Raw genomic sequence first — 60,948 nt, 5'->3', positions numbered from 1 at the left:
TTACTGGCATAAGTCCCAGTGGAACAACGGAATGGACCGACGACATGAGACCAAGAGTGACATGACCGAAAGCGCTGTTACTGTGTAATTTCAGATGAAACCTTCGTAGGGCTAGCAACAGGGCAGCCCGTCGAGGATCCGAAATTCGAGCCCTCATCATTACAGTGTCTAGCTGTATCCCCATTCACAGCGAACCCCCAGACGCGTGAGATAAATCACTGTCTGTGTCGTGTGTGTGATCGCCAGCTCTGCTGACGGGGCGAGAACCAGTAAGTCATCTTGGTAGGCTAAAACCCTTATCCCCTGACGTCGTAACGGTGCTATTGCCGCCTCCACATATTTGGAAAACGTGCAAGGTGCCAGGGCTTACCCGAATGGCATCCTTGTGTATTCGTACGCCGCCCCCTGAAAAGCGAAACGCAGAATCTTCCTGTGACGCGGATGTACCGGCACATGAAATTACGCGTCCTTCAGGTCTATGCTTGTACAAAAGTCTCTCCTCTGGACACATTCCAGCAGAAATTTTGTCGTCAGCATTCGAAAGGGCCGCATGGCTACGCTCTTGTTGAGAACGCGTAGATCCAATATTGGCCTCATTCCCCCCGTCTTTTTGGGCACCAGGAAGTAGGGCGAATATAGCCCCCTGTTCCTTTGCTCCCAGGGAGCTACTGTGACCGCCTCCTTCACCAAAAGTTCCGTAATCCCTGTAACGAGATCGGCAACTTTTTCCTGCGTTTTCATCACCGTCTCCACCACCCCCCTGAATGGGGGAGGGGTCCGATGAAATTGGATGGCATAACCCTTCTCCAGTGTCTGGTCTAGCCAGGGGGAGAAAGTAGGCAGAGTGGCCTTTTTAGACGAGGGCCAAGGACTCAAACCCGGAACGAGGTACGCAGCCATGGCGCTCTCGAGTCTGGGGATTCCCTTTCAAAAGCCCTGCTGTCTTCCGTCCATTCTGGTAAACGGAAGGTACGTCTTGGCCGGCGAACGCGCCGCCAAGGGTGCCTCCCATGAGCCCTCCACATACTAAGCGAGGGCATGGCAGGAGCTAAGGGCTCTGCCACCCTCCTAGGCCGAGAGTAAGGGCCGCCCTCCATCATGTCCACTTCTGGGTTGGAGGGAATGGGGGGCACCTTAATCTCCAGCCGCTTAGCAGCCCTCTCAATGAGCCCTGGGAAATCAGAGCGCAGAGAGGCTGTGGCGTAGGACGGGGCTGCTGAAAATTCAGAGCCCGTGTCGTCATCGCCCAAGGATGTAAATGACCTCACACTTTCCTGAGGGAAAGGGGTCTTAAATGGCTGGGTCAGTGTAATGGATTGGTCCAATGGAATATCCATTTCCTCCCCAATATCCCTGTCATCTCCTGAGTCGGTGCCCTCAGATGATGCCTCAGAAGCTGAGTCTAACACCGATAGCACGTCCTCTAGATGGATATCCTCCCGAAAAAATGCCTATCTCTGCTTCCTCTCCTTTAAAGAAAGGAGGGCACAGCTGGCACATAGTGGGGGATCTGTGAGGCCGCTCCTAGCGTGCTGTGATCCTAAGCACACGACACATACAGTGGGGAAAAAAAGTATTTAGTCAGCCACCAATTGTGCAAGTTCTCCCACTTAAAAAGATGAGAGAGGCCTGTAATTGTCATCATAGGTACACGTCAACTATGACAGACAAAATGAGAAAAAAAATCCAGAAAATCACATTGTAGGATTTTTAATGAATTTATTTGCAAATTATGGTGGAAAATAAGTATTTGGTCAATAACAAAAGTTTCTCAATACTTTGTTATATACCCTTTGTTGGCAATGACACAGGTCAAACGTTTTCTGTAAGTCTTCACAAGGTTTTCACACACTGTTGCTGGTATTTTGGCCCATTCCTCCATGCAGATCTCCTCTAGAGCAGTGATGTTTTGGGGCTGTTGCTGGGCAACACGGACTTTCAACTCCCTCCAAAGATATTCTATGGGGTTGAGATCTGGAGACTGGCTAGGCCACTCCAGGACCTTGAAATGCTTCTTACGAAGCCACTCCTTCGTTGCCCGGGCGGTGTGTTTGGGATCATTGTCATGCTGAAAGTCCCAGCCACGTTTCATCTTCAATGCCCTTGCTGATGGAAGGAGGTTTTCACTCAAAATCTCACGATACATGGCCCCATTAATTATTTTCTTTACACGGATCAGTCGTCCTGGTCCCTTTGCAGAAAAACAGCCCCAAAGCATGATGTTTCCACCCCCATGCTTCACAGTAGGTATGGTGTTCTTTGGATGCAACTCAGCATTCTTTGTCCTCCAAACACGACGAGTTGAGTTTTTACCAAAAAGTTATATTTTGGTTTCATCTGACCATATGACATTCTCCCAATCCTCTTCTGGATCATCCAAATGCACTCTAGCAAACTTCAGATGGGCCTGGACATGTACTGGCTTAAGCAGGGGGACACGTCTTGCACTGCAGGATTTGAGTCCCTGGCGGCGTAGTGTGTTACTGATGGTAGGCTTTGTTACTTTGGTCCCAGCTCTCTGCAGGTCATTCACTAGGTCCCCCCGTGTGGTTCTGGGATTTTTGCTCACCGTTCTTGTGATCATTTTGACCCCACGGGGTGAGATCTTGCGTGGAGCCCCAGATCGAGTGAGATTATCAGTGGTCTTGTATGTCTTCCATTTCCTAATAATTGCTCCCACAGTTGATTTCTTCAAACCAAGCTGCTTACCTATTGCAGATTCAGTCTTCCCAGCCTGGTGCAGGTTTACAATTTTGTTTCTGGTGTCCTTTGACAGCTCTTTGGTCTTGGCCATAGTGGAGTTTGGAGTGTGACTGTTTGAGGTTGTGGACAGGTGTCTTTTATACTGATAACAAGTTCAAACAGGTGCCATTAATACAGGTAACGAGTGGAGGACAGAGGAGCCTCTTAAAGAAGAAGTTACAGGTCTGTGAGAGCCAGAAATCTTGCTTGTTTGTAGGTGACCAAATACTTATTTTCCACCATAATTTGCAAATAAATTCATTAAAAATCCTACAATGTGATTTTCTGGATTTTTTTTTCTCAGTTTGTCTGTCATAGTTGACGTGTACCTATGATGAAAATTACAGGCCTCTCTCATCTTTTTAAGTGGGAGAACTTGCACAATTGGTGGCTGACTAAATACTTTTTTCCCCCACTGTAAGTCGTGTGAGTCCACAGCCGCCATGGAGGAGCAGCGACATTGAGCTCTGAAAATAGCTTTTGGGGGTGGAAAATCTCCGGACTTTGGAAATCGACAGCGGGTTCGTCCTGAGTCTTCTCTTCTTCTCTTCGGCTTCTTCAGTCCAGTCCAAGTTGTGAAGATACTGGAAGGCTGATTGAGGGGAAGCATCCCCTTTTATAGGGACACCTGTACTCCCCTATGGGGCGGAGCTCCACGACATAGAACTTGAGTCTGATTGTCACGTCTCCTCCCGTTGCTCCCCTCCGGTGCTCTGATTCGCCGGTCTACTGAGCCACCGGTCTGAGCGCACCACCTCGGCAAACACAGGAATGGAAACCCAACGCACCCTAATCACCTCCAGCGCACCTGCACCTCATCACCACCACTATATAGCCGTGGACTGTTCGTTCATTGTTATGTGTAATTGTAATTGCGTCGTGTCATTTATGCGTGCGTTGTTATTCTCTTTCTCATTGTTAAGTAAACCTTTACCTTGTTAATTCCTGCGTCTGTGTCCTGCCTCTTCGTATCCTCAGTACTCGTCACACTGATAATGATCTGTACAAAACAGTTCATTTGATAATACTTGTGGAATATAAAAATACTTGCTTGATATAAACTCAGCAAAAAAAGAAAAGTCCCTTTTTCAGGACCCTGTCTTTCAAAGATATTTCGTAAAAATCCAAATAACTTCACAGATCTTAATTGTAAAGGGTTTAAACACTGTTTCCCATGCTTGTTCAACGAACCATAAACAATTAATGAACATGCACCTGTGGAACGATCGTTAAGACACTAACAGCTTACAGACGGTAGGCAATTAAGGTCACAGTTATGAAAACTTAGGACACTAAAGAGGCATTTCTACTGACTCTGAAAAACACCAGAAGAAAGATGCCCAGGGTCCCTGCTCATCTGCGTGAACGTGCCTTAGGCATGCTGCAAGGAGGCATGAGGATTGCAGATGTGGCCAGGACAATAAATTGCACTGGCCATGTACTGTGAGACGCCTAAGACAGCGCTACAGGGAGAAAGGACGGACAGCTGATCGTCCTCGCAGTGTCAGACCACGTGTAACAACACCTGCAAAGGATCGGTACATCCGAACATCACACCTGCGGGACAGGTACAGGATGGCAACAACAACTGCCCGAGTTACACCAGGAACGCACAATCCCTCCATCAGTGCTCAGACTGTCCGCAATAGGCTGAGAGAGGCTGGACTGAGGGCCTGTAGGCCTGTTGTAAGGCAGGTCCTAACCAGACATCACCGGCAACAACGTCGCCTATGGGCACAAACTCACCGTCGCTGGACCAGACAGGACTGGCAAAAAGTGCCCTTCACTGTCGCGGTTTTCTGTAACCAGGGTTGATGGTCGGATTCGTGTTTATCGTTGAAGGAATGAGCGTTACACCGAGGCCTGTACTCTGGAGCGGTATCGATTTGGAGGTGGAGGGTCTGTCATGGTCTGAGGCGGTGTATCACAGCATCATCGGAATGAGCATGTTGTCATTGCAGGCAATCTCAACGCTGTGCGTTACAGGGAAGACATCCTCCTCCCTCATGTGGTACCCTTCCTGCAGGCTCATCCTGACATGACCCTCCAGCAAGACAATGCCACCAGCCATACTGCTCGTTCTGTGCGTGATTTCCTGCAAGACAGGAATGTCAGTGTTCTGCCATGGCCAGCGAAGAGCCCAGAACTCAATCCCATTGAGCACGTCTGGGACCTGTTGGATCGGAGGGTGAGGGCTAGAGCCATTCCCCCCAGAAATGTCCGGGAACTTGCAGGTGCCTTGGTGGAAGAGTGGGGTAACATCTCACAGCAAATCTGGTGCAGTCCATGAGGAGGAGATGCACTGCAGTACTTAATGCAGCTGGTGGCCACACCAGATACTGTTACTTTTTTTCTGAGGTCTTGGCTGATTTATTTGGATTTTCACATGATGTCAAGCAAAGAGGCACTGAGTTTGAAGGTAGGCCTTGAAATACATCCACAGGTACACCTCCAATTGACTCAAATTATGTCTATTAGCCTATCAGAAGCTTCTAAAGCCATGACATCATTTTCTGGAATTTTTCAAGCTGTTTAAATGCACAGTCAACTTAGTGTATGTAAACATCTGACACACTGGAATTGTGATACAGTGAATTATAAGTGAAATAATCTGTCTGTAAACAATTGTTGGAAAAATTACTTGTGTCATGCACAAAGTAGACGAGTTTTAATGACTCCAACCTAAGTGTATGTAAACTTCCGATTTCAACTGTATATACAGTGTCTTCAGAAAGTATTCAGACCCCTCGACTTTGAACCCCACATTCTGTTAGGTTACAGCCTTATACTAAAATTGATTCAATCGTTTTTTTCCTCCCTCATCAATCCACACACAAATACCCCATAATGACAAAGAAAAACCAGGTTTAGACATTTTTGCTAATTTATTAAAAATTAAAAATTAAAAATATAACATTTACATAGGTATTCAGACCCTTTACTCATTACTTTGTTCAAGCACCTTTGCCAGCAATTACAGCCTTGTGTCTTCTTGGGTATGATGCTACAAACTTGGCACACCTTTATTTGGGGAGTTTCTCCCATTCTTCTCTGCAGATCCTCTCAAGCTCTGTCAGGTTGGATGGGGAGCGTTGCTGCACAGCTATTTTCAGGTCTCTCCAGAGATGTTCATTCGGGTTTAAGACCAGGCTCTGGCTGGGACACTCAAGGATATTCAGAGACTTGTCCCGAAGCCACTCCTGCGTTGTCTTGGCTGTGAACCTTCGCCCCAGTCTGAGGTCCTGAGTGCTCTGGAGCAGGTGTTCATCAAGGATTTCTCTGTACTTTGCTCCGATCGTCTTTGCCTTGATCCTGACTAGTCTCCCAGTCCCTACCGCTGAAAAACACCCCCACAGCATGATGCTGCCACCACCATTTTTCACCGTAGTGATGGTGCCAGGTTTCTGTCTCAGAGCTCTACGGACAATTCCCTTGACCTCAGGGCTTGGTTTTTGCTCTGATATGCACTGTCTACTGTGGGACCTTATATAGACAGGTGTGTGCCTTTCCAACTCATGTCCAATCAATTGAATTTCACTCAAGTGGACTCCAATCAAGTTGTAGAAACATCTCAAGGATGATCAATTGAAACAGGATGTACCTGAGCCCAATTTCGAGTCTCACAGCAAAGGGTCTGAATACTTATGTAAATAAGGTATTTCTGTTTTTTTATTTTAATACTTTTGCAAACATTTCTAAAAACCTTTTTTTGCTTTGTCATTATGGGGTGTTGTGTGTAGATTGTTGAGGATTGTAAAAAAATAAATAATAATAATCTGAATACGGCTGTAACGTAACAAAATGTGGAAAAAGTCAAGGGGTCTGAATACTTTCCGAAGGCACTGTATATATATATATATATATACACACACACACTACCGGTCAAAAGTTTTAGAACACCTACTCATTCAAGTGTTTTTCTTTATTTTTACTATTTTCTACATTGTAGAATAATAGTGAAGACATCAAAACTATGAAATAACACCAACGGAATCATGTAGTAACCAAAAAAGTGTTAAACAAATCAAAATATATTTTAGATTTTAGATTCTTCAAATACCCACCCTTTGCCTTGATGACAGCTCTCCACACTCTTGGCATTCTCTCAACCAGCTTCACCTGGAATGCTTTTCCAACAGTCTTGAAGGAGTTCCCACATATGCTGAGCACTTGTTGGCTGCTTTTCCTTCACTGCGGGTGACTCATCCCAAACCATCTCAATTTGGTTGAGGTCTGGGGATTGTGGAGGCCAGGTCATCTGATGCAGCACTCCATCACTTTCCTTCTTGGTAACATAGCCCTTACAGAGCCTGGAGGTGTGTTTTCAGTCATTGTCCTGTTGAAAAACAAATGATAGTCCCACTATGCCCAATCCAGATGGAATGGCGTATCACTGCAGAATGCTGTGGTAGCCATACTGGTTAAGTGTTTAATAAATCACAGACAGTGTCACCAGCAAAGCACCCCCACACCATAACACCTCCTCCTCCATGCTTTACGGTGGGAAATACACATGTAGAGATAATCCGTTCACCCACACGCGTCTCACAAAGACACGGCGGTTGGAACCAAAAATCTCCAATTTGGACTCCAGACCAAAGGACACATTCCCACCGGTCTATATCCATTACTCGTGTTTCTTGGCCCAAGCAAGTCTCTTCTTCTTATTGGTGTCCTTTAGTAGTGGTTTCTTTGCAGCAATTCGACCATGAAGGCCTGATTCACACAGTCTCCTCTGAACAGTTGATGTTGAGATGTGTCTGTTACTTGAACTCCGTGAAGCATTTATTTGGGCTGCAATTTCTGAGACTGGTAACTCTAATGAACTTATCCTCTGCAGCAGAGGTAACTCTAGGTCTTCCATTCCTGTGGCGGTCCTCATGAGAGCCAGTTTCATCATAGCGCTTGATGGTTTTTGCAACTGCACTTGAAGAAACATTCAAAGTTCCTGAAACTTTCCGGATTGACTGACCTTCATGTCTTAAATTATTGATGGACTGTCGTTTCTCTTTGCTTATTTGAGCTGTTCTTGCCATAATATGGACTTGGTCTTTTACTAAATAGGGCTATCTTCTGTAACCCCCCCCCCCCCCCCTACCTTGTCACAACACAACTGATTGGCTCAAACACATTAAGAAGGAAAGAAATTCCACAAATCAACTTTTAAGAAGGCACACCTGTTAATTAAAATGCATTCTAGGTGACTACCTCATGAAGCTGGTTGAGAGAATGACAAGAGTGTGCAACGCTGTATCGTATCTGAAGATTATGCCTTTGTTAAATGTTTTTCATGAAGAAATGGAATGTGTTTATGTTAGTATCCAGAGGGAATGTTTTGGGTGTAACGCCACATCCAACAGACCGGAAGTGTCTTGTAGACAGGGGAGACTGGGGATTGGCCAGAAGAGGGAGCTTCATTGGTTATAAATAGGGGGGTTAAACGAAGAAGAAGACAGAGCGAGCAGCCATTCGGAGGCGTCGCTCCCCGGGTGTCATGTCACCTGTCATTTATGCTGTAACCTCGTGATTTTAATAAAAGCCTCTAACACGATGCAGCATAACGGACTCTTTGTTGACAGCAATAATGACCACCATTCATCAGATACGACATAATGGCGCCCAACGTGGGGCTGGGTTTGCGTCTCTTCCTTGTTTCAGTCAACCGCCAGGCTAAATCGCTTTGAAGCATGGCCAAAAAATGGTGAGTGTTTCTTACCGCTTCGGAGTTTGTTGGATTGGATACGACTTGTGTACACTGGAGAGATGTACCATTTCGACCTTGCCTCGGGTGGTGTTATTGCTGGTGACTAGAGTCTGCTAAATTTATATTCCATTGGTAACGGGTGGCAATGAGAAATTTAGAGGAAAAAACGTGAGGCATTAAGATAGATTCCATTGGTAACGGTTGACAATGAGGATTTAGAGCATTAAGATAGATTCCATTGGTAACGGTTGACAATGAGGATTTAGAGCATTAAGATAGATTCCATTGGTAACGGTTGACAATGAGGATTTAGAGCATTAAGATAGATTCCATTGGTAACGGTTGACAATGAGGATTTAGAGCATTAAGATAGATTCCATTGGTAACGGGTGACAATGGGGAAATTTAGAGAAGGCCGATATGCATTCATCTTTAGGGCACTGGACCGCTTTAAGACCCCGGGGGGGCCATTTTAGATAATGGGCTGGCAAATCCATGTGTACGATAGAATGTACATTTGGTGAGTTTTTGAAGAGAACTCGGGTTGGTGGAATTTATCTGATTGTGATTATGATTTGACTCTCGTCCGACGGGATGTTTGATTGGGTCTGATTTCTCGGTGTAATAGTCATTAATTCTCGGCAACAAAAACGGTAGGAGAAATAGGTTCAAAAATAAATAGGCCAGTGCAGGGTGTGTGATTGTGTAGTAGGCCGCAGTTAGCTAGAGGCTAAGGCTAATGCTTGATTGTTTTGGGCCACGTGGTACATCGTGGCTAAGGCTAATTCTCAATGCTAAAGTGTGAATCATGCTACATTCTACATAGTGGCTAAGGTTAATGCTAAATGCTAATGCTAAATGCTAATTGTGTTGTGTGCTACATGCTAATGTATCCTTAGAGACTCCATTGCGATGGATTAAAGTCTCTTAAATTTGTCTCTGTGTTTAAGTCAGGTTATATGTTTTGTGAGCGCTGTTAAATGTTGTTTGACTATAAGGGGGAGGGAGTAGAAAATCTTCCTTCCACGGTGAAAAGGGATTTTTGAATGGCTGTGCGCATGTGTTTAATTTTGCGACACTACACTACAGAAAGGGGGAGTTTATGACACGAGATTAGGACACGTTTTGGTTTACGGCACTAAAACTACGACATGCGGTTGTGCTCAGCCTACAAAACAAAATGGTTGGTTGAGGTCATAGGTCCCATTTGGGAGCTGCAGGGGCATACAGAAACACACGGACAAAGAGAAGATAGATTTTAGCACGATTATTCTAGTTTAATCGGCGATGGTTAAAGATGAAACTTGTTTTGTGACCTATTGAATTTATAAATTAGATATATGGTAACGGATTATAATAAATTGAATTAAATAATTAAATGACGGATTAAAATAAAATAAAAATGTTTTTGAGCGATCTATTTAGTTCTGAGTTTAGTCTTAGAGTGAATAATGTAGAACGAACGAATATTGAATGGTTGGAAATACTCAGTGATTGCATTCACTACTAAAAGCTGTTTTTGTGTCTTTGTCCCTTGTCATGAGAGACAGGAGAGAGGGGGAGCGAGGAGATACAGGAAGTGATCACGTGACACGGCCGAGGATCAAGTCAAAAAAAAAAAAAAAAAAGTTTTGAGACTGTTACAAGATATGTGATGTTATGACAATTTTACATAGGCTTGGCAAATACTATTTCATTAAAAATTGCATTTTGGAAGCTCTGTGTATCACTGGGGTTGGATTACAGATGTGTTGGGAATCAAAGACTGACATTCTTCTGTAAATGATAATTAGGGGTATATGATAATTAGGGGTTATAGAGCAAGGGGTTACAGGCTTTGTTTTTGGGGGATTGCTTTGAAGTTGACTAACTACATTTACTTGCATTTGATGGGTTGTGGTAAGATAGCCAACACTAATTGATAAATTGGTGACATAGGAATAAAAATTGGTTTTAATTATTCATGATTTTTAATTGATTTATTTGGAGTTTATTTGGATTTATTTGGAGTTGTTTAGGTTATATTAATAATTAGAGGGGGGGAAGCCTTAGGCTATACAGTCTAAAATAAGCTAATTCATAATAAAGGAATATAAAAGGGTTGATATAGGGGAAAATTGACTAATTAGGATAGTTCTTTAACTAAAGTAGTGTTAGGAAAAACTAATGGCAGATGTTAGTACACCTTTCTCACATACGGATTCAGCAAAAAAGACACCCACCTTATGAGAAGGAAGCTTTCAGTGATCATCCAGGAGGGTGATTGTTACATCAGAGATGAAGACGAATAATAGATAGAGGACAAGCAGAAACGACGATGAAGATGAATTCAAAACTCCAGAAGGAAGAAAATGTGATGTATGGAAGAGAAGAGTGAGGTTAAAGAGGATGAGGATGATGAAGATGAGTGATGATGAAGAGGTCATGCATGGGTGGATATGACTCTGTGATCAGAAGGAAGTTGGCAAGAGAGAAACGAAGAAGGATACACGAGATTTGATCTCTGATGAAAGTTGAATGAAGAAGGAGACAAGAGATTCGAGTTCTGATGAAGAAAGCGATGAAGATTTGGAGATTAAGGGTGCTTTATGTTCAAGAGGATTTTATCCTACAATGACTAGCAAAGAAGAAATGGAGATATAGACCGATGTTTATCATGCCTGGATAAAGCAAATAGTTTAGAAGTAACACAGCTGAAGATACAGAAGAGGAGAAACTGCTGAGAGGATCCCAAGAATTGGAGAAGAAGAAAGAACAGGACGAAGAAGCTCTGAGAAATGAAGAATCAGAGTGACCCAAATCAACAATCACTGTTACAACTTCAACTGAACAATATCAAATGCAATTGTAGCCAAGGGGGGTATCAGATGTTCCATATCCAAAGCCAGTTTCTGGACAGACACAGAATTGGAGAAGAACAAAGAAGAAATAGAAGGAGGAGGAAGATTTCAGCTACACTTTCAGCAACTTTCAGAAGACTGTTATAATTGTGGACAGATTGGGTACTTTACCTGTGATGAAAATGAGTCAGGAGGAAACAACAGAGGAAGATATAGGAGCAAGTGAAGATCACCTGTTAGTGCCTAGAAGAGACGAAGGGGGGTGTTAGCTGAGAGCATCGATTAGAGAAGAAGAGAAAATAGCTAACAATTGAAGTAAAAACAACCGACCATTAGAAGTGATGGTGAATAGTGGAAAAACGTATCTGGGTTCAGCCTAAAGAGGTTAAACATCTCACTAATTGATAACTAATTAGGATAGGGATTTGAGGTAGTAAAACAGTTAATTACTCTTAAGGTACTAATATTAGAAGATACTGTTATTGCAGTGTTGGGAAGAGATGCATTGTTTAAATTGAATTGTACAATAAGATGTACACTAGACGACTGTCTATTAGACAATCTGTCTGAAAAGTTAAAAGGGGGGACTGTTTATTCTGGGTTACATTCTTACACTAAGAGATTTCAGGCTAGGCTAAAAGGTGTTTAGTTGTTTGCCAAGTCTGTGTGTAATGAGTCAGAAGCAGGTGGGGAACTTTCCAATCACATATTCTGAAATTTGGTGGTAAAGAGATTTTGTGAATAAATCAGGGGAAAAGGTTTTAAATGTTATGAGAGAAAACATTAGATTAAAATAAGTTAGGAGTAGATTAGGGTTGAAGGAACTCTGAGACAGAAAGCTAAGTTTCAAAGTTAGTAGTAAGAGAGAGAACAATGGTGAATGACACTGTAGAGTAGGAAGATCAAGGTAATTATAGGTGTATTTTGTGTAATCAAAAGTTTAAAGTCAGGGATTTAGAGAAAGGACTGAGATTTGGGGAAAAAGTGACACTAGTGGTGATAGATGGAAGTACAAGCAAAGACAACTTTTTTCTTTGGGGAAAAACTAGGAGTAACTAAGGACATTAACACTTCAGTCTATTATAACAACAGTAAGAAGCAATTTAACTCTTTCAACATTGATAGTTATTAAAGCCATAAATATATCGCATTTGATTATAAGGGAACCAATACAGCACCAATTTTAGGGGAAAGAATACTTATTAGGGTTAGGATGTCCCCCCAGACGTTCCTCTCATATGGAGAGATAATTATGGAGAATAAGTATTGTTATCAGGACCAGGAGTAGAAGCTGTTGCACCTAGTCAAAGGAGGTATAGTTTGGAAGAGGTTAGGAGTGACTGTTCACTTATGTTGCGTAATGTTACAGAGAAAGGTCAGGGAGAATATATGTGTACTTATCTAGTGCAAGCATTAAAATTTGTTCCGGTTAAGAATTATTGGTTAAAAGGCTATTTAATTCGTAAAGTGATGCCTATAATGGAAGATTTGAAATCTGTTGAAGCTTCCGCAGTCACCGAAGGAGTTCAGGAGGAGTAGATTACAGTAGCCACTCCAACAGTGAATAATACACAGAGGATAATGGGAACTTTTGCACTAGAAGTAATTAGGGTTGATACAGCAATTAAGTCAACTACTTTAATGGTAACTTTGGAAGGGATTAGTGATACGATGGCAATAGCAAAAGAGGGAGTATGACATCGACAACAACTTTTCTGAAATTGAATGGGGAATTTTAGACTCATGGGTTATGTTACGGATGGAGAGTGCTGTCAATGATAGTACGAATGGGGTTAAAATAGGAGAACAGATAGTAGTAGAGAGAATATAGATTCATCATGGAGGACAGGATGAGATCTTTGATTTTGATGACAGACAAGGAGAGGTATCTGATCAGTACCGCTCGTTCTTCTGTTGTGGAAATTAGAGATAGATTAACTCATTCTGTAAGATCAGTGAGGAATCTTGAGGGTCCATGTCTGTTGAGAATTCCAGCACCAAACATGTTAGACGGTCGCGCAGCCTCTATCAGGTATGGGTCAGTCTTATGCTTTGTCATGACTGTGGTATTGGCAACAGTCATTGACAGATAAAATAATGTCGTTGTCAGAACAGTGGTTTAAGCCTAGGTTTAAGTGTTCTTGGTTAAATGAATTACCCTATGGGAATGGTTAAATGGGAAAGGAAAATCAGGTAACAACGGAACCCTGAAGTATTCAGGTGAAACATTGAGGGCTAAAAGTTGTTTTTGTTCTAATAAAACAAATGAGGTAAAGGGTATGTTTATGGGAATATCAGATTGTGATGATTATATGATGACTTTGGATAAGCATGACATTAAGGGTAGTAATGAGAAATATAAGGTTACTTTTTAATATACCAGGTAGTAAGAGGAGCAGGACTTTGAGGGTTAAAAGATTAGCTTTTGCCTGACAATGTGACTATTGGGAATTTTAGAGATATTTGGTGGGTTTGTGATGATAAAGCATATATATTCTTATCCTATGGATGGATAGGATGTTGTTAATGTCAACGTTGAAGCTTCCATATGAGGCTTTTACTATTAAAAGAGGAGTAGCACCGAACACAGATCAATCTGAAATTAGAGTTCAAAATAGGATGAAAAGGGACATGTCATAGGCTTCAAGCCTATCATTGAAGGATAAGTCTAAGGGAGAAGGGGGGACTTCATTCATGGTATGATGTAGCATTTGGGAAGATCATATTGATTAATGTTAGTTATACTTTGAGTCCAGATAGTTCAGATAATATCACTGGGGTTATAGATGCATTGAAGGAAATAAGGGATGCATTTGTAAGACTTGGTTGCAAGATCAGTTAGGCCCAGTAGGGGCAGTGATGGGTCAGATTTTAGTTTCAGCTTTGATAACACTGTGATGTTTGTAATTTGTTACTGATCTTTGAGAAAGATATGATATTGAGATAGGTTGGAGAATGATGCCTGGAGACAACACTCAGATGCCGGTGTTGACTGTTCCTGATCTGGATAAAGATGGACAAGTGGAACTGATGGATAAATATCATTTTTGATTATTTGATCATTTTTCAAAATTTTGTTTTCCAATATTAGGGTGATGTTGGTATGATTTATGAATCAAAGGGGGGAATAGGTTTATGTGATTCATGCATCATTTATATATCAGTTTATATTCTTAATTGATATTCATGTTTAATTTGAAAGTGTTTGTTTTGCAAAAGATACTGTTTGGTCGTTTCCTTTTCTTTCAGAAGCATTTGGGGGAACATATGGAGATTGAAATACTCAAACAAAGACAATATGAAGGGACAATATGACTGGAGGAGATGAAACAAGGAGGGTGTGGCCGATATCATCAACAGTCCATTGGAAGTCGAGACTACAGGGAGATGAAGTGTAGTGGACTACATTCCAGTGTCTGCAATGAAATATAGACATGTGTAATACATAATTGTGTAATAGCCTCAGGGATTAATTTTGTAGAATGATGTTTGATGTTATTGAATACATGTGAGGATCTTAGATGTTTTTGTTTATTTCGTGAATGTTTAGGGACAGAGAGGCTAGGAAGGGAGAGTTCCACTTTTGGGTCCAATGGGTTGACCAGCCTTTAGAGTGGATGTTTTTGGATAGGATTTTGTTTGCAGGGGCTTACATGTGTATTTAATTGCATCATAGTTTAAATGCATTTACATGGTTTATGAGGTTATCTGGAGTACCGACGGTGGTTGCCTGGGGCAGAGGGACCGTGAGAGAATTTTACTGTCTTTTTTGATTGATGGATGGATATCTGAAAAGATGGCTGCCGGACAGTTTTTCGCTCTTACACTCCATAGAGATTTGTTCATATTTCATAGTAATGTATTCACACTTCATAAACAGTTATTGCATAGAAAGGTATTTACACTCTAGAGAAGAATGTTTTTGGTTTAATGTTAAAGATACTCAATAAGATAAATTGTTACTAGTCATAATCCTATTCTGTTTGTTTTCGAGACGTTTAGTTCGTCTCGAAGGGGGGAATATCGTATCTGAAGATTATGCCTTTGTTAAATGTTTTTCATGAAGAAATGGAATGTGTTTATGTTAGTATCCAGAGGGAATGTTTTGGGTGTAACGCCACATCCAACAGACCGGAAGTGTCTTGTAGACAGGGGAGACTGGGGATTGGCCAGAAGAGGGAGCTTCATTGGTTATAAATAGGGGGGTTAAACGAAGAAGAAGACAGAGCGAGCAGCCATTCGGAGGCGTCGCTCCCCGGGTGTCATGTCACCTGTCATTTATGCTGTAACCTCGTGATTTTAATAAAAGCCTCTAACACGATGCAGCATAACGGACTCTTTGTTGACAGCAATAATGACCACCATTCATCAGATACGACAGCTGTCATCAAGGCAAAGGGGGTTGCAACTATTTCTCTGAGGTATTCGTTAAAATACAAACTGGGTTAGGTTTAGATCATTAATCCCTACCACATACTCCTCCTTTTCTTTCCCAGATTCCTTTCCTCCTTTCCTAGCTTTCTTTCCTTTCCTCCTTTCATAGCTTCATTTCTTTCCCTACCTACATTTTCTCTCCTCCTTCCCTATCCTTATCTCCTTAACTTTCCTAGCTCCTTTCCTCTTTTCCTAGCTCCCTTTTCCTAGCTTCCTTTCCTTTCCTAATTTTATTTCCTAGATTCATTTTCTCCTTTCCTCGCTCCCTTTCCTAACTCCCTTTATTTTCCTCCTTTCCAAACTTCCTTTCCTATCCTAGCTTCCCTTCATCCTTTCCTAGCTTCCTTTCTTTCCCTACATCCCTTTCCTCACCTCCATCCCTATCTACCTTTCCTAGCTCCCTTTTCTCGCTCCCTTTCCTTTCCTCCTTTCCTAGCTTCCTTTCCTTTCCTAGCTTCCTTTAGGGAAGCACCTGCTTTCAATATATTTTGTATCCCTCATTTACTCGAGTGTTTCCTTTATTTTGGCAGTTACCTGTATGTGGCAGGTATCAACCACGACCAGTAGAGAGGAAAGGAATGGAAGAAGGAAAGGAAGTTAGGAAAGGAGGAAATTAAAGGAAGTTCGGAAAGAAGGAAAGGAATCTAGGAAAGAAAAGGAGATAACGTGTATGTGGTAGAGATTAAAAACGGCCAGTTGATGGTGATAGTATTTGTTTTAGTGACAGGCTCGGTTAAATCTGCAATATTTAACTTTGGGCCAAACCGACCAAATTCACATAGAAATATGAGTTATAGATATGTCATTCTCATTCAAAGCAAGTATAAGAAGCGGTAGATCTGTTCTATGTGCGCTATTTCTATGCTCCCCGTTAAGTTTAATTTTTGCTTATTTTACTTTGAGTTTCGTACACCAGCTTCAAACAGCTGAAAATACAATATTTTTGGTTATGGAAAATATATATCACAGCGGTTTAGCTGGTACAATGATTCTCTACACTATAAGTGCTTGTTTTGTCACATAAACTTAAATTAGGCAAACTATTAGAATTAAAGCAACCAGGAAATGGCGGAGCGATTTAAGGCCTTGATCAGACTGACAATTCTGCAGTCAAACTTTTTTTGGGTGGATATGTGTGCAAAAAACTTCAACATTTACCATTTGCTACTATGTCTGTCAAGTCTATGCATACAATTTCATTTATACGTTAAGACTGCAATCGTTTTTACTCAACCGTACGTTCTAAATAGTACATACAGTGTGCAGTTTCAGTAAGTAATAGGCAAGACAGATTTCTAACGCGGCCACTGTCTCTTTAAAAACTTAGGGCGCGTGGTCTGTGTGGAACAGTTGCAGACTGGGATAGCCTACAGTACACTGAATGAGTGTGGCCTCATCGCTGTTAGCTACCAAAGTGATCCAGGGTACAGGCAAGTATGTAGGTATTTAATATTTTCCCTGGGCGAAAACGGGATATACGAGTTATCTTAATATAACTACGAGCTGTTTAGTTATTTGGATTCGTTTAGCCGGATATTTTCAACCATGTACGAATGAATCAGCTAGCAAGCTAACTTTCAGATAACGTTAACCAACTCCTTTTGGAAATGTTAGCTAGCCTAAACTTCCCCTTTAAAATGTAGCTAGTTAGCGTTATTTTGTGTTGGTAAAATAGCGCACACGTTAGCACACTTTCTGGTTTAAACAAACTAATTTGTCAAATGTTAACTTAGCTTGCTAACATTGTCATTGCAATCACAGGCGCTTGTATGGTAACATTAGCGTAGTTCTAGGTAACAAACTAGCTGACCAGGTTAGTGTAAGTTCTGTATTTACTTTAACAATATACACCAGTCTAACAAATGTACCGACAATTGAGGTCAGTAGCTATAGCCATCACCATGTCCTTGGGACGTGTATCAGCCACATGTCAAAAGTTAACAGGATGGTTGTGTAACGTTAGGTTGTTATGAGCTAGTTAGCTAGCCAGAATCAAGTCGGGCAATAGTGAGGCTGAATTGCAATGGCTTTTTGTTTGCTGCCAGGAACAACTAGCTATATTGTTGTGCAGAGCATCGATGCCTGTCTGTCGTTACGTTCCATACCACCCTACTCTAGTCCAAGTCTCGCTGCACGTACATCTTGTGGAACAGCTGTCCGCACTGGTTAGGCTAGCCATTTGAATGAATGAATAATAGCTAGTTCCTGACATCTGTTCAAGTCCAAAACCACACTGCCCTCTTCCATAGGTCACATTTATTTTGTAACTGATATCCTACTGCTGTAATATTATTGTACCCCAGTATTGGAACTATTATCTGGAATAGTGCTTCCTCTAATGACCTTCCTAAAACAATTGTTTGCTATATTTTAAATGCAATCTTCATTTTCTGTTCCTACAGGCTTGTTTCCCCCTCAAACCTTCTCACACTAGTTGTGTGTTTTGTGCAGGGTCTGTTGCCGCCATGCCTGCAAAGAAGGCTCCTAAGAGACAGAAGGAAAGTAAACCAGAGGAAGTAAAGGATCCTAAGAAAGTTAAAGGTAAGCCACGGACTCTGACTCCATTAAGCCAATATGAAGTCTATTGTGAGATGTTCAATCTCTTCGTCAAGCCGCCTACTTGAACACACCCTAGTATGCAAAATGGACTCCTTTGAAATAGAATCATCATCAGCGTATGTGCTTGTTAATTGTGCCATATGCGTGTTGTCATAAAGATACTACAGTTTGGATTAAATAATACTGTGTCAGTTTCCCACAGCAGCCATGGGAAGGAGAAGGGTCTGGTTCTAGTGCTGGGCCAAGGGGACGTAGGACAGCTGGGTTTGGGAGAGGACATCATGGAGAGGAAGAGGCCGGCCCTGGTGACCCTGCCTGAGGGCGTGGTGCAGGTGGCGGCGGGGGGCATGCACACAGTCTGTCTCAGTGACACTGGAAATGTGAGTGAAGGCGGCAGATCCAACTACAACTGTCTCAGATACTGCATCCAATTTCATAAATCCAGATTAAGCATGCTACTGGTCTTTAAAAGCATGCTCAATTGAGAATATCTATTAAATGCTTTTTAGTTCAGGCCCTGTATTCATGAAATGGCTCAGAGCAGTGTTTATTTCGTCAAGTTACAAAAAATACTCGTCAATTACCTATTTTTCCTGACAAAAACAAATTATAACGAGATGAGATGCCCTGAAGAAAAACGCGAACTATTAAAAATTACTTTTTAGTTGACAAATGTGATGAGAATTCCACGTGATACTAATTGACATTCAATTTCACATGAAGCTCCTTTTGATCTCCCTTTGAGCCGTTTGTGTCCAATCATAAGCATGCATGCCTTTGCGGAATATAATGCAATCCTCTCATTGATCTTTCAGTTGCGCTGGCTGATTAAGCTGATCTGTCTCTCCCACACACACAGCTACCAGGCGGTCACTCCAGTCACTCCTCTCTTTTGAACTGATGCACAGCCAGGACACTTCAATTGTAACTAACCTCAACTAGAACCAATAATGTTTACCCTCATATAGACTATTTTTGCTTTGATCACATCAGAAGCTCTATTACCATGTGTGCTGTTATTCATCTGTGTTGCCTCTCTCGTGGTCGGCAAATGCGAGTGCAGTTGCTTTTTCCTGATTGGAAATACTAATGCTATTTGCTGAATATTAGGAATACATTAATAATTTTGGAGTTGTTGGAAAGCTCAGGTTCTCCCATTTTAAAGGGAATCACTGTTATTTACCCACATCACAAGGTTATGAGGGGGAGAAAATCTGTGTTGTATAGGCCTAAATTGTTTAACCTGTAGCCAAGGCTTTGTAGCATATATGATAAATCATGGCTGACGTTGGTTACAATCTGCCACAAGCAATGTTGCCAGCTATGTGGGGATAGTAGGCCTATTTGGACAAGGCTATCTTAATGTGAACATTATCGAAGTTGGAGGTAAATATGAATTATTTCATGGGGGGGAAATGTTGTAGAGTAATATGTGACTAAAACTGGACAAATTGTCCAGAGTTTTAGTCGACTGATAACTATGAAAGATCTAATTACTAAACGGCCTGATAGCTAAGACTAAAAGATTAAGGCAAAATCTAAAATAGCTGCCAAAATTAAGACTGGCTCATAGTAAGAGTGCTGATCTAGGATCAAGTCACCTCGCTCTTATTCATAATTTAAAAGGTAAAACTGATCCTAGATCAGTACTCCTACTTGGGAAACACTTTGTGATTATAGAACCAGGACTAAGATTAATCTGGGGCTGGGAAACCGTATCTTAATGAAATATGACTTTACTTGGTAACAAGCTGCTTGTCTCTGGTGTAGATCTACACATTCGGCTGCAATGACGAGGGTGCTCTGGGCCGAGAGACGACAGAGGAGGGCGCCGAGATGGTGCCGGGGAAAGTGGCCCTGGACGAGAGGGTGGTTCAGTTGTCTGCTGGGGACAGTCACACAGCTGCACTCACAGAAGACGGTGCAGTCTACATCTGGGGCTCCTTCAGGGTGAGTAGGTGACAGGGTTTAACACCCTGGAAACTGTTTATGCACCATTCCGTTACTCAAAAAATCTTAAATCAACTTTCCGTTGACTTGCCTTTGCATCTGCCTTTAACTAATCAAATGGAATACAATTTTATTTGTCACATGCTTCGTAAACAACAGGTGTGGATTAACAGTGAAATGCTTACTTATGGGCTCTTCTCAACAATGCAGAGAGAAAGAAAATGGAAAAATTATAGAAAGTAATACACGTAAAAGTAATAAATACACAATGAGTAATGATAACTTGGCTATATACACAGGGTACCATTACCGAGTCGATGTGCAGTGGTACGAGGTAGATATTTACATGCACTGTATAACTAAGAATAAAGTAGCAGATAATAAACAGTAGCAGCAGCATATGCCACCTCTATCATAGACCAAATTCAGAACCTGCAATTCTCACTAATTTCACACATTGTACCATTTGCATTAGGATAACAGCGGAGTCATTGGTCTACTAGAGCCCATGAAGAAGGTTATTGTGCCTGTCAAGGTCCCCATGAGATGGCCTGTGATGAAAATAGCATCAGGTGAGAAATGGGGGATCTGTCCCTAAGCTTTCAGGTTTCTCTGAAGAAGTTCTGCCTGCCCGGAGGTCTGGGCCACGTTCAATAAAAATATGATTAGAACTGACGTGATTCCTTATTCTGCATGTCATAGAGGCATGTTTGTCCTATATCTGAGCGTTCTACCATATTGTTTCTTGCTCAATGCTGCCCTGGTTATAAGACAATATTCATGACCTCTGACTCCCAGGTAATGACCACTTGGTGATGCTGACCGCAAGCGGTGACCTCTACACATCAGGCTGCGGAGAGCAGGGGCAGCTGGGAAGGGTGCCGGAGCTCTTTGCCAACCGAGGGGGCAGGAAAGGGCTGTGTATGTGCCAACTCAAACCATTTACCTCTGACACAGTAGTCATTCAGCCGTAGTTTGGGTGTGAGCACTCGTATAAAGAATGGATATCTGCACAATTATTATTCTCTGTTTTGACTGCTGTGGGTGACAGTCAGGACATGTGTGACTGTGTTTCTGTATGATTACAGTGCGGTTGCTGATACCTCAGATTGTGAAGGTCCAGTCTAGGGGCAAGGTTCACTTCACAGATGCCTTCTGTGGGGCTTATATGACCTTTGCTGTGTCAAAAGAAGGCCACGTCTACGGATTTGGACTGTCAAACTACCATCAGCTTGGTGAGCATGAGATAAAAATGTATTCGACAACCTTCAGAAATACTGTAACAGAACTTGTGGGGGTTAATCTTCCAACTTGATCTTGATTTATCTTCAACTATAGCTAGGTTTCCATCTAATTGGCAACAGATTTGCATGTGAATATAGAAAAATCTGCATAAAGAAATATGCGCAGTTTCCCACCAGTGGTGTTTCCACCAAATGACTTGTTGTGTATAAAAAGCAGTGTGTGATGACATGGTGCACATAAAAGGTACTTTTTCGCTCAAGTTTTCATGTACTGAATTAACATCTAAAGTTGAATGTGTTTCCATTGCATTTTCAACTCTACGGATTAGTTTTGTCACAAACAGTTTAAATAGGTCTTGGCATGTGCGCTCTAGCCAAATGCTCGCAGATACAGTACGGGTAGGCTAGCCTACATGATGAGGTTATTATGGATAAGAGCAATAATTGTTATTTGTCATGGATGCCAAGGATCAATCATGTCACCATAATAAGACCCTCTATGTTTATTGGAAAGGAGCATCACTCATCACTGTGCAATTCCACCTTGTCTAGTGTTTTGTTGACATTTGGAAAGTTTCCCGACACATTTGCTGTTTCCATCAGGCCTGTCGTGACTTTTTTTTTTATCCGACGTACTTTACTTGCATAGAAAGGTTGGCTGGAAACCTGGTTATTTATGCACACTTTTTGAGTCTCCGATCTGCTGTAGAATTGCAGTTGGGTGTGTTGGAGAGAATGTCACACTGTACTCATTGACCATAGACCTCTGTACTGATGTTTCCAGGGACCAAACTCATCAACACATGCTTCGTTCCAATAAAACTTACCTCCTTCAAAAACTCCACCATTAACTGGATGGGCTTCTCAGGGGGACAGCACCACACAGTCTGCCTCGACTCTGACGGTAAGCGCTTCGGGGCCTATCTTTTATTTGAATCACTCTTGATCAGATCAACAATGTCAGAACTTGGAATTTATGACTTGGACTGTTCAAGAATCTGTCAACTGCATAGTGCAGCACAAATTGGGAAGATCGAGATGTGATGTCTCTGTCCTCCTACAGGGAAGGTGTACAGCCTGGGCCGGGCGGAGTATGGGCGTCTGGGTCTGGGCCAGGGGGCAGAGGAGAAGAGCGAGCCCACGCCTGTGGAAGGACTGGATGGAGCCCAGGTGGTGGCATGTGGGGCGTCAGTCAGCTATGCTGTCACCAAACAAGGTGAGGTTATGGCTAGTGTATTTCTTCTGGTTTATAAAAAAAATAAAATAATAATCACCTGCTGATGTTGTGCATGTCTACATTATGGTGTGTAATTGTGATAGGAATGACTCCAAGGCCATTGTGTCTGTATATGGTCCACTGATGTGTGTTTATTGCAGGGTCTGTGTATGCCTGGGGTATGGGCACTAACCTCCAGCTTGGCACGGGTGAGGAGGACGACGAGTGGAGCCCTGTAGAGATGACTGGCAAGCAGCTGGAGAACCGCATAGTACTGATGGTGGCCAGCGGTGGGCAGCACACAGTCCTGCTGGTCAAAGACAAGCAGGAGAGCTGATGTATCCTCAGGCAGGGGAAGGGTGACCTTGTTGGTCTGTACCAGAGGGATCTGTGTTAATACCTACACGTGGGGGAGGGGTTTGTGGCCGACTGTAACTTCCTGTGCTGAGCCAGGTTAGCCGTAGAGGGAACATGGTGATGGAAAGGGGCAGGGGTGAGACTGACTAGTCCCTGTTAAAGAGGGCTCTGATCTCTCCCACTCATGCAGAAATCCCCTAACGTATTTGGATGTGGTTCAGTAGATCATGATCAACAAGCAAGAGAGAAACACATTTTTAAAAATCTAGTTTATGCTTAGTTATTTTTTTATGAGAATCTTTAGTATGTCTGTCTGGGATGCCAGTCTATGTGTCTGTATGTTTGTGGGGAAAATGATGGACGAGCATTTTAATGAAATCCCAAGTCACAGCCTTTTAAGATTCCCATTTTTGTTCCAAGCAATAAAAAAAAATCCACAGCATCAGTAAGATGAGTACTAGTATTTCTCGTCAGCAAGGTCATTTCATTTGAAAGTCTGGCCTAAGTTGTCTGAACCATGTAGTTGAGACTGCTGTTCACTGTACCCCCTTGCACAATTACTTGCTGGTCCAATTTGGAAATAAAAGTGAAATTTTACTGTTTTGATCTTCTTTTTTTTATTTACACACTGCAATGACAAACTTTGTCCAGGGGTTGGCACTGGTAATTGAGGGCCCAATTAGTAGATGGCTAGAGTAATGACTTGAGTACATCAACATATATTTATTTAAGGCAGCCGAGGTAAATTAAAATCACTTGAAGTTACAAATGATTGTTCTGGGGTGTAGCTCAAAGCCACGGGCTACCTTTGTGCTAGTGAGAAGGGAAATGTTCCATCCTTGGATTTTTTTACTGGCTTTCATCTGACTAATCCCTCATGAAGTATGTGGGATCGTCATAAAAAGCCCTAGTAGCTCCCATTTTTCTCGGAAAGCTTTGAAATGCTAAAGAATCTCTTATATGCACTTAATTGACGAGCATGGCCTCATCCCACTGTTTGTAGTGCCTGTTCTCCTTTGACAGGAAAATGACGGGCTTGGTTACACATGGTCTGCGGTTGTTAAGCAGGTTGGACATACTGCCAAATTCTTTAAAACGACGTTGAAGGCATTCAATTCTTTGGCAACAGCTCTGGTGGACATTCCTGCAGTCAGCATGCCAATTGCACACTCCCTCAAAACTTGAGACATCTGTGGCATTATGTTGTATGACAAAACTGCACATTTTAGAGTGGCCTTTTATTGTATCCAGCACAAGGTGCACCTGTGTAATGATCATGCTGTTTAATCAGCTTCTTGATATGCCATACCTGTCAGGTGGATGGATCATCTTGGCAAAGGAGAAATGCTCACCAACAAATTTGTGCACAAAATTCAAAAGAGATGCGGGTTTTGTGCATATGGAACATTTCTGGGATTTTTTTTCTCAGCTCATGAAACATGGGACCAACACTTTACTTGTTGCGTTTATATTTTTGTTCAGCTCTTATACAAATTATGTTGTTATTGTATCTCTTACTGTGCTGTAGTTGTGACCAGTGTTAATGTTACTGCAGTGCCGCTCCAGCATTCCACACTATTTTGATCCAAACAGCCCACAACATTATGAATATCGCACACTTTTTCTTAGGAAAAGTAACTATAAAGAATATGTTCAAAAGCGATTAAAAAAAAAGTTATATGTCATAAAGAGTATTGGTCTATCTGTTAACTTGTAATATTCATCTGTATGCAGACGGCACTGTAATAAGGCCATGATACATTTGCAATTTTTTGGCCCAATATTGCCATGCAATGTTGCTGGCAATGGAGTTGGGTATGAGACACTAGAGCAATGATGAGCAACATGGAGAGAATAGTAATGCCGTCTTTTTGTAGGCCCTAACTCCACCATTGTTCGTTGGAAAAAGTTTATGGAGAAAATCAATGGCGTTTTTGGATAAACGCAGGAAATAAGGTCTGTGGTAAATACAGGCTAAGGAGATCTTATACGTTTTGTTCTATGAGATAATCTTCATAAGCTAGCGTCACTTTTTGTGAATAATTTTGAAGAATGTATATACAGTTTAAGCACATAAGGCTTCATAATTCATAAAGGTCATGTTAACTGACTGCTATTATCTCATAGAACAAAACATACAGTACAAGATCTCCTAAGCCTGTGATAACCTCAGACATTCTTTTCTGCATTTATTCCAAAACCCTATTGAGTAGCACAGTATGTGTCATAATACCCATAAACCCTTATGACACCTCCACTGTGGGGCTCTATTCTTTCGCCATTCATTTTCTCAGAGGGATGGCTGAATGAACCAGAGGTAATTAATTTCCGGGTTTTAGGACTACAAGCTGGCTAGCTCTATTGCTCGGCAATATCGCCTCAAAGAATTGCCAGTATATCGTGGCCTTTACGTATGCCATTGCCCATACTGTTGACCAGGCATGTTAGCGCTGCAATCTGACTTTGTTGCCTTATTAAAGGCCATGTTGCAAGTTACATTTTCCAATATAAATTGAATATACACCCATTGAAGATGGCAATAAAAAAATTAAGAAAGAACTGTGTGAAGCACGTGCACTAGTAAGCAACGCCTCCTCAAGTGCATGACGCAGCTGTGACGTTCATTCAGGTGAACACTCTGGAACTGAATGTGGACAACATCTGGTGAAGATGCCAGTTCTACAAACAAGTGGCTATTACTCCTCGGCCTGAAGTTCTAGAATAAAACTAAAATGATCTGCTTGAAGGTAATTGTCTATTTTATACGTGTACAGGATTTTTGTTGTTAAAAGGCCGGAACTTGACATTGCTAGCTGGTTTCTGACTTATTTATCCTACTTCTCTAGCAACTGCAAAGCTGTATCAGGCAGCTTTAAATGCGAAGGGAAAACAAATAGCTATATTTGCTAAGCTATCCATCTGATTGATAAAGTTGATAAAAAATGCCATTAGCTAGCTAGATTGAAACTGATGGGGGAAAGTTAGCTAATGTTACCTAACTCCCACCATCAGTCTGAGTTCACCACCTTAGCTAGCTAAGGTTTCTAGAAAATAAAAAGGATATATTTGCTAGCTATAATACCTACACTGAACAAAAATATAAACGCAACATGCACAATTTTCTAAGATTTTACTGAGCTACAGTTCATATAAGGAAATCAAGTAGTTGTTGGTGAGTCATTTAACCATCTGTTAGCGCTATCCGGCGGAGGCGCGTGGAACTGCAGCTTAGTATTATCTGTGACTTGATTTCTTTTTCAACATTTGCAAACTCGCATGTGGATGCTAATTGCCTCAATCTTGTGTGGTAAGCATCCAAGGTTTTGTTTTCGTTTTGTCTTGCTTGTCAGTTGTAGCTCAGTTGGTAGAGCATGGTGTTTGCAACGCCAGGGTTGTGGGTTCGATTCCCACGGGGGGCCAGTATAAAATAAAATAAAATGATGTATGCACTCACTAACTGTAAATCGCTCTGGATAAGAGCGTCTGCTAAATGACAAAAATGTATAGTCATCAGCTGCTCCGGTATCTTGCAGTGTGTCAAATATACAGTGAGGGGGAAAAAGTATTTGATCCCCTGCTGATTTTGTACGTTTGCCCACTGACAAAGAAATGATCAGTCTATAATTTTAATGGTAGGTTTATTTGAACAGTGAGAGACAGAATAACAACTAAAAAATCCAGAAAAACGCATGTCAAAAATGTTATAAATTGATTTGCATTTTAATGAGGGAAATAAGTATTTGACCCCCTCTTTTATACAGGTAACGAGCTGAGATTAGGAGCACACTCTTAAAGGGAGTGCTCCTAATCTCAGCTTGTTACCTGTATAAAAGACACCTGTCCACAGAAGCAATCAATCAATCAGATTCCAGACTCTCCACCATGGCCAAGACCAAAGAGCTCTCCAAGGATGTCAGGGACAAGATTGTAGACCTACACAAGGCTGGAATGGGCTACAAGACCATCGCCAAGCAGCTTGGTGAGAAGGTGACAACAGTTGGTGCGATTATTCGCAAATGGAAGAAACACAAAATAACTGTCAATCTCCTTCGGCCTGGGGCTCCATGCAAGATCTCACCTCGTGGAGTTGCAATGATCATGAGAACGGTGAGGAATCAGCCCAGAACTACACGGGAGGATCTTGTCAATGATCTCAAGGCAGCTGGGACCATAGTCACCAAGAAAACAATTGGTAACACACTACGCCGTGAAGGACTGAAATCCTGCAGTGCCCGCAAGGTCCCCCTGCTCAAGAAAGCACATATACAGGGCCGTCTGAAGTTTGCCAATGAACATCTGAATGATTCAGAGGAGAACTGGGTGAAAGTGTTGTGGTCAGATGAGACCAAAATCGAGCTCTTTGGCATCAACTCAACTCGCCGTGTATGGAGGAGGAGGAATGCTGCCTATGACCCCAAGAACACCATCCCCACCGTCAAACATGGAGGTGGAAACATTATGCTTTGGGGGTGTTTTTCTGCTAAGGGGACAGGACAACTTCACCGCATCAAAGGGACGATGGACGGGGCCATATACCGTCAAATCTTGGGTGAGAACCTCCTTCCCTCAGCTAGGGCATTGAAAATGGGTCGTGGATGGGTATTCCAGCATGACAATGACCCAAAACACATGGCCAAGGCAACAAAGGAGTGGCTCAAGAAGAAGCACATTAAGGTCCTGGAGTGGCCTAGCCAGTCTCCAGACCTTAATCCCATAGAAAATCTGTGGAGGGAGCTGAAGGTTCGAGTTGCCAAACGTCAGGCTCGAAACCTTAATGACTTGGAGAAGATCTGCAAAGAGGAGTGGGACAAAATCCCTCCTGAGATGTGTGCAAACCTGGTGGCCAACTACAAGAAACGTCTGACCTCTGTGATTGCCAACAAGGGTTTTGCCACCAAGTACTAAGTCATGTTTTGCAGAGGGGTCAAATACTTATTTCCCTCATTAAAATGCAAATCAATTCATATAATTTTTGACATGCGTTTTTCTGGATTTTTTTGTTGTTATTCTGTCTCTCACTGTTCAAATAAACCTACCATTAAAATGATAGACTGAATTTCTTTGTCAGTGGGCATACGTACAAAATCAGCAGGGGATCAAATACTTTTTCCCCTCACTGTATCATACACATCCGACCCTGCATAGTGTAACTGTAATGCCCTTTTCTGTGTGTTATCCGCAATGTCTAATGCCACTAGAACATTTTTGAATCTGTTTTTCCATTTTTTCTACCTCGAGCCGATTGAGCTGGTTTCTGTATGCATGTCAAACATCGTAAAGTTCGGTAAACTAGCCATCGTGCTATTGTACCATAATGACCGATGTTAGCTAGCTGATTCTGCCGTTAGCTTGGCTGTTGTTGCTATCTGCGTTTACTCACATAGGCACGTAGTTCGTCTTGTAAATTGCATTCTTCTCTTGTGCGTTTCACTCGTTGCCAATTGTAACGTCCCACTGTTTAGATTGGTGATGTTTATAAGAACTGAGGTCGGGGCATTCGTATACTTTAGTTTAACTTTACTCTGAAGTATGTTGGCATTACATGGTTCACACGGCATATCACTCCCACTGTCTGGCTACTGTATAACATGGAACTGGATTATGGCATAATGTTCACTACATTACAACCATCTTAAAACAATTCCATATGTTAGCTTCGTAGTAGCTGTTTCAGCCAGTGTGCATACCCACCCCACTTGGGTTAGAAGTTCAGAATGAGAAAGTGGAGGCTATATAGAAACAATTATGCTCAAATTAAAAATCATTAAATGAAATTATGAGGATTTCTATCAACCTAATCGAGGTCTAGATTACGTCTCACATTTCAGTGTTCTAATTTGTAAACAAGACTGCATTGGGTTTCTGTTAATGCGACTCCGTACCAATACTTGCCTGGTTGGGCTACAAGCAAGCCATTTTCGCTGTAGTAATCCTGCAACCATGACACTATCGAATATGTACTCGCTTTTTTTCTAGGGTACTCAGAAACAACGGTACGGCGTATCCTTATCATTAAAACAATTATTATCTGGGAGATATTTTTCCTAGTCGCACAGTGCTCCCAAAATAAAACTTCTGGTCGCACAGCAAAATATTTGGTCGCACTTTAGAGCCCTGTCAGTGCGTCAGTTTTTACATGACGAAATTGCAAACTAATGTGCGCTTGACACTTGCGCCTCCTTAGCGCCAGCCGGAAATAGAGCTCTTAGTGTTTGGTCCCTTCATATCCCTCTTTAAAACTTTCACAGTAGGGATTCATAAATATTACATTCATGGTTTCACTCAGCCCCCTAATGTAATTAAACCAGTGACCTACAGAACCCGGACGTAGTTTTAGTATTTGCAGTGCCTTCGGAAAGTATTCAGACCCCTTGACTTTTTCCACATTTTGTTACGTTACAGCCTTATTCTAAAATGGATTTAAAAAATAAGAAGCCCCAGCAATCTACACACAATACCCCATAATGACGAAGCAAAAACAGGTTTTAGAAATCTTTGCAAATGTATAAAAAAACAAAAACAGAAATACTTTATTTACATAAGTATTCAGACCCTTTGTTATGAGACTCAAAATTGAGCTCAGGTGCATCCTGTTTCCATTGATCATCCTTGAGATGTTTCTACAACTTGATTGGAGTCCACCTGTGGTAAATCCAATTGATTGGACATGATTTGGAAAGGCACACACCTGTCTATATAAGGTTCCACAGTTGACAGTGCATGTCAGAGCAAAAACCAAGCCACGAGGTCGAAGGAATTGTCCGTAGAGCTCAGAGACAGGATTGTGTCAACGCACAGATCTGGGGAAGGGTACCAAAATATGTCTGCAGCATTGAAGGTCCCCAAGAACACAGTGGCCTCCATCATTCTTAAATGGAAAACGTTTGGAACCACCAAGACTCTTCCTAGAGCTGGCCCCCCAGCCAAACTGAGCAGTTGGGGGAGAAGGGCCTTGGTCAGGGAGGTGACCAAGAACCTGATGGTTACTCTGACAGAGCTCTAGAGTTCCTCTGTGGAGATGGGAGAACCTTCCAGAAGGACAACCATCTCTGCATCACTCCACCAATCAGGCCTTTATGGTAAAGTGGCCAGACAGAAGCCATTCCTCAGTAAAAGGCACATGACAGCCCGCTTGGAGTTTGCCAAAAGGCACCTAAAGACTCTCAGACCATGAGAAATAAGATTCTCTGGTCTGATGAAACCAAGATTGGCCTAAATGCCAAGCGTCACGTCTGGAGGAAACCTGGCACCATCCCTACGGTGAAGCATGGTGGTGGCAGCATCATGCTGTGGGGATGTTTTTCAGCGGCAGGGACTGGGAGACTAGTCAGGATCAAGGCAAAGATGAATGGAGCAAAGTACAGAGAGATCCTTGATGAAAACCTGCTACAGAGTGCTCAGGACCTCAGATTGGGGCGAAGGTTCACCTTCCAACAGGACAACAACCCTAAGCACACAGCCAAGACAACGCGGCTTTGGGACAAGTCTCTGAATGTCCTTGAGTGGCCCAGCCAGAGCCCGGACTTGAACCCGATCGAACATCTCTGAAGAGACCTGAAAATAGCTGTGCAGCAACGCTCCCCAACCAACCTGACAGAGCTTGAAAGGATCTGCAGAGAAGAATGGGAGAAACTTCCCAAATACAGGTGTGTCAAGCTTGTAGCGTCATATCCAAGAAGACTCGAGGCTGTAATCACTGCCAAAGGTGCTTCAACAAAGTACTGAGTAATTTGGAATAAATTATAAAATAAAAAAATAAATAAATTGCTTTGTCATTATGGGGTATTGTGTGTAGATTGATGAGGGGTAAAAAAACAATTTAATCAATTTAAGAATAAGGCTGTAACCTAACAAAATTTGGAAAAAGTCAAGGGATCTGATTACTTTCCAAAGGCACTGTAAATGCTTTTATGAGCATCATGCATCTTTGGTTGGCGTTCCTTAGTGGTAATAGCTCATATGGTGTCAGTGTAAAAGGAGCAATATGGGAAAACCAGTGACATGTATAAACCCTGGATGACTACGGGGCACTGTATTGAAGCCGTTGCGCAGCCATCTTGGTACTCCTCCATTGTAAAAGATTTTGGAAGCTATAGAAATGCATTTATTAATGTCTCATTAGTTTTTTATACATTTATTCTATTACAGACACCTTAATACGTACTTGTAAATTACACTGAACAAAAATATAAACACAACATCCAATTTCAAAGATTTTACTGAGTTACAGTTCATACAAGGAAATCTATGGATTTCACATGACTGGGAATACAGATACAGTATGCATCGGTCACAGATACCTTAAAGAAAGGTAGGGGCGTGGATCAGAAAACCAGTCAGTATCTGGTGTGACCACCATTTGTCTCATGCAGCGCAACACATCTCCTTTGCAAAGAGTTGATTGTGGAATGTTGTCCCACTCCTCTTCAATGGCTTTGCGAAGTTGCTGGATATTGGCGGGAACTGGAACACGCTGTTGTACACATCGATCCAGAGCGTCCCAAACATGCTCAATGGGTGACATTTCTGGTGAGTATGCAGGGCATGGAAGAACTGGGACATTTTCAGCTTCCAAGAGTTGTGTACAGATGCTTGCGACACAGGGCGGTACATTATCATGCTGAAACATGAGGTGATGGTGGTGGATGAATGGCACGACAATGGGCCTCAGGATCTCATCACGGTATCTCTGTGCATTCAAATTGCCAGAGACCCACTAAAGCAGCACTGCCCCCTCAAGAGTCTGAGCCTGCCTGGCAGGGTTTGTGCAATAAAGCCAAAGCCCCCGGATGGGTGAGCATAATATACAAGGAATTTCTCAAAGCTGCTAATGAGAACCTTGATGACCTTGTACCCACCCAAGTCATGGCAGTGTTGGCAACACTAGCTGCAGTAAACCATAGGGAGGGGGTCACACTCGAACAATCAGAGGGGGCACATTTATTGAGGCCCTGGTGGCCCAAATTAATCAAAAGGTCTGATTGCACAGAGATGCTTGGTAATATGGTCACAACGGCGGACCAGCGTGTGTTTGTTTCAGGGTAGGGGGGTGTACAGTATCTGAGCGCCATCAGCTAGGACTTGACATTGGTTTATCAAATCTCCCTATTCTTGCTCAATTTTGCATGCCTTCTCAAACAGCTACAACTGTATATACATTTGCACATCAAGTCTTCTCTTGAGTTGGGCTCAGGGATGGAACAACTGTTGAACATCTGAGCTTGTGGTTGTTTGTGGGGTGTGTGTGTATCCCACATCTGTTGCTATGGGGTAATGATTTTACGGACAATACAGGATGAATTACAATAATTGTTTGCCAAAATAATAATTACTTGCCAAAAATGTCATTTTTGTAATGCCAATCCTGCCAATCCTGGTTATAGGTAGCAATCCTTCGTATGAACTGCCAACATTATTACGCATAGTATTAGTTAATTGTGGAAATAAATTAAGATGTGCAAGATTTATATATATATATATATATATATTTTATAACTGTATACAATACAATCGAGGTGAGTGCGTTGGAAATCCTTTTGGCAGTTAATCTGCTTCTGTTCTGTGGGTGGCACTGTGTTTTTTAAAGGATGGGTCCCAATCTCTCAAAGGCCCTAGGATACAGGTGGACACGGGTGGTCTGCCAGTCACTGGGATGACAATCCAACTTGGGATGGGGGTAGGGCTGTGGCGGTCACAAAAGTTTGTCAGCCAGTGATTGTCAAGCAAATAACTGTCTTTAGCATCTCCTGGCTTCCACACATAGCCTACAAGCCACTGATGCAGACCTTTGGAACATCTGCATTTAAAAAAGTCTAATAAATCCATTATTTATTTTAGACAGGTCTAAAGAAACATGATATGAAGAAAATGTAGTCTATTTCAGAAGAACAGAATAGCATACTCTGAGTTGTCCTTATGTTAGGTCCTGATCTGGCTATGCCATATGGCTGTGGGCTACACTAGTTCATTTAGCAGACAAGATTTGATTAGAATTCCGTGCCATTATTTTATAGTATGAAAAATACAATTGAACAAAGCTGAATAAAATAGGATATTTTCTCAAAACGATTTGAGGGAGTGCGCACATGGGGCTATTCTGTGTTGAGCGGTTAACAAAGAAATAGGTACTCCTATATGCTTAATTTAAAGTTATTAATGTAACTTTAGTTGTTGTACAAAAGTTATATGTTTTGATTTTTAATACATTGTAACGCTGCATGATGCGACTCTAATGATGATTTGAAATTTGCGCAGGCTGTACACACTTAATCTGTCTCTCATTCACAATTTGAGAAGCACTTGATAATGCTTCGAATTTCCCGGCGGCATCCCCTTTGTGTGTTCATAATGCACCCTCAAAAAATCCATTCCTTTTGCAGCCCTTCTCCCTGAGTGCTTCCTGCTCCCAAGCACTTCTCACTCACACGGCTCTCCATCACCTGATCTGTTTTTTCTCACAGGCTACAAGTGAAGACAGACACATTGGGGACGCAACTGCACGCGTCCTTATCCAATTCCGAGGTGCATATTCAAGATATTGGAAGAACTGTCCACATTTACTTTTTGTCAGCCAACAAGATGAGTAGGCCTAACAAACAGCAAAAGCACTAGCCTATGTCAATCTACCATCCCCCATAGTACAAAAATTGACCTATTATATTCTGTGCAAAAAATTAATATTCCAAAAATAGTCTGGGACATTTGTGGGATGCGATAGATCCCAAATTAATACAACCACTAGCATAAAAAAAAACTTTTTACGCAATGAGGCTGGCGCAAAATTAAATTAGCTTAAAATGTTGATAAACTATTAGGCTATTTCTTCACATTAAGTGCAGCAATGCGCACACGGATGTAGGCTATAAGCACGAATATTCCATCAGCGGGAAAACACCATTATCAAAGTGACCACAAATGCGATTATGCATGTAATGCTTTTATTATAAAGGTGCATTTTTATGGTGAAAATGATCTTCCCCAAACTTGAAACTCACACGCTGCTTATGTATGCCAGTTATGCTCTAAATCCCTTGTAAAGCAGATTAATGTGCTGAACTTTAAGAAGTTATTTGGCACCTTTAGTTGTGATACAAACCTTATCAAAACATATAGGCCTATGGGCTAGGCTACATGAGGTGTGATACTATGACATTTTTTTTTTTTTTTTAAAGGCATTGTTTCTTGCCTTAAGCTGGGCATCATTCACAAGTGATAATATATAATTCACACGTGATAAGCTAATATTGTCACCCATCAGACTATTCTTGATTTAATCTTGCCTTTACATATACTAAATAATATATGTGTGAAATTCATTTTGATTTAGAATGGACCAGGGGCAGGAGAAAAATTGCCCTAGCCTATAGAAAGCTGATTGGATCCTCCTTTTTAATAGAGGCCATCACTCTGTGTTCTCGCGCAATTTCATAGCCTATAGAAATGTTGCGCAACATGAGCTCATGGATTCTCATTATGTGTTTGATTAGATTTTCGATTACATTTGCGTTGATGTCAGAGTGATTAGAGGGACAATAGAGTGCTGAGTACCAGGCAGTTAGCACGTTTGGTAGGCTACTAATGACCATCAGCAACATCAGAGCTTGGAGAAGCTTAATTACTGTGACTAAATGGTCACGTGGAATTTGACTGCCTTCATGACTCGTGCCCGGCCGCTGTGTCGGTGCAACAGCCCTAGATGGGGGGAGGTTTTAGCGGGTGGAATAGTGGAGAACAATTGGAGGTTTACTCAGTAGCAGTGCAAATACCATGGTATAGCTATATGGACACTCAATCATTATGGTGCTTTAGTTTACAAACATATATTATGATAACTAGACATTTTTTACTTGTATCTCATTATAGTTAATGCTGAAAAGTATAGCCAGTTATAATTGAAATGGCTTAGCAGATAATAAGAAAAGACGATCAGTATTTACCTGGCTAAAAGAGAAAGAATATAATATCTATTGTTTACAGAAAATTCATTCAACTATTTTAGATGAAGTTGTGTGGAGAAAGGACTGGGGGGGCGAAATGTACTTCTCCCATGGGCAAAGAAACTCAAAAGGGGTGTAATGAACAATCATTTTGATCCGAATGTGCAAATTGTTCAAACAGATCCGTAAGGTAGATGGATTATTTTAAATATGTTATTGGACCATAAACAGATTTGGCTCATTAATCTATACGGTTGAAAATATATATAATAATTTATCAAGCCTACAAACAATACAAGACTCTATTATTATCGTGGGAGATTATAATACGGTTTTAAATACCGCAATGCACCGTAAAGGTAGTTACAAACGGCACAGGAATGAAATCATCAACATGTATTGATCACATATTTACTAATGCTGCAGAAATTTGTTTGAAAGCAGTATCCAAATCCATCGGATGTAGTGATCTCAATATAGTAGCCATATCTAGGAAAACCAAAGCTCCAAAGGCTGGGCATAATATAGTGTATAAGAGGTCATACAATATGTCTTGTAGCGATTCCTATGTTGTTGATGTATATAATATTTGTTGGTCCGTGGTGCGTAATGAGGAGCAACCCGATGATGCACTTGACACATTTATGAAATTGCTTAGCCCAGTTACTAATAAGCATGCACCCATTAAGGAAATGACTGTAAAAACTGTTAAATCCCCGTGGATTGATGAGGAATTGAAAAATGGTTGAGAGGGATGAGGCAAAATAAATGGCAAATAGGTCTGGCTGTACAACCGATTGGCAAACGTACTGCAAATTGAGAAATCATGTGACTAAACTGAATAATAAGAAAAATAAACTACACTATGAAACAAAGATAAATTACATAAAGAATGATAGTAAGATGCTTTGGAGCACCTTAAATGAAATTTTGGGCAAAAAAGCAAACCCCGCTCCATCATTCATCATCATCAGATGGCTCATTTATCACAAAACCCACTGATATTACCAACTACTTTAATGATTTAGCAAACTTAGGCATTACATGCCATCAACAAACACTGACACTACACATCCAAATATATCTGACTAAATTATGAAAGACAAGCATTGTAATTTTGAATTCCGTAAAGTAAGTGTGGAAGAGGTGAAAAAAGTATTGTTGTCTATCAACAATGACAAGCCACTGGGGTCTGACCACTTGGATGGACAATTACTGAGGATAATAGCGGAAGATATTGCCACTCCTATTTGCCATATCTTCAATTTAAGCCTACTAGAAAGTGTGTGCCCTCAGGCCTGGAGGGAAGCTAAAGTTATTCCCCTACCTAAGGATAGTAAAGCCCCCTTTACTGGCTCAAATACCCGACCAGTCAGCCTGTTTCCAACCCTTTGTAAACTTTTTGAAAAAATTGTTTTTGACCAGATATAGTGCTATTTTACAGTAAACAAATTGACAACAGACTTTCAGCACGCTTATAGGGAAGGACATTCAACAAGCACAGCACTTACACGAATTACTGATGATTGGCTGAGAGAAATTGATGATAAAAATATTGTGGGGGCTGTTTTGTTAGACTTCAGTGCGGCTTTTGACATTAACAATCATAGTCTGTTGCTGGAAAAACATATATGTTATGGCTTTACACCCCCTGCTATTTTGTGGATAAAGAGTTACCTGTCAAACAGAACACAGAGGGTGTTCTTTAATGGAAGCCTCTCCAACAAAATCCTGGTAGAATCAGGAATTCCCCAGGGCAGCTGTCTAGGCCCCTTACTTTTTTCAATCTTTACTAACGACATGCCACTGGCTTTGAGTAAACCCAGTGTGTCTATGTATGCGGATGACTCAACACTATACACGTCAGCTACCACAGCGACTGAAATTACTGCAACACTGAACAAAAGAGCTGCAGTTAGTTTCAGAATGGGTGGCAAGGAATAAGTTAGTCCTAAATATTAAAAAAACTAAAAGCATTGTATTTGGGACAATCATTCACTAAACCTCAACTAAATCTTGTAATGAATAATGTGGTAATTGAGCAAGTTGAGGAGACTAAACTGCTTGGAGTAACCCTGGATCGTAAACTGTCATGGTCAAAACATATTGATACAACAGTAGCTAGGATGGGGAGAAGTCTGTCCATAATAATGCGCTGCTCTGCATTCTTAACAGCACTATCAACAAGGCAGGTCCTACAGGCCCGAGTTTTGTCACATCTACACTACTGTTCAGTTGTGTGGTCAGGTGCCATGAAGAGGGACTTAGGAAACTGCAATTGGCTCAGAACAGGGCAGCACGGCTGGCCCTTGGATGTACACAGAGAGCTAACATTAATGTCAATCTCTCCTAGCTCAAAGTGGAGGAGAGATTGATTTCATCATTACTTGTATTTGTGAGAGGTATTGACATGTTGAATGCACCGAGCTGTCTGTTTGAACTACTGGCACACAGCTCAGACACCCATGCATACCCCACAAGACATGCCACCAGAGGTCTCTTCACAGTCCCCAAGTCCAGAACAGACTATGGGAGAAGCACAGTAATACATAAAGCCATGACTACATGGAACTCTATTCCACATCAAGTAACTCATGCAAGCAGTAAAATTAGATGTAAAAAAACCAGATAGAAATACACCTTATGGAACAGCGTGGGGACTGTGAAGCAACACAAACATAGGCACAAACACATGCATACAAACACACGATAACATATGCACTATACACACACGTAAAAATGGATTTTGTGTTGTAGATATGTGGTAGTAGAGTAGGGGCCTGAGGGCACACACTTAATATGTTGTGAAATCTGTTGTGAATGTATTGTAATGTTTAAAGAAATGTATAACTGCATTAATTTAGCTGGACCCCAGGATCCATAATAAATACAAATACAAATAGAAAGGAAAACACACTACAAACTATCACCCTTATGCACTTAAGGAAATCACAAATATCATGGATATAATGGAACTACTGGATATATGGAGGCTGAAATATCCTGACCTAGTGAGATATACATGGTGGAGGCTCAATCAAGCTAGTCGTCTTGACTACTTTCTTATGTCATTCTCGCTGACACCAAAAGTTTAAAAAGGGTTCATAGGGGACAGAATGTGGTCGGACCATCAAATAATTGGCATATACAGTGTCTTGTGAAAGTATTCACCCCCCTTGGCATTTTTCCTATTTTGTTGCCTTACAACCTGGAATTAAAATGGATTTTTTTGGGTTTTGTATTATTTGATTTACACAACACTTTGAAGATGCAACATATTTTATTATTGTGAAACAAACAAGAAATAAGACAAAAAAACTTGAGCGTGTATAACTATTCAATCCACCTTTTGCAGCAATTACAGCTGCAAGTATCTTGGGGTATGTCTCTATAAGCTTGGCACATCTAGCCACTGGGATTTTTACCCATTCTTCAAGGCAAAACTGCTCCAGCTCCTTCAAGTTGGATGGGTTCCGCTGGTGTACAGCAATCTTTAAGTTATTCCACAGATTCTCAATTAGATTGAGGTCTGGGCTTTGACTAGGCCATTCCAAGACATTTAAATGTTTCTCCTTAAACCACTTGAGTGTTGCTTTAGCAGTATGCTTAGGGTCATTGTCCTGCTGGAAGGTGAACCTCCGTCCCAGTCTCAAATCTCTGGAAGACTGAAACCGGTTTCCCTCAAGAATTTCCCTGTATTTAGCGCCATCCATCATTCCTTCAATTCTGACCAGTTTCCCAGTCCCTGGCGATGAAAAACATCCCCACAGCAGATGCTGCCACCACCATGCTTCACTGTGGGGATGGCGTTCTCGGGGTGATGAGAGGTGTTGGGTTTGCGCCTGACATAGAGTTTTCCTTGATGGCCAAAAAGCTCAATTTTAGTCTCATCTGACCAGAGTACCTTCTTCCAAATGTTTGGGGAGTCTCCCACATGCTTTTTGGCAAACACCAAACGTGTTTGCTTATTTTTTTCTTTAAGCAATGGCTTTTTTCTGGCCACTCTTCCATAAAGCCCAGCTCTGTGGCGTGTACGGCTTAAAGTGGTCCTATGGACAGATACTCCAATCTCCGCTGTGGAACTTTGCAGCTCCTTCAGAGTTATCTTTGGTCTCTTTGTTGCCTCTCTGATTAATACCCTCTTTACCTGGTCCGTGAGTTTTGGTGGGCGGCCCTCTCTTGGCAGGTTTGTTGTGGTGCCATATTCTTTCAATTTTTTAATAATGGATTTAATGGTGCTCCATGGGATGTTCAAAGTTTTTTTGAAACCAACCCTGATCTGTACTTCTCCACAACGTTATCCCTGACCTGTTTGGAGAGCTCCTTGGTCTTCATGGTGCCACTTGCTTGGTGATGCCCCTTGCTTAGTTGTGTTGCAGACTCTGGGGCCTTTCAGAACAGGTGTATACATACTGAGATCATGTGACAGATTATGTGAGACTTAGATTGCACACAGGTGGACTTTATTTAACTAATTATGTGACTTCTGAAGGTAATTGGTTGCACCAGATCTTATTTAGGGGCTTCATAGCAAAGGGGGTGAATACATATGCACGCACCACTTTTCCGTTATTTTTTTTTTTTAATTCTTTGAAACAAGTTTCATTTCACTTCACCAATTTTGACTATTTTGTGTATGTCCATTACATGAAATCCAAATAAAAAAACTATTTAATTTACAGGTTGTAATGCAACAAAATAGGAAAAACGCCAAGGGGGATGAATACCTTTGCAAGGCACTGTACATTACTCTTACAGAATTTCCACGTGGACGAGGGTATTGGAAATGTAATCAAAGCCTGTTGGATGACAACTTATTTTTAACCAGGACAGAATAATTTATATCTGACTTTTTCCGACATAATATAGGTAGAGCAGATCACCTTATTGTATAGGTCACTTTTAAATGTGCCTTTAGAGGCCATGCATTTCAATACTCATCTTTAAAACAAAAGCAATTTAAGTCAAAATAATTCCTAATAAGAAAGGAAATATAGGGATAGATAGCCATAAAAACAGTACCATAGAGGCACAGAATACATTAGAGGAAAAACAAAAATGAATGGAGGAACTTATTCAAGAAAGTGTAATATATTATAAAAAATAAAGCGAACTGGATAGAATATTGGGAAAATTCACCTTTCTTTTTCTATTCAACAAAGAAATCCTTCCAAAAATAATTTACTGAAACTTGTTACAAATGACTGAGTCACCCATGATTCACCAAATTATATTTTGAAAGAGGAAGCAATGTACTTTAAGCATATGTTTTTGTTTCAGTGTACTCCATCTCCATTAACTGAAGTTAATTGTAAGGATTTTTTTCTATTAATAATGTAAAATTAACAGCTGTACAGAAATTAGAGGAGGAACTTCTTGATGCAATTAAAGCCTTTAAGTCCAGGAAAACTCCAGGGCTGGATGGCATACCAGTTGAGGTATACCAAACCTTTGTTGATGTACTCAGAGGACTGTTATTAGCATGTTTTAACCACTTTTATAAACAAGAAGGTCTGATTTCATTATTACTGAAACATGACCCAAGTGGTAAATATAATCCAGATCCAGTCCATTAAAAAAATTGGAGGCCCCTTACACTTCAGTGTTGTGATGCAAAAATTCTAGCAAAATGCATGGTGCATAGAATTAAAAAGGTATTGTCGGATAATATTCATCCTAATCAGACAGGTTTTTTACATGGACGATACATTGGAGATAAAAAGACAAGTACTGGAAACAATAAAACACTATGAAAATCTGGAAAACCAGGCCTGGTATTCATAGCTGACTTTGAAAAGGCTTTTGATAAAGTACGACTGGAATTTTACAATTTTGGAGAATCTCTTATACAATGGGTTAAAGTTATGTATAGTAACCCTAGGTGTAAAATAGTAAATAATGGCTATTTCTCAGAAAGCAATAAACTGTCAAGAGGAGTAAAACAAGGTTGTCCACTATCGGCATATCTATTTATTATGGCCATCGAAATGTTAGCTATTAAAATCAGATCCAACAATATTATCAAGGGGCTAATCCAGGGTTTAAAAACGAAGGTGTCATTGTACGTTGATGATTAATGTTTTCTTTTAAATCCACAATTTGGATCCCTCCACATCCTCATAGAGGATCTAGATAATTTTTCTAACCTCTCTGGGTTACAACTGAATTATGATAAGTGTACTATAGTACGTATTGGATCACAAAAAAATTCAACTTTTACATTACCGTGGAGTTTACCAAAAAAGTGGACATATTGATATCCTGAAAGAAAGAAATGATAAGATACCGTGGAAAGGAAAATGCCTGTCTATTTGAGGAAAAATCACCCTGATTAACTCTTTAGTCATATCCCAGTTTACCTATTTGCTTATGGCCTTGCCTACACCTAGCGAACAGTTTTTAAAATTATATGAGCAAAGAATATTCAATTTTATTTGGAACTGCAAGCCATAAAAAATTAAGTGGGCCTGTTTATATAATGAATATGAATTCAGAGGGCAGACATGATTAAATATTAAAGCAATAGACCTTTCACTAAAGGCTTCAGTCATAGAAAAGTTATACTTAAATCCGAACTGGTTCTCTAGCAGATTAGTAAGAATGTCTCACCCTATGTTCAAGAATGGCCTTTTTCCCTTTAGTCAGATTACAACCTCTCACTTTCGTTTTTTTGAAAATGAAATCATCTCCAAAATATCGCCATTTTTAAAACAAGCCATGAAGTTGGTTGCAATTTCAGTTTAATCCACCAGAAAATACAGAACAAATATTACAACTAATATTGTGGTTAAACTCAAATATACTAATTGATTAAAAATATATACAGTGGGGAGAACAAGTATTTGATACACTGCCGATTTTGCAGGTTTTACTACTTACAAAGCATGTAGAGGTCTGTCATTTTTATCATAGGTACACTTCAACTGTGAGAGACGGAATCTAAAACAAAAATCCAGAAAATCACATTGTATGATTTTTAAGTAATTAATTTGTATTTTATTGCATGACATAAGTATTTGATACATCAGAAAAGCAGAACTTAATATTTGGTACAGAAACCTTTGTTTGCAATTACAGAGATCATATGTTTCCTGTAGGTCTTGACCAGGTTTGCACACACTGCAGCAGGGATTTTGGCCCAGACCTTCTCCAGATCCTTCAGGTTTCGGGGCTGTCGCTGGGCAATACGGACTTTCAGCTCCCTCCAAAGATTTTCTATTGAGTTCAGGTCTGGAGACTGGCTAGGCCACTCCAGGACCTTGAGATGCTTCTTATGGAGCCACTCCTTAGTTGCCCCGGCTGTGTGTGAATAGGGTCGTTGTCATGCTGGAAGAACCAGCCACGACCCATCTTCAATGATCTTACTGAGGGAAGGAGGTTGTTGGCCATGATCTCGCGATACATGGCCCCATCCATCCTCCCCTCAATACAGTGCAGTCGTCCTGTCCCCTTTGCAGAAAAGTATCCCCAAAGAATGATGTTTCCACCTCCATGCTTCACGGTTGGGATGGTGTTCTTGGGTTGTACTCATCCTTCTTCTTCCTCCAAACACGGCGAGTGGAGTTTAGACCAAAAAGCTATATTTTTGTCTCATCAGACCACATGACCTTCTCCCATTCCTCCTTTGGATCATCCAGATGGTCATTGGCAAACTTCAGACGGGCCTGGACATGCGCTGGCTTGAGCAGGGGGACCTTGCGTGCGGTGCAGGATTTTAATCCATGACGGCGTAGTGTGTTACTAATGGTTTTCTTTGAGACTGTGGTCCCAGCTCTCTTCAGTTCATTGACCAGATCCTCCCGTGTAGTTCTGGGCTGATCCCTTACCTTCCTCATGATCATTGATGCCCCACGAGGTGAGATCTTGCATGGAGCCCCAGACCGAGGGGTGATTGACCGTCATCTTGAACTTCTTCCATTTTCTAACAATTGCGCCAACAGTTGTTGCCTTCTCACCAAGCTGCTTGCCTATTGTCCTGTAGCCCATCCCAGCCTTGTGCAGGTCTGCAATTTTATCCCTGATGTCCTTACACAGCTCTCTGGCTTGGCCATTGTGGAGAGGTTGGAGTCTGTTTGATTGAGTGTGTGGACAGGTGTCTTTTATACAGATAACGAGTTCAAACAGGTGCAGTTAATACAGGTAATGAGTGGAGAACAGGAGGGCTTCTTCAAGAAAAACTAACAGGTCTGTGAGAGCCGGAATTCTTACTGGTTGGTAGGTGATCAAATACTTATGTCATGCAATAAAATGCAAATTAATTACTTAAAAATCATACAATGTGATTTTCTGGATTTTTGTTTTATTCCGTCTCTCACAGTTGAAGTGTACCTATGATAAAAATTACAGACCTCTACATGCTTTGTAAATAGGAAAACCTGCAAAATCGGCAGTGTATCAAATACTTGTTCTCCCCACTGTATATATTTTTGGATTTTTATTTTTTTAAGTAATCATCTTTGTAAATGATATTATAAATAGGACTGGTGGAGGTATGTCACACATACAGCTAACAAAAATATATGGAAATGTCTGCTCTACTCAAAATTACAAGCAACTAATTGCAGCATTACCGAAAAATTGAAGAGGCAAGTGGAAGGAGGAGAAAGTAAGGAACTTGTCTGTCGGCCATGCATTAAAGACCAAAATTGGCTAAAGAAAATTGTGATAATTAAAAAGTTTACCAGTTTCATTTAAGGACCTAAAAATGGACAGCTGTGCCATATAGATAGCAAAATAGTTGGGAAGAGATTTTCGATGTACAGATTCCATGGCACATGGTTTATGAACTGATACACAAAACAACGTTGGATTCAAACTTTGAGTTTTTCTATTTAAATTATTATACAACATTCTTGCAAGCAATATAATGTTATACAGTGCATTCGGAAAGTATTGAGACCCCTTGACTTTTTCATCATTTTGTTACATTACTGCCTTATTCTAAAATGTATTAAATTGATTTTTTCCCTCATCAAGTCCCCTGTAGCTCAGTTGGTAGAGCATGGCGCTTGCAACGCCAGGGTTGTGGGTTCGTTTCCCAAAGGGGGCCAGTATGAAAAATGTATGCACTCACTAACTGTAAGTCGCTCTGGATGAGAGCGTCTGCTAAATGACAAAAATGTCAACGTAAAATCAATCTACACACAATACCCCATAATGACAAAGCAAAAACAGGTTTTTATACATTTTTGTAAATGTATAAAAAATAAATACAAATGAAATATCACATTTACATAAGTATTCAGACCCTTTACTCAGTACTTTGTTGAAGCACCTTTGGCAGAGATTACAGCCTCAAGTCTTCTTGGGTATAACGCTACAAGCTTGGCACACCTGTATTTGAGGAGTTTCTCCCATTCTTCTCTGCAAATCCTCTCAAGCTCTGTCAGGTTGAATGGCTGCACAGCTATTTTCAGGTCTCCCCAGAGATGTTCGATCGGGTTCAAGTCCGGGCTCTGGCTGGGCCACTCAAGGACATTCAGAGACTTGTCCCGAAGCCACTCTGCATTGTCTTGGCTGTGTGCTTAGGGTCATTGCCCTGTTGGAAGGTGAACCTTCTCCCCAGTCTGAGGTCCTGAGTGCTCTGGAGCAGGTTTTCATCAAGGATATCTCTGTACTTTTCTCTGTTCATCTTTCCCTCAATCCTGACTAGTCTCCCAGTCCCTGCCGCTGAAAAACATCCCCACAGCATGATGCTGCCACAACCATGCTTCACCGTTGGGATGGTGCCAGGTTTCATCCAGACGTGACGCTTGGCATTCAGGCCAAAGAGTTCAATCTTGGTTTCATCAGACCAGAGAATCTTGTTTCTCATGGTCTGAGTCCTTTAGGTCCCTTCTGGCAAACTCCAAGTGGGCTATCATGTCCCTTTTACTGAAGAGTGGCTTCCGTCTGGCCACTCTACCATAAAGGCCTGATTGGTAGAGGGCTGCAAAGATGTTTGTCCTTCTGGAATGTTCTTCCATCTCCACAGAGGAACTCTTTAGCTCTGTCAGAGTGACCATTGGGTTCTTGTTCACCTTCCTGACCAAGGCCCTTCTCCCCTGATTGCTCAGTTTGGCCGGGCGGTCAGCTCTAGGAAGAGTCTTTGTGGTTCCAAACTTCTTCCATTTAAGAATGATGAAGGCCTCTATGTTCTTGGGGACCTTCAATGCTGCAGACATTTTTTGGTACCCTTCCCCAGATCTGTGCCTCGACACAATCCTGTCTCGGAGTTCTACGGACAATTCCTTCGACCTCATGGCTTAGTTTCTGCTCTGACCTGCACTGTTAACTGTGGGACCTTATATAGACAGGTGTGTGCCTTCCCAAACCATGTCCAATCAATTGAATTTACCACAGGTTGACTCCAATCAAGTTGTAGAAACATCTTAAGGATGGTAAATGGAAACAGGATGCACCTGAGCTCAATTTCGAGTCTCATAGCAAAGGGTCTGAATACTTAGATTGATGAGGGGAAAAAAACAATTTAATCCATTTTAGAATAAGGCTGTAACGTAACAAAATGTGGAAAAAGTCAAGGGGTCTGAATACTTTCCAATTGCACTGTTGCTCTGTAAAATTGTGTATTTTCTCCAAAGGGAGAGCGTCATATGGGAACATGTACAGTTCCTCTGGTTATTTCACATATTTTCAATCCATTGATTAAACCTTTCAAAATGAGCAACTGGGGGGGAGGTTTTTCAATGTGAAACCTGCAGTGTTCATCACAGACGAGACAGGAAACACTCTAAAGCACCTAGACCAGCTAGCATCCATCTCCCTGATACTAATAAGAAAAGGAGCAGAAATAATAATAATTATCTGCTCCTCTAACAGCTCATACAAACCATTCATAACATCCAATAATTTTACCCTAACCCTCATTGGCTTGAGGTGGTTCTTGAATCATCCCCTCTGCTTACATAATGAAGTTGTCATTTAGAATTTGGTTGAGTGCAGTAATCAGGATATCCCAAGTTCTGTGCTGATACCACAGTTTGTCGACAACACAACAGTGGTAGGCCTGATCACCGACAACGATGAGACAGCCTATAGGGAGGAGGTCAGAGATCTGGCCGTGTGGTGCCAGGATAACAACCTTTCCCTCAACGTGATCAAGACAAAGGAGATGATTGTGGACTACATTCTAATCGACGGGGCTGAAAAGATGTGGCATGGGTCCTCAAATCCTAAATAAGTTATACAGCTGCACCATCGAGAGCATCCTGACTTGTTACATCACCGCCTGGTATGGCAACTGCTCGGACTCCGACCGCAAGGCACTACACCTCCTCTTTTTACGCTATTGCTACTCTGTTTATTATCTATGCATAGTCACTTTACCTCTAACCACATGTACATATTACCTCAATTACCTTGACTAACCTGTGCCCCCGTACATTGACTCTGTACCGGTACCCCCTGTATATAGACTCGCTACTGTTATTTTACTGCTGCTCTTTCGTTATTTGTTATTTTTCTATTTATGTTTTAATTTTTTACTTAACACTTATTTTTCTTAAAACTGCGTTGTTGGTTAAGGGTTTTTGTAAGTAAGCATTTCACTATAATGTGTATTCGGCGCATGTGACAAATAACATTTGATTTGATTTGACATCAGTGCTTGAGTTGGAATTCAGATTTTGATTAAATTCAGAGTGACCCCAGGATAGTAGTTTTACCTTTGGGAGCTGAACCTGTGAGCTGCATTGATCCAGTTCAGTTTCAGCCATTGATCCAGCCAGTGATCCAGTTCAGTTTCATTCACATCAGCCACTGTATTCTCTCTTGAATGGTTGACTGATAACTTAGCATCAGCCACAACATTAGGGGAGAGTGGGGTAATTTGCTAAATTTTTTACATTCAGCATTTGTTTTCTTTCTAACAAAGATATCTACCTACAACTTTCAGAATGTTGTATATCCCTGGAAATAATCAGAATTCATATAAACATTACATTTTTGAAAACATTGCTTGCCCAAAAAAAGTGGTCTTTTGGCACAAATTACCCCGGGTATGGGGTAAGTTGGGCCACAGGACAGGGTAAGTTAAGCCGCCTACACATTTCTGTACTGAATGAAATATTACAACTACCTTCTTAAAACCATGTCCATCTTTTTCAATTCCCAAAAACAATTCAACAAAATCACAATCGCTTTTGTATCTTTTAATAATTTTAAGGATCTTTTAACGCCTAATAAACACTTTACTTTTTTAAAACACTTTTAACATAGTTGTTACCTCATATCCCAGCGATAATGCCTTGCATTATGCCTGAGAAGAAAACCCTTACATTTCCTCAACTTGCCATTGGCTCAACTTACCCCAAAGCAAACATTTTGACGACGTTAGTCCACACAGCTACAAGGATGCACTTTCATACTAGGCTTAGGACCTCATATTGAATCTTATACAGACCCCAACTGATTTATAGAACAAATGTAACACCAAGGTTCCTGACTGTGGAGTTTGAGTGGATGGTGCAGCCGTCGATTGTCATGTTGAGTTGACCCAGTTTCTTCAGCATGATCTCTTTTGCCGTTGTTTAGTTTAAAAAAGTTATTGCTCATCCAAGTTTTCACTTCACGGAGACAGTCAACAACCGAGGGGGGTGGCAGAGTAGAGTTGGGTTTTGTGTTGATGTAGATTTGTGTGTCATCTGCATAACAGTGAAATCTGAGTCCAAATTGATGGAGGATCTGACCAAGGGGTAGCATGTAAATACTAAACAGTAATGGACCTAACACTGAGCCTTGTGGGACACCTTGTGATACAGGGGCAGGGCAGACCTGCAGTTGTCAAGGGAGAAAAACTGTTTTCTATCAGATAGATAGAAGTGGAACCAGGCAAGAGGTGTTCTGGAAATTCCAAGAGGCCTCTCCATGTGGTCAGTTAAAATCTGATGACCGACAGTGTCAAATGCTGCAGACAGGTACAGGAGGATGAGGATGGAGATGTTCCCAGCATCAGCAGCACAGAGGAGGTCATTCACTACCTTTACCACAGCATTCAGAGGTTACCTGCAGTACAGATGTGACTTTGATCTTCAAGTCAGACCGATGAAGGACAGCATGCCCACCTCCATGACTGACAACATGTGGTTTGTCAAAGTAACATAGCCAGATGGTGTTGCTTGGTTAAGCAGGTAATAGTCATTGAGATGTTTGCCATGTCTGTTAGGCACAGAACATCAATACATTTGTACACAATGTCACTGATGAGTAGGGCTTTGTTGTTCAGGAAACAGGTATTAAAAATAGCAAAATTGCCAGCTGACTGGCGAGTTGAGTGAAGTAGAGTGGGCTGAGATGGCTGGGCATTTCGGCAATGTTCTTAAATTGCTGTGGACAATACCATGATGTTCAGCCACGAGAGGGGGAAGAGAGGGAGACATGCAGTTCTGTGTGGACTCTTTTGGCTTATGAGTGGATTTCCTACTGCCTCGCCGTCCTTGAGTTTTTTCCGTAGGATTCCAAGTTGAAGAAGTCAATTTTTTAGTTCCTTACTAAAGGTTTGTTTAATCCTCTTGAAACTACGAAGGAATCGTCCTGAGTAAAATATGCAAGTGTCCCCCATTCTACTTTGTGGTCCTTTGTAGTCCTCCAGGAGATAATAGGTGAATCACTTCAACGCAGGTGTTTAAACCAAGTATTCAATGCAGGAATTAAAAAGAAAACAATCAGCTGGCTATCTAGACTTTGTTGAAGTTTTGAGAGGACATGTCATTTGTCTGCACTTTCACGCTGTGTTGGTGCAACACACACACACATACATACATACATACATACATACATGCATACATACATACATACATGCACACACACTGCCTCTGATTCAAATATGTTTCACAATCTGTCATATGCAAGGGACAACTTTGGAACAAGTGGGAATTTCAACTGCAGTGGAATGTTTATCCAACAGCAAACCAACTAAATTCTTAAACTGTTGAACATTATCAGCATCAGTCACAAACCATGACATGCATCTGTGTGCATCACTGACTTTTTTATCCCCATTTGCAGATGTTGAAGGCTTTGTTCACTCTGGGTTGAGAACCCTGTTGATGGTGTGAGGACAGCCAGGTTCATACAGCTACACTGAACAAAAATATAAATGCCACAAGCAACGATTTCAAATATTTACAGTTCATATAAGGAAATCAGTCAATTGAAATAAATAAATTAGGCCCTAATCTATGGATTTCACATGACTGGGAATACAGAATACATCTGTTCACAGACAATTTTTTTAAATGTAGGGGCGTGGATCAGAAACCCAGTCAGTATCTGGTGTGACCACCTTTTGCCTCATGCAGCGCGACACATCTCCTTCGCATAGAGTTGATCAGGCTGTTGATTGTGGCCTGTGGAATGTTGTCCCCCTCCTCTTCAATGGATGTGCGAAGTTGCTGGACATTGGCGGGAACTGGAACACGCTGTCGTACACGTCACGCCAGAACATCCCAAATATGCTCAATGGGTGAAATGTCTGGTGAGTATACAGGCCATGGAAGAACTAGGACATTTTCAGCTTCTGTTCACAACGTTGACATCAGCAAACCGCTCACCCACACAACGCCATACACGCTGTCTGCCATCTGCCCGGTAGAGTTGAAACCGGGATTCAGCCGTGAAGAGCACACTTCTCCAGCACGCCAGTGGCCATCGAAGGTGAGAATTTGCCCTCTGAAGTCTGTTACGATGCCGAACTGCAGTCAGGTCAAGACCCTGGTAATGAAGAAGAGCATGCAGATGAGCTTCCCTGAGACGGTTTCTGACAGTTTGTGCAGAAATTATTCGGTTGTGCGAACCCACAGTTTCATCAACATTTCTGGAATCTTGTATTTCGGCTCATGAAACATGGGACCAACACTACATTTTGCGTTTATATTTTTGTTTTATATTTTCAATAGCCGCCTTCAGGGAGAAAGCTAGCAGCTCTCAACTGCTGTGCATAACTGTAGATGAGAGTTGAAGTAGCTGAGGGCCAGTGTTTATGGGTGTTGAGATTGAGGTAAAACCAAACAGCCTATGGGTTCATCATGAAGACTGCTGTTACTGTTTAGCAGATTATGAAAAGAAGGCAGCAGAGCTAGTATTGACTCATTTAACCAACAGAATGACAATTACTATTGTGTGACTCTGAAGCACCATCAACCGTTGCCATAGCAGATGTCCAAACCATCATAGGCTATACCGATAAGGCAGCTGTTTACATTGAGTGAACGCCAATTAGAGCCCTGTAAGGGTTGAGAGAGTGTGCACTGAAAGCCAACTAAGGTATTATTTGAGAAAGGGATAACATACTCATTGGTTTGTCTCGCTCTCAAAGCTCCTCCAGTGCCACTGGACCCTACCTCTATAATTAGCAGAGATTGCCTTGAAAGATTGCTTTTCTCTCAGACCTCTTCATTCAGTGCGCTGAGCTCCTCTCACACTCTTGTGAGACATTCTGATCCACTCCACACACTCTCCAGAGCCATGGAAGGTGTAATCCTGGATGTATGCAATGCAACATGGTCCCGTGTTGACACAACGACACAGCGGCAGATATCTCTAGGTGTCCCCCAGTTGTCAAGCCCTTCTGAAACACAACAGTTTGACTCATTCAGTTGAATCCTCCTGGACTTTCCTTGTTCACATGCTAGAATGACAGCAATTTAACTCCCTATAGTCGATTGACTCACCGGTGCGTCAGTCTAAGTTACATAACAAAACAATCCCCATCAAATCTGTCAGTTTAAGCTGGAGATATCAGGTTTTTTGCATTGGATGCGTCTCAATCCACCGCATCTGCCAGTGTCGCACATCCGCATCTGCAGTGAAAGGTGGCAGAGCTAGATTGGTGTTTGTCTTCTCACGTAAAACGTATTTAGTGTCTAAACGGTTTGACCTACTATTATGACCACTCTATGGAAAGGCAATACTCTCAGTAACACGATGTTGTTCTCCGTTGTGCTCTACGACCCCCACAAGTGTTACAGGACTCGTCTGAAGGTAAACGATACTGGTTTAAAAAGACAAATGGAAGGACAGTATGAAGGTAGTTTTGTACCTACCCCAAAAAATTGGGTTACATACAGTGCATTCAGAAAGTATTCAGACCCCTTGACATTTTCCACATTTTGTTACGTTACAGCCTTATTCTAAAATGGATTCAATCGTTTTTTTCGCTCATCAATCTACACGCAATACCCCATAATGACAAAGCAAAAACAGGTTTTTAGCAATTGAAATATTCCATTTTACATAGGTATTCAGACCCTTTACTCAGTACTTTGTTGAAGCACCTTTGGCAGCGATTGCAGCCTCGAGTCTTCTTGGGTATGATGCTACAAGCTTGGCACACCTGTATATGTGGAGTTTCTCCCATTCTTCTCTGCAGATCCTTTCAAGCTCTGTCAGGTTCGATGGGGAGCGTCGCTGCACAGCTATTTTCAGGTCTCTCCAGAGATGTTCGATCGGGTTCAAGTCCGGGCCACTCAAGGACATTCAGAGACTTGTCCCGAAGCCTTGGCTGTGTGCTTAGGGTCATTGTCCTGTTGGAAGGTGAACCTTCGCCTCAGTCTGAGGTCCTGAGCACTCTGGAGCAGATTTTAATCAAGGATCTCTCTGTACTTTGCTCCGTTCATCTTTGCCTTGATCCTGACTAGTCTCCCAGTCCCTGCCGCTGAAAAATATCCCCACAGCATGATGCTGCCACCAACATGCTTCACTGTTGGGATGGTGCCAGGTTTCCTCCAGACGTGACGCTTGGCATTCAGGCCAAAGAGTTCAATCTTGCTTTCATCAGACCACAGAATATCACTTCTTATGGTCTGAGAGTCCTTTAGGTGCCTTTTGGCAAACTCCAAGCGGGCTGTCATGTGCCTTTTACAGAGGAGTGGCTTCCGTCTGGCCTCTCTATCATAACGGCATGATTGGTGGAGTGCTGCAGAGATGGTTGTCCTTCTGGAAGGTTATCCCATCTCCACACAGGAACTCTGAAGCTCTGTCAGAGTGACCATCGGGTTCTTGGTCACCTCCCTGACCAAGGCCCTTCTCCCCCGATTGCTCAGTTTGGCCGGGCGGCCAGCTCTAGGAAGAGTCTTGGTGGTTCCAAACTTTTTCCATTTAAGAATGATGGAGGCCATTGTGTTCTTAGGGACATTCAATGCTGCAGAAATGTTTTGGTACCTTTCCCAGATCTGTGCCTCGACACAATCCTGTCTCGGAGCTCTACGGACAATTCCTTTGACCTCATGGTTTGGTTTTTGCTCTGACATGCACTGTCAACTGTGGGACCTTATATAGACAGGTGTGTGCCTTTCCAAACCAATCAATTGAATTCACCACGGTGGACTCCAATCAAGTTGTAGAAACATCTCAAGGATGATCATGGGAAACACCTGAGCTCAATTTCGAGTCTCATAGCAAAGGGGCTGAATACTTATGTAAATAAGGTATTTCTGGTTTGTATTTTTAATAAATTTGCAAAATATTCTAAAAATCTGTTTTCACTTTGTCATTATGGAGTATTGTATGGAGATTGATGAGGAAAACACTTAAATTACAGCCTTATTCTAAAATTGATTAAATTATCAAAATGTGGAAAAAAGGAAGGGGTCTGAATACTTTCCGAATGCACTGTAGATGCAAACGGCTTACACTTCTCTTCACAAAGATTGAATGGTTATGGGTCTGAATAAATAACTGCTATAGCCTACCGCCATCGCGCGTTCGCTCTTCTTTCAAACTACATTTACATTTTACATTTACGTCATTTAGCAGACGCTCTTATCCAGAGCGACTTACAGTTAGTGAGTGCATACATTATTATTATTATTATTATTATTATTTTTTAAAAAATCATACTGGCCCCCCGTGGGAATCGAACCCAGAACCCTGGCGTTGCAAAAGCCATGCTCTACCAACTGAGCTACATCCCTGCCGGCCATTCCCTCCCCTACCCTGGACGAATTGAGTGGCGCAGTGGTCTAAGGCACTGCATCGCAGTGCTAGCTGTGCCACTAGAGATCCTGGTTTGAATCCAGGCTCTGTCGCAGCCGGCCGCGACCGGGAGACTCATGGGCGGCGCACAATTGGCCTAGCGTTGTCCAGGGTAGGGGAGGGAATGGCCAGCAGGGATGTAGCTCAGTTGATAGAGCATGGCTTTTGCAACTCCAGGGTTGTGGGTTCGATTCCCACGGGGGACCAGTATGAAAAAAATATATAAAATATGTATTCACTAACTGTAAGTCGCTCTGGATAAGAGCATCTGCTAAATGACTAAAATGTAAAATGTATGTAAATGAATTGTGCGCCGCCCCATGGGTCTCCCGGTCGCGGCCGGCTACGACAGAGCCTGGATTCGAACCAGGATCTCTAGTGGCACAGCTAGCACTGCGATGCAGTGCCTTAGACCACTGCACCACTCGGGAGATCATGGGAAACTACCTGTGAGTTCTATTGGCTGCTGTATTTAACATTCAGCAAACAAGAGCTTGCGTCCCTCTTCGAATAGTCAGTCTGTTGGTATAAGAAATTTAACAATTTCTTTCCCCAGCAAGCTATTCTAGTCTAGGTTTTCCTGCATGGGACTCCAAGAGTGATGGAGTGCTGCATCAGATGACCTGGCCTCCACAATCCCCCAACCTCAACCAAATTGAGATGGTTTGGGATGAGTCGGACCGCAGAGTGAAGGAAAAGCTCAGTATATGTGGGAACTCCTTTAAGACTGTTGGAAAAGCATTCCAGGTGAAGCTGGTTGAGAGAATGCCAAGAGTGTGCAAAGCTGTCATCAAGGCAAAGGGTGGCTATTTGAAGAATCTCAAATATAAAATATATTTTGATTTGTTTAACACTTTTTTGGTTACTACATGATTCATTTACATTACATTTACATTTTAGTCATTTAGCAGACGCTCTTATCCAGAGCGACTTACAGGAGCAATTAGGGTTAAGTGCCTTGCTCAAGGGCACATTAACGTCATTTAGCAGACGCTCTTAGCCAGAGCGACTCACAAATTGGTGCGTTCACCCTATAGCCAGTGGGATAACCACTTTACAATATGTGTTATTTCATAGTTTTGATGTCTTCACTATTATTCTACAATGTAAAAAATAGTAGAAATAAAGAAAAACCCTTGAATGAGTAGGTGTGTCCAAACCTTTGACTGGTAGTGTATATCTTTAACAATTTCGGATGCAATCTGAATGGAATTGGTGGAGAGAGAGACTGCTCGCGCATGCTCTGATTTAAAGCAACGATATTTGAGTGATAGGCTGTTTTAAAACTCTACAGATGCAATAAGAAAAATCTTTACAATTAAAAAATGTGCTGACCCCCGAAAGCTAGATGGAGATGTGTAAATTAGACGCGCATTCGGTTTTTATATTACTGTAGCATAGGCTATGCTGCAGCAAATGTAGCCCTTCCTGTCACAAGAAAAAAAGTTACCATGCATTGTGAACTGCACTCCATACTGAGATGGGCTGTCTGTCCCCACTGTTATGTTTGTTCCTTTAAATAATGACAAACCGGGGCGTACGTTCAACTACTTTTAATAAACTGATACTTTAGCTTGCAATCTCCTTGTGTAGCCATGCAAGGCATACTTCAACTTCCCCCCCTCGCATAGCCTGCTGGGTAACGTAGTCTTCATGTTATTAACACATAATAACACATCTTCCTTCCTTTAAAAGAAAACTACTTTTTCTCTAACTAAAAATATCACATCACATTTGTTTACTCAAAAAAAGGGGAAAGAAATGTGTGTTATTGAAAATTGCATTTTATGCAGGATAACATGCAATTTTCAATAACACACATTTCTTTCCCCTTTTTGTTTCTCAACTAAATGCAGTCTCTGTCCAACAATACTTTATTGTGGCTCTATTTCTTTTCACATAAACAAAAACATCCAATCCAGGTGCCCCTTTAAAAAAAAAATATATATATATATATATATATATATATTTAGCAATTCTCAATAAGCCTTTCAGGGGCTCTGACAGTCCTTTTTGGTCGTTCTGCTTAAGTGCTTCCTGAAGCAGTTGGAGAGCGTTCATTGTCAGTCAGGGTGTTCTGACTGAATTGTCCATTGGTAAAGCCATTTGACACTTCAGCAGTATCCTCCTGTTGATCCTCAGTCCCTTGAGTGAATGGCTGAAGCCTTAGATCCACTCTGTTTCGTCTGAGTTGTGATCCATGCTCCGTTTGGATCTCACAGGTTCGCTTGGATCTCACAGGTTCGCGGTGCAACTTCTCTCTGCACGCACCCTTGCTGCATCCAGGTTCCTGTAGTGATGTCTCGGAGTAGTACATGATCTCTAGGTTTCAGTTCAGCTAAGTGTCTTGCACTTTTGTTGTGTCCCTGTTTTTGTTTGTCTTTCTGTTTTTCCTTTGTGAGTTTGATGTTGTGAGCACCTCTGGGTGTTAGAAAGTCCTCATGGATGGGTAGGTTGTTCTGATGCGACGTCCCATCAACATTTGTACAGGTGAATGTCCATTCTGCAGCGGTGCGCTGCGGTAAATCATCAGACTTTTAAGGAAGTTGGCCATTCCATCATGTGCCTTTTTCATCAAACCTTTGACTATTTTGACTGAACTTTCTGCTAAGCCGTTGGACCTTGGGTAGTTGGGGCTTGAGGTGTTGTGTCGGAATCCCCAGTCATTAGCGAACGATCGGAATTCAGAACTTGAGAACGGCGGGCCATTGTCCGAGTACAGTTCAGACGCAACCCCATGTCTTGCGAAGACTGATTTCAGGTAGGTGATTGCAGCTTTGCTGGAGGTAGTTGGCAGTGTGTAGTTTGAGTAGTAGTCGGTAACAACAATGTGACTTTTGCCATTGCAGTCAAAAAGGTCAGCTCCAACTTTGTAGTAGTACCTGGTTGGGTACTGGATGAGGTATTAGCGGTTCTGCTTGCTGCTTTGGCCTGTAGGTCAAACACAGTTCACATGAAGCAGTGGTCAGGCTGATTTCCTGGTTCATTCTTGGCCAGTACATTACTTCTCGTGCTCGTCATTTGCATTTTTCCTCACCCAAGTGGCCCTTGTGTATTTTCTGTAGCATTTCTTTGCGTAGTGTCATGGGAATGACAATCTTGTTGCCTTTGAACAACAGTGAGCTCTGCTCTGCACATCCAGTAATCCTGTATTCTCCTTGGACAGTTGTTTTTGTGTGCAGGCCATCCTATCAGTATTGTTTCTTTCAACTCTGTCATTGTTTGGCCAGCTGCTGTCTCTCTTTTGATCTGTGCCATTCTCTCAGAAGACACAGGAAGTGATGCTACGATCATGTCGATGTAGGCCTGAATCTCAGTGTTTTTCTGTGTGTCGGCGCTCTCTTTCTTGTCGACTGCTCGAGAGAGTGTCAGCGGCGAACATGAACTTTCCCATGGTGTAGTTCATTGGACAATCATTCAGTGGCTTAGACATGATTGACACCAATGGTTTGTGGTCGGTTTCTACTTGGAATACTGGTCAAAACTGACTCCCTGTTTCTGATCATGAGAGAAAAACGTGTATCTCTCAAACATTAAGTTCTGGCTTGGTACAAAGTACTCCTCAAATTTAGCCATGAGCACAGTCAATGTCAAGTTTGCCTCGTCTAGCTGAAAGCTATTGTAAATGTCCAATGCATCCTCTCCAATAACATGCAGAAAAATGGAAGCTTTCAATTTGTCATCTCCCCCTGCTCCACTGGCTGCTAGGTAGATATTGAATCTCTGCTTGAAACGTTTCCAATTGTCAGCTAGATTGCCTATTAACTGCATAGGAGTAGGAGGACTAAGCCTATCCATGATGGGAAACAGGTACAGTTTCAATTTCTCTTACTTCGGTAGGTTGCTCATCAACTTGCTCGTCAACAGATTCCAATGCAGCCTCGCTCTCGCTGCTGTCACTCTCGCTGCTGCGGCTCGTTGGCATCGCTCTTGCAAGCTAGCATCTTCGACTACTCACGTCACTTGACTTGTGGTAGAATGTTCAATTTTCATCACGGAAATTTGCAGAGTAACTCCTTTCTTTTCTCTGTCTCGTCATAGCAACTACCAATCTGACACCGTTATGTTTGTTCCTTTAAATAATGACAAACAGGGGCGTAGGTTGAACTACTTTTAATAAACTGATAATTTAGCTAGCAATCTCCTTGTGTAGCCATGCAAGGCATACTTCAACTTCCCCCCCTCGCATAGCCTGCTGGGTAACGTAGTCTTCATGTTATTAACACATAACAATACACCCACCATGAGCGTTGATGATTGATCATGCAGAGAGCAGAGAGAAGGTCGTAGAGAAGCCAGATTTAGACATCGCATATAATTTCACAGTTCCATTTCACGTCATGCTGTTGATATACATATTGTATTATAATTGACCAGTTTCTCTCAGTTATTTATCCTGGGAAAAGGGAGGTAAATCTCGGTAAATCTTGGTAATCGGGTTCCCGCCATTCAACCCTAGTAGGCACCAAAAACAGATATCTTCATTTAGATTTCAAGTTGATACAATTCAATACTCTTATGATACTCTTTTGATATACTGTGTGATTAGATTATCTCTGTTCACTGAATCTTATGAAATGACTGCATCCTGGCTCATGGAACACTTTTGTGTTCAATCAAGGCAAGCAACAAACATGTTAAATATGCCCTACAGTGCAGTCAAGAACAAAATACATGCAATTGGCATAGTTCTGTCTGCAGATCAGTTCACAAACTCTCCCAGAGACATGACAACAGTAAGTACGGAAAAAGACACCCCGCTCTGTTAAAACAGAGTCCCTGCGCAGAAAACTCCACTCCAAAAATACCATGGGCTCAGAGCATTCACAACCATCAGCTGAGAATTCTGGCTTTGCAATATTCAAGGCTGTTATGAACGCTTCAGGAGAAGCAACTCTCTTATGCTCTCTCTCAGAGGCAAACGTCGGTTTTCTCTGTTCTTGCATGAACAGCTTTAGGGAATAAATACAAACCCAAGGGTCAAGGGTCAACCTGCCACTGTCATCCCCATCAGGACCATTGTGTCCAAAGCCAAGGCCTCTCAAACCCATCTACAAAAGGTCCATGGATACAATTCAGCAATACATACACCCAGAGAGAATTATTTAAATATGTCAAAAAACGATGTCAATAAAAGAGAGTTCTGGTCAAAATAAAGGTGCAAGATACTCCAGATAACCTCCTGAGACCCAGCCCATTGACTTATGTCCACTGTAGTGTACATTTGAGTTTCATCCCTCTTCTTGGAATCTTTTGTGCAAGTCTCTTAATTCCTGATGTACTGTACAGAGGACATCCTGGGCTTTTCAGTGATATGTCATTTGATTGGCTGGGAGGCCGAGAACCGCCTCTATCTTTCCTTTCAAAATGGACGGCATAGGAACAAGCACATTTTATGGAAAGATGAGAGGTAAGTCAAATATTGTTTGTCTATGGTTTTGTTACTATGATAATCATATATTTTCTTGTTCATGAAGGTGTTAGGAATCATATATTTAGTTCTGATAGCAACTAAATTATGTATCTTTTGAAAGATTTGCCATTTTATGAATGTCAATTATAGTGGACATCAGGACTATCTTCATGTAAATAATGACTCCACATTGTCGTAGGAAACAGAACTGAAGCAGAAAGAATTCTTTACCGAATAGTCGAGGGAGATTCAGATTTGGAGTTGTCAGATGATGAGAGAGATGAGGATAAGTTTCAACCAGTGATACAAAACGGTGATGAAGAAGAGGAAGACAATGCAGAAGGCTCAGTTGAAGGGACAGATGCAGACACAGATACAGATAGGGATGAACAGGAAACTCGTCGCCCTCTGTGGGCCAGGAGTAACATGTATGTTTGATGCAGTTCCACAATTTTAAATTCAGCTGCATTGAGTATTTAAACTGTTATTACTTATCATTTATTATTCTTTTTTCCTTCATATCAGATTTGCACCTGTGTTACCTGGGCTTCCTGTGTGTCAAGATGACCCTACAACACGTGCAGACTGGAGTCCAATTGAATACTTTTCACAGTACATTGACAACAAGGTCTTTGAAGATTTGGCAACATACACAAATCAAAGAGAGCTGCAAATCAAAGGAGTGTGCATGAACACCACGCCACAAGAAATAAAAATCTTCTTGGGCATTTCAGTCCACATGGCCTGCCTTGGCTATCCCAGAATTAAAATGTTTTGGGCCAACAAAACTAAAGTGCCAGTCATAAGTAGCAAAATGACTAGGGATAGATTCTTCAGGATAAGAAATTCCCTCAAGATTGTCAATGACCTGGCTGTAACAGAGGAAACAAAGAAGGCAGATATTCTTTGGAAAGTCAGGCCAATACTCGATCGTGTGCGCCAAGGCTGTCTCAGCCTTGCAAAGCCAGAAAGGGTCTGCATTGATGAGCAAATCATCCCATTCACAGGCCGTTGTCCAGTCAGGCAATATGTTCCCGGCAAGCCAAACCCTACTGGCCTAAAGGTCTTTGTCCTTGCATCCCCAAATGGTCTGATGCTTGATTTTGAAGTCTACCAAGGGAAGAATACCTTTACAGTCCAAAGGTTAGGAGTTGGAGCTGCAGCAGTTCTACGCATGGTTGAATCTGTTCCAACAGGAAGCCACATATTCTTTGACAGGTACTTCACAACCATAGATCTATTGGATGCATTGCTGGCAAAGGGCCTTCCTGCAACTGGAACTATAATGAAGAACCTTGTCCCAAAGCTGTGCCAGCTGCCAGTAGACAAACAGTTGAAAAAAGAGGGGAGAGGAACATCAGTGTCAGTGGCTAGAAAGAGTCCTGAGCTGGCCATCACAAAATGGTTCGACAACAAACCAGTGCTCATGGCATCCACTGTACATGGGAAAGACCCAGAAGACATCTGTACCAGATGGTCCCAGAAAGAAAAGCACCTGGTCCAGGTTAAAAGACCAGCAGTAATTAAGCAGTATAATGATAACATGGGTGGCGTAGATCTTTGTGATCGCATGCTTAGCTTCTATCGTATGTCAAGCAGGACCAAGAAGTGGATATCGCGCGTGATCAGTCACTTCTTTGATGTTGCCATCACCAACTCCTGGATACAATACCAGTCTGACAGCAAAGCTCTGCACAGACCATCCAAGAACACACATCAGTACCTGGACTTCAAACTACTCCTAGCTGAGGAGCTGTTGGAGAGTCCGGAACTGGAAAACAGCTGTGAAGAGAGTGAGGATGAGTATGAGCCACCATCTAAAATGAGGATCCCACAACCAGAGCCATCTGTGCGCAGACTAGGAGCCATGCACATGCCTGAGATGATGGATACCAAGCATGCAGAAAGATGCAGAAATAAGGGCTGCAAGAGCAAGACGTACATGAGATGTACCAAATGCAAGATGTTCCTCTGCATTACCAAAAAGAGAAATTGCTTCCAGGACTTTCACCACTAACAAAGAAAATACTAAGAACAAAATGAAGAGTGAAGGAAAAAGCTAGATTGGATTCAGTTTGACAGAAGGAAAAAATCCAAAATAAATCTGTTACACATTAGTTATATGTTCATTGTTCAAATAACACTGAAAGGATTCAAGGGGACCAATCAAAGGATATGGACATAACAAAGTGTTAAGCTTCAATAGTAAAGCTATCCTTGCGAAATGTAAGGAAAAGGATTCAAGAATGATTCATGTGTATTGTATAATCAAAATGTCTGTATTCTTGGATAATAATCAATCTACAGCCCAAAATGTATGTATTCTTAGTTCATAAAAACTCTGTAATCTGTAAGAACTCTGTAAAAATGTGTATCTACCAAATGTGTCTCTTTTCGTACTCAAATGATCCTGTTGTCCACTACAGTGGACATGCTGTAAAATAAAAAATATAAATAAAAATTAAAATGTGGAAATTGTAGGATGCTTTTTTAACCCTAAACAGTTATTGAATCACAAAAAATATTTTCCTTGGTTCTCAGGAGATATACTGTTCTCATAAGATTGGAGATGGGTATGTCTTG

At 41.6% G+C, this 60,948-nt stretch overlaps 1 protein-coding gene and 1 long non-coding RNA gene across 8 annotated transcripts; both read left to right on the top strand.

Annotated features, from left to right (window-relative positions):
• Positions 1-17,063: 17,063 nt before the first annotated feature.
• LOC311139662 (regulator of chromosome condensation-like) lies at positions 17,064-23,643 on the top strand. Of its 7 annotated transcripts, none has more exons than XM_084174584.1 (10): positions 17,064-17,150; positions 18,172-18,261; positions 18,482-18,659; positions 20,050-20,229; positions 20,705-20,801; positions 21,028-21,150; positions 21,318-21,464; positions 22,258-22,377; positions 22,537-22,689; positions 22,851-23,643. In XM_084174584.1, the coding sequence occupies exons 3-10, from the start codon at positions 18,561-18,563 to the stop codon at positions 23,024-23,026; spliced, it is 1,095 nt and encodes a 364-aa protein (XP_084030710.1). In that variant the 5' UTR covers positions 17,064-17,150; positions 18,172-18,261; positions 18,482-18,560; the 3' UTR covers positions 23,027-23,643. The 7 variants fall into 7 exon arrangements, with proteins under 7 accessions (XP_084030710.1, XP_084030707.1, XP_084030704.1 ...); XM_084174581.1 differs by having other exon boundaries at positions 17,066-17,158; positions 18,472-18,659; XM_084174578.1 differs by having other exon boundaries at positions 17,069-17,150; positions 18,472-18,659.
• Positions 23,644-58,324: 34,681 nt separating this feature from the next.
• On the top strand, positions 58,325-59,229 carry LOC311139449. Its single transcript, XR_014614086.1, has 2 exons — positions 58,325-58,362; positions 58,891-59,229. It is a non-coding gene; the product is annotated as an uncharacterized lncRNA (long non-coding RNA).
• The last annotated feature ends 1,719 nt before the right edge of the window (positions 59,230-60,948 follow it).

Source organism: Coregonus lavaretus, assembly GCF_964263955.1.
Source record: "Coregonus lavaretus genome assembly, chromosome: 13".
Lineage (NCBI taxonomy): Eukaryota > Metazoa > Chordata > Actinopteri > Salmoniformes > Salmonidae > Coregonus > Coregonus lavaretus.
The sequence above is the reverse complement of the archived record's forward strand: the minus strand, read 5'-3'. Positions and strand labels throughout refer to the sequence as shown.

Excerpts from the sequence above, each read along its gene's own strand:
- LOC311139662 (XM_084174578.1), top strand. The coding sequence starts at position 17,102 with ATGAGTGTGGCCTCATCGCTGTTAGCTACCAAAGTGATCCAGGGTACA. Across the intron at positions 17,151-18,171 it reads CAAAGTGATCCAGGGTACAG|GGTCTGTTGCCGCCATGCCT; the intron begins GCAAGTATGTAG and ends TGTTTTGTGCAG. Across the intron at positions 20,230-20,704 it reads ACATCTGGGGCTCCTTCAGG|GATAACAGCGGAGTCATTGG; the intron begins GTGAGTAGGTGA and ends CATTTGCATTAG.